Source organism: Arachis hypogaea, chromosome 2 (genome assembly GCF_003086295.3).
Source record: "Arachis hypogaea cultivar Tifrunner chromosome 2, arahy.Tifrunner.gnm2.J5K5, whole genome shotgun sequence".
NCBI lineage: Eukaryota > Viridiplantae > Streptophyta > Magnoliopsida > Fabales > Fabaceae > Arachis > Arachis hypogaea.
This window is the reverse complement of record NC_092037.1, coordinates 8965430-9037518: the sequence shown is the minus strand read 5'-3', so window position 1 is coordinate 9037518 and position 72089 is coordinate 8965430. Positions and strand designations below refer to the sequence as shown.

General features: G+C 33.3%; 3 protein-coding genes across 10 annotated transcripts; 2 read left to right on the top strand and 1 right to left on the bottom strand.

Annotated features, from left to right (window-relative positions):
* Positions 1–5601: 5601 nt before the first annotated feature.
* LOC140176545 (uncharacterized) lies at positions 5602–6621 on the top strand. The gene is made up of 2 exons (XM_072208070.1): positions 5602–6039; positions 6136–6621. Exons 1-2 carry the CDS (start codon positions 5602–5604, stop codon positions 6619–6621), a joined length of 924 nt encoding a protein of 307 aa, XP_072064171.1.
* Positions 6622–12790: 6169 nt separating this feature from the next.
* LOC112736611 (uncharacterized) lies at positions 12791–54705 on the bottom strand. Of its 7 annotated transcripts, none has more exons than XM_072214527.1 (13): positions 54441–54640; positions 53384–53442; positions 52368–52464; positions 36767–37371; positions 30562–33533; positions 29908–30156; positions 27587–28303; positions 26313–27134; positions 18845–19582; positions 17776–18615; positions 15307–17349; positions 14016–14896; positions 12791–13133 (listed from the first exon to the last, which is right to left on the bottom strand). In XM_072214527.1, exons 5-12 carry the CDS (start codon positions 33523–33525, stop codon positions 14048–14050), a joined length of 9222 nt encoding a protein of 3073 aa, XP_072070628.1. In that variant the 5' UTR covers positions 33526–33533; positions 36767–37371; positions 52368–52464; positions 53384–53442; positions 54441–54640; the 3' UTR covers positions 12791–13133; positions 14016–14047. The 7 variants fall into 7 exon arrangements, with proteins under 7 accessions (XP_072070628.1, XP_072070640.1, XP_072070634.1 ...); XM_072214539.1 differs by lacking the exon at positions 36767–37371 and adding an exon at positions 34342–34594; XM_072214533.1 differs by lacking the exon at positions 36767–37371 and adding an exon at positions 34378–34594.
* An 8382-nt stretch (positions 54706–63087) lies between these two features.
* LOC112736591 (uncharacterized) lies at positions 63088–69012 on the top strand. Of its 2 annotated transcripts, none has more exons than XM_025786118.3 (10): positions 63088–63280; positions 63452–63513; positions 63955–64327; positions 65459–65518; positions 65679–65927; positions 66025–66101; positions 66735–66811; positions 68024–68156; positions 68248–68454; positions 68559–69012. In XM_025786118.3, exons 2-9 carry the CDS (start codon positions 63502–63504, stop codon positions 68401–68403), a joined length of 1137 nt encoding a protein of 378 aa, XP_025641903.1. In that variant the 5' UTR covers positions 63088–63280; positions 63452–63501; the 3' UTR covers positions 68404–68454; positions 68559–69012. The 2 variants fall into 2 exon arrangements, with proteins under 2 accessions (XP_025641903.1, XP_025641896.1); XM_025786111.3 differs by having other exon boundaries at positions 65459–65551.
* Positions 69013–72089: the final 3077 nt, after the last annotated feature.

The window sequence follows — 72089 nt, the reverse complement described above, 5'->3', positions numbered from 1 at the left end:
CAAAGAGATGTGAAAGTTCCTTAGGGAATCAACGATAAAAGCTTTTCATAAAGACTTTGCCAAAGAAAAACATTACTTAGCAAAAAGGTTTTCTCATAACTTAAAAGGCTTCACATAGTAAAAGCTTTCTGTCCAAAAATCGAAACAAAGGTTTTTTCAAAAAAACCTTGTAAAGGCCTTAAATCATTCAACAAAAGTTTTCAAATAAACGCAGCGTCATCACATAAACAATAAAACAATTACTTTGTTAAAGGTCCTGCTCAAAAAAGAACCAGAAACAAAAATTGTTGTTAAAGGCCCTATAAAAAGGACCCAATGTTAAGGAACCTCAAGCAAAGTATACAAATAAATATAAAAAGAGTTCATAAAAAGGACCCACAAGTCGGGCCTTAAAATAGCTTCAATCACTTCGGATCAAGAAGGGGGTTCAAATCATCACCAAGAGAGGAAGTCGGAGCTGCAGCTGTGGAAGTCGGAGGGGTCGGAAGCATCTCTTCGGAAGTAGTGGTCGGAGCTTCGCCTGGATGAAAAGAAGAACTCGGCAGGAACCCTTCCATCTGCTCAGCCTCAGGAGAAGGAGATTCAATAATGCGCTGTCCACGAGTCTTCAAATCAGAGTCGGTCTCAGGACGAGGAGGAGAAACTATCTCTCCATTGACAACCACTTTATCGGGGCGAAGGGGAGAAAGGTCCAAGTCGGGAGCAATCACTCCGACTTGTTCCTTAAACACCCTAAACATCTATTCAGAACTCTCAACAATGGAGTTCTCCAAGTCTTGATAGGCCTCCCGATTCAGGTCCAGCTGTTTTTTCAGATCAAGATTATCCGAAAAGAACCTAACATAATTTTTCTCAGACTTCTCCTTCAACCCCTCAGTCATAGCACATTGGCCCATTAATTTTTTCTCCCTCCCCTGGAGTTGGGCAAGCTCTTCCTTCAACCAAGCATTCTCCTATTGCAACCTCTTCTCCTCTTCCTGATACATGACAATCCTCTCTTCAAGGTCCTCTATAGATTTTTTAGAAGCACTTAAGGGAGCCTTGTTAAAAATATCAAGAAGAGAAGTATAGACCCCGACAGTCCAAATTTCCCCCTGAATCAGAACCTGAAGATGGTTTCGGAGGGAAGCATCATCCATAGAAAATTGACTATATGGAAGGATGTGCTTCCTCGCAAATTTTAGACCATCGAAACTGGCCTCTCAGCAATAGAGGAACCGGTCTCCGAGGTCTTGCGTTTTTTCTTCTCAGGTTCTGGAGAGGGATGAACCGGGGGGACAGGAGAATGAGGAGGAAGAGGAGGAGTAGGAATAGGATTTACCAAAATCGGCCTGAAAGAAAAGGTCCCCAAACCAGACCCATGGGAGAGAAGATTGCTAGAAGTTCCGACTTTCTGGGCGTCAGCTCGGGCGCGAGCCATCCTCTTCACCTCCTGCACCTTCTGGTAAGCAGCGCTCGACCCACTTTTCACCATTTTTGAAAGAAAAAACAAACTTGGTTAGTATACAAGTTGGAATAAATACAAGTCGGAAGTTATCAAAATTAGCACCAAAGAGATAAAAAAAAACTACCTAGCTCGATCCATACAAAACTTGGAGAGCCAAGAAGAAATTTCTTGGTATCCAGGTTTGGAGCCCGCCTCCAAGCCTCTCGAAAAAATCCAACAATGGCCTCCTCTATCTCATCCAAGTTAGTTAGATCATATTTCTCTATAGGGGAGGTCTCGAACCAGTACAGGGGAAATCAGGGCTAGTTATTTTCGTTTGAAAAAAAAGGGTGATGGTCCTCTACAACCTGGATCTTGAAGAAAAGTTTTTGAAATCATGGAAAGATTCATCAAAGATGGAAAATACTTTCTGGCCCTGAATAGCTCGGAAAGACACCCACTGTTGTTTGTTTTGTTTATTTGAAGCAGTGAAAGGCTTAGTCAGGTGAAAAAGGTAGAAAAAGATTCATAAAGAAGTCAGGAAGTCAAGCTCTTGACTAATGAGTTGGTATATTTTTAGGAAACCCCAAGAATTGGGGTAGATTTGGGTAGGAGCCATCCGACAATGAGATAAAACCTTTACCTCAAAGTCAGAAAAAGGGAAAGTAACCCCCAAATGGGTGAAGAGGCGGTCATACATGAAAAAGAAGTGGGGGTCAAAATCATTAGTCCTCCCACAGCAAACCCGATCCTCAGGGTCTGGTGCTACTAACTCATACTTAGGTTCATCAGCATCAAGACTACAGATACTATGGTATTTTCGAAGTTTGGTCATAAAAACGTTATCCACTACAGAGCTTTCAGAAAGAATTGAGGCATCTACCCATCTTAAGAGAGTCTCAGGGATACGAGAAGACATTTTTCAATAATGAGAAAGTGTATATAAAAGTGATAAAACCTACAAGAAAAAAGAAACCATAAAAAAACAGGGCTCTCGAAGATAAGACACTTCTTCTAAAACAAACAAAGAAAGCAGTCAATAGCGGCAAAAGAAATTATTTTTGTAAAAAAGAAAATGCAAAAATCTCAGAGTTTCTTACTACAAATAACAAAAATGCATTAAAGATACAAGACCCCTCTCCGACATACAGTATACCAAGCAAAGATAAAGAAAATACTGTAAAAATGAAAAGAGAGTGCAAAGAACTAACCTTTGTGAAGAAGATAAAGAAAAATCCCAAGTACGACGCTGCAGAATAGCAAAGAAAAAGAGCCCAAGGGTTCGAGTAAGAAAATGAAGGAGCAGAAAGAGGAAACTTCAAAGAGAAGATAAAAGAAAATGAAGAAAGAGGAGGGAAAGGCATTTATAAGGTGCTAGGGGCATTATCATCAAGTGACCCCCTCATTAAGGGAGCGCACTGTTACCAATATAACCGCCCTCCACTTATAAATGTGAAAAGCCAAAGCGACGGGATAGTTCATAATTTGAAATCATGCCTTTCCAGAAACCAAAATCACGTCGGTTTTCCGACATGATGGTAAGAAGCCAACTCGAATATTCCTGAATCCAATACTCGAATCCAACTCACAAAAAGAGATCGGAATCGAGTAGGGGCACTGTTCATACCCTGACCCAAGTAATAAGCCAGGCCCAAGCTAAGCTAAGAGGCCCAATCCAAAAAGTTGGCCTTCACTGTTTGTCCGAGCTCCTTAAAGAGGTCAGAGTCAACACCAGAAGGTAGCCAATACTTATCTAAGTGAATAACTGCCTCCTAAAATCTCTCACCCACTTCTAGAAGAGATATCCCAATAACCCTAAGATAAAGGGACGGTTATCCACCCTCAGAAGTGGAAATACTTCAACGGTGGTTATTGGATCATCACCTATAAATACACTGATAAACTCAGGTAAAATCAAGTTCCAATTCATTCAAAACCTGCTTACCCTTTTGCTGACTTAGGCATCGGAGTGTCTTTGCAGATACCACCCGCCATTCTTTGAAACATACAGCTCGGACGGCGGCTCCCAGACTCGAACAAGTCGGAGACCACCCTCCTTTAATGTTTGGGTCTTCCCTTCGAAGCCCAATCATCCACTTCTAGGTAAGGCCCGAAACAAGAACCAACAATACAGTTCTATTTAAAGAACTAAAAATTCTGTTCAAGATCTCCAATACACCAAGCAAATTTCTCCTTTAAAATAATTAGGGAAAAGGACAAATTAGTCCCTGAACTTTTAAATCGTGGACAAATCGATCCCTTAAGATCTAAAAATACTAAAACGCCCCTTACTATTCAAAACATGTGACGGATCGATCCTTCCGTGTAAAATGATGTGCCAGACGTAACGGAGAGGGATGATCTGTCGCTTAGTTGGCATGTGTTGGGCCTAGGTGGCAAGACGGGACCGTTGAGGAAGCTTGGTGTGCCCGTTGGGAAAAAGTCTTGGACAAATAGGTCCTTATGATTGAAAACGGCAACGTTTTGAGAACGTTGGCTGTAGTCACAATTTCAAAGAAGCCCATATCAATCACACACAATTCCAAAGAAGCCCTAGCACACATATGTATGATCTTTTCCCTCCAAAAAAAATGATTGATCTTCTTTCCGTCGTCGTCTTCGTGTAAAGTTGCGCTAGTGAAGCTTCGTTGGTGGAGTTGCGGGTGTCATCGGTAGTGGTAAGTACCCTTAATGCGAAACTGAATGTGACTGTTACTTTTGAACGTTATCTGCTGTGCATGTCGTGGGTTGGGGTTTAGGTGTAATGTAGTGTTGGGAGGGGCATGGAAGATGAGTTGTGTGTGGTTTATGGCTTAGGTAGTTGTTTATTTGCTAATGCTTAGTGGTAATCGTTGAGTCAAACAATGATGCAGATGGTAGATATTTTCGTGATTCCTGTTTTTCATCATGGGGGCTACTTTCAACGGGCTCCAAATGGTGAGTTAGTTTATCTCGATGGTAAGGTTGAGAGGTTCCCCCCCCCCCCATGGACCTGGATTTTGTAAATTTCGGTGATTTGATAAGACTGTTCAAAGGATTGGGATATCAATCATACAAGGAGGCATACTGGTATGATCCAAAGAGCAAGGATATAGAGTCAGGGATGCATGTTTTGAGGGGAGATGCAGGCATCAACCAGATGCGGCAAGCAAAGATGACAAACAAAGATACTGATGAGTTCTATATATTCTTTGATCATCCTATTGATGACCCAGAACTTGTAGACTGTGCTGGAAAGGAAAACATTGAGGCAGAGGAAGATGATGTTGGTGTCGAGGTGGATGAATTGGGTGAGTCGTCGACGGAGCACGATAGTTACGAGAGCGCGGAGGATGAGCCGTATGCACCTCCACCTCCCGGTGATGAAAGTAATAGTGATAGTGGGGAAGATGTTGTCAGTGGGTCTGTGTCGGGCAGAGGGAAGAGGAAACAAGTGCCTCATTCCTCTAAGAGAACCCCTTAGCCAAGTAAGCAACCCAGGAAGCAAGCGCGACGTGTGTCTCAAAGAACAAGGTCTGCTGCAAGAAAGAAAGGGCCTGTCCATGAGCCCGAGGCAGGTGGGCCTGGTGGACAACCCAGTGGAAGTAGGCCTGCAGTGGAGCCCAATATATCTAGGCTTGCAACGGAGCCCAATAGGGCCAGAGGACCAAGGCCAGCACTAGTAGACTACGTGAGTGATGTAGACACAGATGGTGATGATATTGTATGGGAGTATGAATCTGAGGAGCTGCATACACCTGTCTCTTCTGATGATGAGGGAAACAAACATCATTGGCCTGAGTTCAATGACCAATATAGTTTCGGAGAGGGAAGATTTGAGCTTGGAACAAGGTTTGCAACAATTGAGAGGTTCAAAGAGGTGTAAAGGACACCTTTATTGCTGAAGGCCGGGAGTTGGTGTGGATAAAGAATGATAGGGAAAGAGTTAGGGTTGGATGCAAGGACAAAGAGTGTGGTTGGATTTCCCACTTGTCTTACAATCGGCAACTACAATGCTTCCAAGTCAAGACGTATAGAAACGAGCACACTTGTGCAAGAGACCTTGGAAGCAACGCCGCTGATCAACACTGGATCAGTAAAAAGGTGGAGAAGAGGATGGCAACGCACCCGTATATGACAACCATGAAGCCATTGATTTTCTAAGAGAGGACTTTGACCTTACTGCACACCCAAAGATGGTGTATAGAGCTGTGAAGGAGGCAAGGGAGAGGATGATGGGTAACGAAAGGCAACAGTATGGCAAATTGAGGGATTACTTATTAGAGATACATAGAAGTAACCCTGGGTCTTCTGCATTGCTAGACATGATCCCTCAGCCTCAAGCAGCCCCTATGTTTGACAAGTTATATGTTTGTTTTGAGGCCTGCAAGCAGGGATTCAAGAGTGACTGCAGACCATTGATCTACCTAGATGGAGCATTTCTTAAAACATACCATGGGGGACAACTACTTTCTGCCATTGCAGAGGATGCCAACAACCAGTTTTACGTGGTTGCATACGCAGTTGCAAGACCCGAGAACAAAGAATCTTGGAAGTGGTTCCTAACATGCTTACAGGAGGATATTGGTGATGTAGGCAACCACGGTTGGAATTTTATGTCGGATCAACAGAAGGTTAGTTTCCTTTTTGTCATTTTGTGTTTGTTGTCTTAGTCATTTACTGTATTATATATTGTTGTAAACATGGCTTCATGCCTTCATTGTTGTTAGCGACTGTTACCTGCACTGAAGGAGGTAATGCCTAGTGCACATGTTAGAAACTGCGTCATGCATATGTGGAAAAATTTCATAAACCGATTCAAGGATCTGTGTATAAGAGAAATTGTGTGGGAATGTGCTAGATGCACAACCATCTCAAGGTTCAAGACAACCATGGAAAGACTGAAAGTAGTGAACAAGGATGCTTGGGCCTATCTCATGAAATTTGAACCTGCTACCTGGGTTAGAGCATACTTTAGCCATGGTCCCAAGGTCGACAACCTAACAAACAACATGTGCGAGTCGTTTAACGCAAAGGTGGTGAAGTACAGAAGCAAGCCCATACTTACAATGTGCAAGGAGTTACGGTGCTACGTAATACGGCGAATGGTTCAACACAAGAAACTTCTGGGGACTCATGAGGAAAAACTGGCACCAGTGCAAGAGAAAAGGCTACAGAGGCTTATCAAACCAAGCAACAAATGGACAGCAAATTAGATTGGTGATAATGAGCGCAAACGGTTTGAAGTCACTCACAAGGGATCCAAAGTTGATGTGGATCTGATCAAACACAGCTGCTCGTGTAACAAATGGCAACTCACAGGTTAGTCAGATTCCTGAATTTCAATATAACCATGCTGTGTATTTTTTTAATTTAAGCCTGTTGTGAATTCATAATTGATGTGAATTTCAATTTTACTCATAGATGATGTTAACCATGCTGTGAATTTGGACATGCTTGGTGTGAATCTAATTAACATGTTGTGATTGTGTTGATATTAACTATGCTGTGAACCTGTTAGCCATGCTGTGAATTTATATTAGTTCATTCAACTTTTAGTCATGTTTATGCCATTTTATTGTTGTGAAACCGTTGTCCTGCTATGAAGGGATGCCGTGCATTCATGCTATAGCAGCAATCAGAAAACGGCATGATAATCCCGACAATTATGTTCATCCATGGCTATGTTGGAATCCATTAGAAAGACATACGAGCACTTCATCCAGCCGGTAACGAGTGAGGAATACTGGACAAGATCTGAGTTTACTAAGCCTGCTCCACCTGTGTTAAAAAGGCCAATTAGACGTCCCAAGGTGCATAACAGACAGAAGGACCCAGCTGAGGCTATTATTGATGGGAAAAATTGAAGAGGAGTTTCTATGTCACATGTAGCAAGTGTGGTGAGAAGGGACACAACTACAAGACGTGCAAAGGGGTCCCATCCAACCCAAACTGGAAGCCAAAGACGAAAAAACCAAGAACAAATGCCAAGGACTCTCAATCACTTGTGGTTCTACCTTTGTCACAGTCAGCCCCCGAGGAAGAGGTAATACTTACTTTCCTAGGGATGTAATTGTCCCCCCGACAATAAACTCAGGGATTTAAGTGTCTATTTTAGTTTTAGTTAAGGATCTATTTGTCTATATTTTCAAACTTCAAGGTTTTAAATGTCTTATGATATAATGTGCTTTACTGGGACTGTTTAAACTAACTGGATACATTTTACACAATGCCTCGTCTCAGATTGTGGAACAGAGTCCCCCTGCTGCTACGAACCCTCCTCATGTTGAACAAAATTCTGCTAATCAGTCAGTTGCTAATGAGGTAACAATTTTGGTGACATTTCATTGTTGTTGCTTGCTGGTTTCATTGCATTTCACACTTGTTTCGACCTTCATGCAGGGTAATTCCAATCCAAACACTGCACCGATGAATGAGCAAGAATCTGGTCCCTCAGTAGCAGCGGTTGAGACACAATCAATGCCTCCAAAAGTACCATTCAAGCCCCCAGCCCATTCTACATCACGCCCGGCACGAGGTACATTTAGGCCTAAGTAACCAGTTAGGAGGAAGTGTAACACCCTAACTTTAAGCACGTCATGATCGTACCAAAAGTAAGACGTTACAGACCTGATTTCCTTTATTATCCATTTAATATTGAGCCTTTATGGTGATATCGCGTTTCAGTTTATAAGAAATACCAGAAAATTGTGTTTTTATTAATTAAAACCACATATAAAAAATCTTCAAGTAATAGTAATCACATAGTTATTACCAAAAATAAATTTCATACAAACAAATTCAATATAAAACTCGAAAACATTACTTATCCCTCTGAGTAAAATAAACTCCTAATCAATAAAGGTGAGGGAACTCTATAAAAGCGACAGGAATCATAGGTAAACCTACTAATCGTCCGCAGCTTCACACTGAGTCTTCGAACCTGTGCCACTGAAAGGGTGGAAGATTTTGGGGTGAGAACAAACCACGCGTTCTCAGTAGGGAATGGGAATACCGTAAAAGTAATGAATTTAATGCAAATAATTAACTTACTTAGTAAAACTATTGTGTTAAACCTTTGAAAATACTTTTATTTCTACTTTAGACAAATAATTACTTTTTTCTAAATATCTAAACTCAAAACAGATTTTAATCACGAAATTAGTCATACTAACCATCTCTCAGCCACATAATCATTTTTCAACCACAACATCTCACCTCAATATATCCGTGAACTAACAGCACAAGTAAGGGATTCAGACCAACATACAAACAAGTCAAACAGCACAATCACAGAGAAGTAATACAAGCAAACACAACTAAATACAAATGTGCAAACAACATGATGCATGTCTATTCCTAATGCAGGCCATGAGCTCATATGTCGGTTTCCTACCCGCTCCCGACATTACCCGGGCACGAGTCCCAGATATGGTTTTTCAGATGTATACAGTGTGCTTATAAGTCGTACGGCTGGGCTGCATACAGTGTGACTTTGAGTCGTACGGCTAGGCTGCATACAGTGTGACTTTCCAAATCAATAAGCGTGCATCTGGAAAACAGTTCTCAGTGTGTGGGCGTCCCCACTTTACATTTGGTACTAAGACTCAAACAATGTCACATCTGCTCTTCTGTGGCAGACAATCTCCTTAAGTTAAGATATTCTTTAAATCCTTGTTCTCTACTCTCCTGTGATAGAGATTCCTTTTAGTTAATATATTCTCTAATCTTTATTCTCTGCTCTTCTGTGGCAGAGATTCCATCAATTATGTTTCAAACCCTTTTCAAAAATGTTTCCAAGTCATAAATCGTTTTCAATATTCACACCGTTCAAAATAACAGATAGAATCAAATCATTTTCTTTAAAACTAAGCCTCTTTCTATTTTAATAAAATTAGCCCGTTTCAAATATTTTGCTTTTGAAATTAAAGGAAATTCATTTCTTCATTTAAACTTTACAAATCCCTCCGACCATACTCGTTTAACATTTAATACAAACCAAAATCACTTTCTTGCGTATTTTTACCAGCCCTTCATCAGTACCTATTCACCATCATACTAATACCAAAATCAGTTACCATCCACTTCCATAACTATAAATTCCAGCGTCAAACACAGTCTCAATTCAACCCTATTCGTAAACTCAAATCACATTGCAATTTAACAAGTAACACCAAATTGACCAACACTCACAATTACAACCAATTCTCATCAATTAGATACACAAAATACGTGTAAATTATTTGCAATTACTCAATAAATTTTCTGACATTCTTAAATTAAAAACTTGTAATTTTAAAAATGAAACCCCCTACCTCCGTATGAAATCAAAATCAACGAAAGCTCTGGAGAAACTTTTGACCGAGCTGCTGAAGAGGAAAGCGTCAAAAATCATCTGTGTCTCCTGAAATTCTAGTTGACCGAACTCAAAGAAAAGAGGAGTTACGTCACCGTCAACTTCCACCGATCAAAAGTGATGTTAATACGTAGAGGAGGAGGATATGAACACTTTTATCGGATTACAGTTTTTATCGGAGTTACGAATCATAAGAAATTGAACTCAAAAGAGGTAAGGTTCCATGGTTTCTGATTCCTCTCACTCACGACTTACTCTCTCTTTTTCTTTCAAGGTTAGTTCGGTGATGCATGAAGGAAAAGAAAGTATGATTAGTGATGATGGTGATTAAAAAGAATTTGTGGTAGTAAGGTTTATTAGGTGTCATTGGTTATTAAATGAATGTAAAATGTGTCATGGTTGCATAGATATATGTATACATATAAGCCATGACCTTTATTTCTCTTTTTCTTTCTAAAGAGTTCGGCTATAATGAATAAAAGTGATAAAAGAAAATGATGCTAATGAATGATAGTTTGTAGTGTGAAAGTATTATTAGGTGTCATGAGTATATATAAGTATAATAGCATGCAAGCTACGTTCATTTCTTTCTTAGTCCCTTATATATATATATATATATATATATATATATATATATATATATATACTTGTAAATGAGCCACATTTGGCTTTTCTTTATTCATGTTTTCTTAATGGCTTCGGCCAAAAGAAAGAAGTAACTAATAATAATAATAATAATAATAATAATAATAATAATAATAATAATAATAATAATAATAACTATAAAAGATTAACTTAATTTTTGTCTATCAGAATAGTTTTTAATAAATAGTTCAAACTAATAGAATAAGTTATATTTAAATTAAACTTCAATAATCATAAAATTTTATTTAATTATTTTTGTTAAAAATAAATTTCTTAAAAACAAAATCTCAATATAATATGATAACTTATAAATAACTAATTACTTAATTTTCAAAAAATCCGAGATGTTATAGGAAGCCTGTGACAAATAAACCCTTGCAGCCTGTGCCACCTGCCTAGAGTGAGCAGTATCTCCCCTCTCTACAACAACTAACTGCATCAGGAGCATCTCTACAGACTTTGGCAGCAGCTGGCAAAGCAACTCAACGGCTGTTTAAGTTTATCTCCACTCCAGGACTAAACAAGCCAAGTAGTTAATGCTACATGTTTAGACTTTAGTCATGACTTCAACCCTTTTTTGAGAAACACTGTTATTTTACTAAGCATTTCTTTTTGGAAACAATGTGATTAGCTATAGCTGGCAGGCTTAAGTTATGCCTTACTTTGGCAATAGACATGTACTTGACTTCTTTTGTCAATATTAACAACTCTTTCATGAGATTAAATTATGCTTTACATATATAATGATGTCTCTAAATAATTATGCCACTCACTTGCTTAGGGCAATGACTTTGCTGAACATATCATAATTTACCTTACAACATTGTTTGTTTGAATAGCATACAACAAAATGGAAATTCATCCCATACTACATTACAAGATTTTTTTTTACCTACTTTTCAGCTAAGATTGACAATGACAGAAGTAAAATTACACAAACCACTGCTACAATAACCAAATACAGATTAACATTCTTCTTCCTCTCTAGATACAACACCTTCTTCTCCAAATCAATCAGCTTCTGTTCCACTACCTTCTTCCCAAGATAAACTTTCAGATCATCAACCTCGTCCTCCGTACTAAACTTTTCAAGGACTCTTGTTGTTGAAAGATGGTCATCCAGCCATAAGAAGAACTTGCAGTGATTGGGATTTTTCAGCTGCATGTTCATCGTTCCAAAACAAACAGAACTTAATCAACTCCCCTATAATCAAACTAACCAAATAAAATCACCAACATACCTTAAAGAATGGACACCCAAAGAACAATCTATTGAGGTTCGTCGTCGTCCTCGATTTGTACAATATGGCGTACACACGGCATTTACACATCGGAGCAATCTCGTCCTTCTCCTCTGAAGCTTCCACGCATTTCACGGTTGGCGGCAGTCGAACTCGTCGTGAGCTAGAGGAGGCTCAGTCACTGGCCATTTAAGCTTGCACAATATCCCCACACTCAACCACTCACAGAAATGAACAACGGTAATGGGGAACGAGTTCCATTTGAACAAATAGGGCAAACAGAAAAGCCACGTAGTTTTCAATCATAAGGACCTATTTGTCCAAGACTTTTTCCCAACGGGCACACCAAGCTTCCTCAACGGTCCCGTCTTGCCACCTAAGCCCAACACACGCAACTAAGCGACAGATCACCCCTCTCCGTTACGTCTGGCACATCATTTTGCACGGAAGGATCGATCCGTCACACGTTTTGAATAGTAAGGGACGTTTTAGTATTTTTAGATCTTAAGGGATCGATTTGTTCACGATTTAAAAGTTCAGGGACTAATTTGTCCTTTTCCCAAATAATTATTATTTTATTTTAATATTTATATTTTAATTCTATCCAATGAAAATAAAATTTATTTATAGTTATCAAAATAATTGATAATATAGACATATAAAATTTTAATTTTTGAAGTAGAAATGAATAAAGATACAACATGCTATGTGCATACACAAAAAACAATTACTTGCATAAAATACATATTAAAATATAAAATACACATTAAAAATGAAACAACACAAATACTTATACGCAAATATATAATGACTAATTTTTTATGTGTATATATAAAATTTTTAGTAAAGATAATTTGACCTATAAATAACTGCAAATCTTAAAATTTGTATAAATTTATAACGAATATTTTCATGTGATTAAACTTTTATTATTTCACAAAATATTTTTCTATTCATATTTGTAATTATGTATTTAAAATTGTTTTATAATATTTATTAACAGCTGTTATCATTTATTTGAGTCCTCATTCTAGTTTTTGTAATTTTCAAAACCATAATGCAAACCTCGGAAGCATGATAGGGGAGCCTAAGCAAAGAAACAACTACATATGTCTTATCTCTTCTCTAAACAAACAAGTCATCTTTATCGAAGTTTTAAACATATATGCCATTGTCAACTCTGTTCTTAGAACAATCTTCACAAACCATACTCCTCTAAAATTGGAGGTCACTTTTATTTTCTACAAGTACAGTTTCAATAACTTCAAAATAATACACACACCTCACATCATGTACGAAAATACAGAATAATAATACTTTCATGTCACTTAAAAGCCATTCACACTTCTTCCCTGTAAGATTACAGGGAACTTATTTCATGCACACCACATTTCAACAATAAAGAAACAACCACTTTATTATTTGAACAGTTGTTGTCATGATGTGATCCACTTTTGCTCTTGCTGCATTTGGAGTCCCTTACAACCTTCAACATAAAATTTCATAAACAGGTATGTAAGATATTTGCAAAAAGTAAAAATAGTTTTAGAATTGAAAGAAAAGAAATTAAATAAGATTCTTCATGAGTTGAATTACGACCACAGTCACATTTACAACGCAAGGTCTAATGAGTTTATTTTGTGTATTCATTTTCAATGTTTCTTATTTTCAGAATTTTGTGAAGAAAAAAAAAACAGGAAGTGAAAACGAAAAACAGAATTTTATTATTTTTACTGTTTTTACCTTTTTCTTCACGAAATTCTGAAAATAGAAAATAACCAAAAAAAAAACATAAATCAAACACACCCTTCAATATTTGCTATCTCTGCAAAAAACTCACCTAGAGATACTTTGTTATAAAGATGTCAGACATGTTCTAGAAGAAGATCGAATGAGAATCAATTGTGAATTCAGTGTGTATCTAGCTTATATATCAAGTCACGTATGTATTACTCTCTTCAAAGTATCAAAATAATTCAGGTGGAATAAACATCAACCAATTTTGGCTAATTAATATTCACAAAGGACAACAATCATTAGATGATGAACAGAGCCATCACTAATGAAAATTATAATCAACAACTGAACCAGTACAATTTTCTTGAATGTTTAGCTTCCAACTAGTGCACTGCAGCACGGGGAAAAACATATACTTTGAGCAGATAGACATGGTGTAATTAGTCAATATCAGTTACCAGCATATGTAGTTCTTACCCTTGAGAATTAACTTAGCTCATTAGACAATACTCCCTCCATTTTAAACTTACTGTCCAGTTAGACAAAGTGGTGTATTAAAAAACCAACATATCCAAATAAACAGTTATTTAAGTTTGAATTGGGTAGTATTGAATAATATGTATACACTTACGTATAAGTCATGCGGGTGAGATTTTGATTGTGCTAACTTAAGGTTGCTTCCTTTCCTTTCTCAAACTGTTGCTGGATCACAGTATTCAGATCAACTTTGGACCAATGCTCTTCATCTATATCCACAGTTCGTAGCTTGTGTGCTACCAGATTACCGTGAGAGAAAGTTTCCATGCACTTGCACTCGGTGATCGTAACATTCATCAACCACCGGAACTTCAAAGTTGAGTTCCCTGTGTAGAAGCTTCTAAGTCTTGGTAACTTGCTGAGAGACAGGTTCCAGAGTTCCGGGAATATCACTTGATCATCTGGTTTATCACTCTCTTCATGTGCCACTACAGTTTCCAGCAATTCACAGTTGGAAACAGATATCTCGTCCAATGCAACCAAACGTTTGGCAGTTGAGGATGTGAACAAGTATTGCAATCTTGCACAACCCTCCACATGCAGTTCAGTCAAGCAGGAGAAAGATTGTACAGTAGATGGTACCAAATTTGTCAAACAACAGCATTCCAAGACTTTCAAGACCTTGACATTTTCAAGAAGTGGGACCACCCAACTGTGCTCCAACCCTATGGATTTAAGCTTGTATAGATTTTTAAGCTCCAACTTTTTAAGCTGTGAAAGGATTTTGGTATGTTGTTCTGTCTCGGGCCTTTGTGAGTGGAATAACGCTTCAAAAGCACACTCTATCAGGCGTAGCTTTTTTATATTGGGTAGTGGCACCTTTGTAAAGAAATCATTTGGAAATGTATCTGAATCATCCTTAAAACTCTGCAAAGTGAGGGTTTTTATTTTTTGGAGGTCCACATGAGGTAGTTCTTGCTCAATCATAATGATGTCTTCCTTATTCAGGGACAGTTTCACCAACTGAGGGGCAACCTAGGATAAGAAATCAGTAAGAAATTAAGATAGGGACAATGTCCATTTAATTTACCTTCTCTAGAATTTAGTTATTTAGTATTTATAACTATTGGAATAACAAATTAATCCACTCTCTTTTGATTCCTCATTTTACTAATAACTTTTAGTCCCTGCTTTCAGCTAGCAATATTAAAAAGTGACATTTATAGAAGTTAAGGATATGCATGATTAGGTATAAAAATATAATAGAAATTTATGCACACGTGTGTGTTTTAACAGATTTATAAAAAGTAAAATAAACCTCTTCAATATCTATAAAGACTAAATGCATATTCTCTGTGTTTAACCAGAAACTTGGAAGTTATATATCAAACTAATAAACATGAGAACTCAGTGCGAATTGCTGGTAACAGAGCTTTCGGACATACCGATCCAGTTGAAAGGATGCCATGACTTTCTATTGTAATGGTATCTTGATCCTCTGGATAAGAACGTGGAGAATTTGGGGAATTTGCTGCTAATACCTTCAGATTTTCACAATGATAAACATTTAATTTTTCTAATAGTGGCCAATCAAGAATTTGCATTCCAGAACAGATACAACCAAGATTTGGCAAATCACATAGCACCAACAAAGTTAACTTGGGAAACATAGCTAGCTCTTTACTTGCTTCTTTGGTGGCTGCTTCATCTCTAGCAACAATTTCCACCAACTCCACACAATTTCTCACTTCTAATTTTTGTAGGTTATCTTTGGCAACTGATGCTGGAAACAGACTCTTGATGCTTTTACATTCATTGATGGTAACTGCTTCCAATGCAAGGCTGATACTACCTTTCGGATCCTTGTTCCAAACATGCCTCATAGTTGGAAGATGCTCCAAAGTCATTCTCTTCAAGGGAATTGTAATAATCATGTTTGAGTCATGTGTTGGTGCATCTATCACATCAAATATTGCCTCAACAGAATCACATTTTTGCACCTGCAACTCTTCCAACTTACTTAGACATGGAAGTAAATAAGATGGAAGTATTGCACTTGAGGAAAGTTTTTCACAGCCATCCACATCTGATGAATCTATAATCTGCATTTCAGAACAAATGCTCTTCAGATTTGGCAAATCACAGAGTGTCAATGAGGTTAACTTCGTGAGCAAAGTAACCTCTTTGTTTGCTTCTTCTTTGGCTGCTTCATTGTTTGCAACAATTTCCACTAACTTCACACAGCTTCTCACATCTAATCTTTGTATATTATCTTTTGCAACTGATGCTGGAAACAAACTCTTTATGCTTTTACATTCATTGACAGTAACTTTTTCCAACGAAAGGCTCAGGCTTCCTTTAGGATCCTTGTTCCAAACATGGCTCAGATTTGGAAGCTGCTCCAAAATCAATGTCTTCAGGGGAATAACAATCATGTTTGCATCATGTGTTGGTGCATCTATCACATCAAATATTGCCTCAACAGAATCACATTTTTGCACCTGCAACTCTTCCAACTTACTTAGGCAAGGAAGTAAATAAGATGGTAGTATTGCACTTGATGAAGATTTTTCACAGCCATCCAACTTTGATGAATCTATAATTTGCATTTCAGAACAAATGCTCTTCAGATTTGGCAAATCACAGAGTGTCAATGAGGTTAACTTCGTGAAAATAGTAACCTCTTTGTTTGCTTCTTTTATCGTTGCTTCATTGTTTGCAACAATTTCCACTAACTCGGCACAGCATCTCACATCTAACTTTTGTATATTATCTTTTGCAACTGATGCTGGAAACAAACTCTTTATGCTTTTACATTCATTGACAGTGACTTTCTCCAATGCAAGGCTCAGGCTTCCTTTAGGGTCACTGTTCCAAACATGGCACAGATTTGGAAGCCGCTCCAAGATCAATGTCCTCAAGGGAATAATAATCATGTCTGCATCATGTTTTGGTGTATCTATCATATCAAATATTGCCCCAACAGAATCACATTTTCGCACCTGCAACTCTTCCAACTTACTTAAGAACGAAAGTAAATGAGATGGCAATATTGCACATGGTTCTTCTTTTTCGGTATTTGATGACGGGAGCAAAGTCTTTATACTTTTACATTCATCAACAATAACTTTGCAGAGAGATGGAAGACTGAGATATCCTTCAGGATCCTTGTTCCAAACATGCCTCAGAGTTGGCAACTGCTTCAAAATCAGTGTCTTCAATCCAAGTGTAACAATCATGTTTGGATCACGAGTTGATGTATCCTTCAAATCAAATATTGCCTTGACATGTTCACATTTTTGTACGCACAACTCTTCCAAATTTTCTAGCAGAGGAAATAAATGAGATGACAGTACTGCATCAGATAAAAATTCACATCCTTCCACCTTCAAAGATTTCAATTTGCTGAAAGAAAAGTCACTTGGAATCTCCTGTGCACCAAGCCATATCTCTTCCAGCTGTGGAAAATCACCAAGAGCTAAATGTCCCTGGAATTAAAAGGAAGAAAAGGGAAGAAAGGGAAAGTCAGGAAAACACATTATATCAATGAGAGCATATTCATACTCAATAAATAATGTTTACTGGTATTTTTATAGTTCATATGAATCAGTTTTGCCTCTTAATCTCGCTGGACTACAAGCATCATAATGTCCTAATTCATCCTTGACAATAACTATTCAATATGAACAGCAAGAAAAAATATTACTAGGACTTAAATTTCTCAGCGGTTTAAGATTTTCAATATTATATTTAATCAAACTATATGTGTATTAATCATCATTAATTTAAGAAATAGTCTTTTTGAAATTGTAACAAAATTTGCAGTGAGATACAAAATTTTACTTCATTGTAAGATGCGATAGTCAAATTATGTTTTTGTCACAATAAAATTGGATACAGATAAGAGTCCTTACCTGATACAAGAACAACCTTCCTATGCTGGAGTTAAGATCACTGTGGAAGACCAAATCATCATCTTGGTAGTAAGAATATCGAATTCCTCTAAAGGATTCCGCATTTATCGGACCACAAGAGAAAATTTTCACCTTGGGGCACTCTAGTATCTCCACCTGAATCAAAGAGGGTAACTGCAGAGTAGCATTGCCTGGATAAAAGCAATCCAGGCTTTCCAAATCTTCAAGTCTTATCCTCTCTAGTCGCTCAAATTTGATCATCTCTTGATTCTCCTGTGTCTCATCTTGCTCATCTTCTCCCACGATTTCTTTCATTGATTCGCAACTGTAAATACACATCTCCTTGAGGTTTTTTAACATTCTTGCTGTTCGGGATGTGAATAAACATGCTAATCTATGACACCTGCTTATTTTCAGTTCTTTCAGATTGGAGCCAGATTGCACTACTAATGATGTCAAACTTGGACATTCAGAAACATATAGTAACTGTAGCTTTGGCAGGTGCTCTAAACCACTAATGGAGCTCAGTTCAGATAAATCAAACAGATGCAACTGTTTCAAGTTTCCGAGAGTCCCATTACTATTGATGATTTTGGGAGTATCTAATTGAGAGAATATCTCCTGGATAATACAATTGTATATTTCCAATTTTTCTAAATTGGGTGTCTTCTCAAGCAGTTGCAAAGGCAAAGTGGACTTCTCATTCACATCATCATCTAAGTATAACTCGAGCACATTTAAATATTGAAGTTTTACATCATCTGCAACTTGACTTAACAATGAACATAACACCGAAGTGTCTTTCCAATTAAGACACAAATGCTCCACCTCAGAAATAACCTATTCCAGGTGAAAACAAATATACTCCATCAAAGAAAGGGAAGAAGTCTGAATTAATTAATGAGACAATATACATCCCTACATCAAGCCCAGTGGTGAAACTGTAATATACATTGACTTGCTATAAGAGGAAGAATAAGTACACAACATTTCTCTTAATCAGACAATTAGAAGAAAACGAAAGAAAGAATGCGCCAGAGTGTGAGAGCAGATAATTCATGTATGTTACCTGTATGCTCGAGAAAGTGGGATGTATGGTAATTGAAGTACTATCTTCTGCTTTTAGCTGACCCTGAAATAGCTGCAACTTATTACAGCCAATCACGTCTAATACGTGTAACTCGGGGCAACCCAGAGTGAACGTTGTAGAGCAAAAGCAAGTGAGCTGCGGCAATATATTTAGTTTCAGCTTTGTTAATCGAGGAAACAAACTCTTTCCTGTAGTGCCTTCTTCTGCTTCCTTTTTCTCTTTCTCTCCATCTTCCCTTCCAACAATTTCTAGCAACTCATCGCAGAAACTTACATCAAGCTGCTCGAGCATCCTAAGATCCCTGGCCAGAGCTGTAGGGAATAGTGTTTCCAATTTGTCACATGACTCAACAATCACTTCCTGCAGATTTTGAAAGCAGGAAATTCCTTGATTATCCATTTCCCACACATGTGTCATATTCGGTAGCCAGTCTAAATACAACTTCTTTAATTGGAATGTTCCCCTAAACACGGTGTCATTCATCTCAAAGATGGATTTTATTTTGTCGCAATCACGCACAGTAAGTTCTTTTAGTCTCTTCAGGCAACAAAGAACATTAGATGGAATTGCATATAATTCAAATTCAATCCCACTCAAGGTCAAAGATTCCAAATTGTAAAACCAATCTTTTTGCAGATCATTTTTACCACCTTGCCAGACTTCTTGTAGGTATGGATGTTCATGAACACTTATCTTGTCCATGCCTTCAAAATATTTCTGTACATATTGCAAATAAATTTATAGTCAATTATATTGTAATAATTCATATAACCCAAATGGTTGAATATTAGTAGAACTTCAAAATTCTCTTCCTATTTGAATCTAGATTATAGGGACAAGTGCAGCAATGTATCAAACTAGAGCAAATGATAAAGCATAAAATGATTTAACAACATGCTTGCTTTCAGGAAATATTTAAGGCGAGTACAATATTGTTAAAAAGTAGAGCATCCTTTCCTCTTTTTCTGCTTTGACAGTTGGGGAAAAGTAAAGGTTGGCAAACTTCTATGGATAAATGAAACAGAAGACTAATACTGCAACATACACAAATAATACGCTATAGATTATAGAATTACGGATACAAAGACTCGACAATGTTTAGAAATTATAAGATATGGCAAGATTTTAGTATAAAATACAAAATTAGTAAAAATAATTAACACAAAAAAGAATATTGATGTCAATATTAGTATAAGATTTAAAAATCAGTGTAAAGTGTAAACACAATAAAATGTACTTATTTAGTTTATTATTTTATTATAAAACTTTTACTTATATAGGTAGAAAAATTAATTTTTTAAAAAATTAGTATGGAAACTAATAATAACAAAAGATTACTAAGTCTAAGAGACCAACACTTTCAGTGAAAAAAAATGGGAAATTGACTAATATTGGTTCAAATACAAGACTCAAATAAAACTATTAATTATAAAGTGATATATTCCTAATATGATAAGTCCACCATATATTCTTCAAACACAGTCCAAACTCAATGATACATTCAAATATAAGTTTCAGTTTTCCTTCCATAAATATAATTGCATATCTTGACATTTAGTTTGATTACATTTTCGTACTTCTCATTATTTACTACTAATTCAAACAAAATCTTAAAGTTTGCGATGAGATTACAAGTGTGAGGAAAATTTTCATCCACCAGATTAATTTTGCTCGTGATTTAGGAAAAAAAAAAGGAATAAGAGAACCAGCAGATAATAAAAAGAAAATTTAGAGAATATCTTGGTCCCAATAGATTAATATTCTGAAACGAGGGACTAAATTATGATGTTTGTGTGATTTGAAAAACACAATGAGAGAAGGTGCGAGAGGGGGAGAGAGAGTGGCGGCACAAGGGGATCAACGTGGGATGCACAAGGATGCGGGTGAAGAAAGAAGCAAGGGTGGGGGGAGACCAGCCACGCAAGGGACCTTCGGAAGCAAGGTATCCTTCAGGGGTTTCGACACCTAAACCCTTGGTTATTGATGAATATCTGGAGGGGGATCGTCTTGCTGTGGTTGAGGGAGGCAATGGGGGAAGGCCTAAAGTGACCTTTTCTAGTGAAGGAAGAAAGGTTCTAGCTGAACCCTACAAAGACTCCATTGTAGTGAAGGTTCTTGGCAAGCATGTCAGTCACACTGCTTTATCTCATAGACTATGCTTCATTTGGAGGCTTAAGGGAGGATATGAAATTTTGGATGTTGGTGAAATGCGATCTTTTGGAAGATCGAGAGAAGGTTCTCCTTGGAGGCCCGTGGATGATCGACGGCTTTTATTTGGCAGTTAAACCCTGGTCATTTGAGTTCCATCCGGCAGAGGAACCCTTTGGTTCCACTCTTGTGTGGGTTCGTTTCAATGGGCTGAAGATCTTTTACTACCAGGAAAAGGCCATGCAACGTATTGCGACGGCGGTAGGCAAACCGATTAAAGTGGACATTGCGACAAAAGAAATTTGCCCGGGCATGTATCCTCATCGATTTAGGAGTGCCGGTGATTGATGAGATTGAAGTGGATGATGTTATTTACAAAGTGGATTATGAACATCTTGAACTGATTTGTGAGAAGTGCAAGTGTTATGGTCATGTTGGAGTTGATTGCAAGAAGGTTAATGACGTTAAAGCGGTGGAGGAAATTTTCCTTTGCCGGAAAACGATAACTAGCACGCTGACTCTGCAGAGACAGAGCAGCAGCAAGATGCTTCCTTTTTTGGCAAGTCTTCAATTGCTGAGGAAAATCAGGGATATCCAAAGTCAGCGCCTAGTAAGGTGCATGCGGAATTAGGAGATGTTCATGCATCTAATCAGGAGGAGGCAATTGGGGCATGGATTAAGGTGATTAAGAAAAAAGGGAAGGTTCTAAGAGATGTGGACAAGAATCTTAAATCCCAAGGGCCCGAACAATAGGCCCATCACAAAAAGACCTGTGGTGGTAGCTAATCTCTCAAAAAGGCTAATGAAATATGGGCATCCCTCCTCAGACAAGTCTAATAATCAATCCAAAGACAATAACACCAAACATCTTTCTCCTTCACACAAGGGAACAGTAGCAGGAACAAGTGGAAGCAAATTAGATACTCCCTTTTTTCATTATAACAGAAAGCGTCTAAGGCCACGCTCCGTTCAGAACTTACCACAAGATGCGGGAGCTGAGGAGCAGGATGAAAGGAACCAGAAGTTTTTTGGGCCCAATGTTGGAAAGGGAAAGGAGATCGCCGAGGAAAGGGTGCCTGAGCTATAAAGCAGGTAGTGTAATTTTCCTAAATTTATTGTTTATTGCTATGGATAGTGAAAACATAAGCATCTTAGCGTGGAATGTGAGAGGGGCATCTAGTAACTTAGCCCGCGTGCACTTTAAGGAGATTGTGAAGAATCACCATCCTACCTTCTTTATTGATATTGAAACTCATATAGTCTTTGATAAGATGAAATCCTTTTGGGAGAAGCTCGGGTATAGTAGTGTTGGCATCTTTGAGGTTAGGGGCCAGAGTGGGGGTATCTAGGTTCTGGTATAGGAGTCTCGGAAGGAAAGTAGAATTCTTGATATCACTGAGCATTGTGTCTCCTTCGAAGTGGTAAAATGGGTCTAATGCAGGGGTGTGCAACGTTATTTATGCCCATCCTCAGGTGTAATATAGAACCCTTTGGGAATATCTTGAAAAGTTCTCTGCTATTATTTCCTGCCCTTGGATTGCTCTTGGAGACTTCAACGAAGTTCTCATCTCAACAGATGTGAAAGGAAGGGCCTTCAACGCTAACAGATCTCTTGCTTTTGCAACTGCCATGGATAGCTGCGGACTTAGGATATGGGTACGAAGGGAAGGAAATTTACTTGGCACAAGAGAGTTAAGGGAGGATTGGATGTAGCAAAAAAATTGGATAGGACCTTCCTTAATGAAGATTGGCGTCTGCTTTATCCTGAGGCTTTTTGCGAAATTCTGGGAAGGTATCACTCTGATCATTCACCTATCTTGGTCATGTGTAATCCTGCTGGTATGAATAAGAGGAAGAAAAACCGTCCTTTCAGATTCCAAGCGGCATGGACCACCCATCCCCTCTTCCATGAAGTAGTTCACAAGGCCTGGGACTCTGGGTCTCCGGATGTATCCAAAAGTCTAACTGCTGTAAAAAGACATGCTCAAAAATTTAACTTAGAAGTTTTTGGCAACATTTTCATTACAAAAAGAGAGCTTGAGCAGAATATTAACAGAGTCCAAATTTCTTTGGAGTCTTGTGATGACCCTGGTTTGAGGGAAGAAGAAAAACGACTTCAACAAGAGTTAAATTCTGTCCTCTTAAGAGAGGAGATTTACTGGTACCAAAAATCTAGGGAAAAATGGATCAAGTTCGAAGACAGAAATACAAGCTTCTTTCACCTCCAAACCATTGTCAAAAAGAAAAAGAAATAAAATTCACAGCCTTATGTTGGAAGATGGAACTTGGTCGAATGATGAGGGTTCCCTTAAAGAGGAAGCCAATAATTTTTTCCAGAGACTTTTTTGTTCTCGAGAGGAAGTGGTTATTGGTGTTCTTGATGGGGTTCCTCTGTCGCAGCTTAGTCAAAAGGCCTGCAAGTTTCTCTCTGAACCAGTTTCGATTGAGGAGGTGAGGATTGAGGAGGTGAGGAGGACTGTTATGGAGATGAACTCCTTCAAAGCACTTGGACCAGATGGCTTCCAAGCTATTTTCTTTAAGGAGTATTGGGACCTAGTTGGAAAGGATATTTGGAAGATTGTGTGTAAAGCTTTTGCAGGTGAAGTTTTAGAAGCTTCCTTTTTTGAGACTCTTATTGTTTTAATCCCGAAAGTGGACAGACCGACGGTCATGAAAGAATTTAGGCCTACAAGCCTATGTAACGTCATATACAAAATTTTAACTAAGGTCCTTGTTAATCGTTTCCGCCCTTTCCTTACGGAAGTCATTGGTCCTCTTCAAGGGGGATTTATCCCGGGGAGAAGAACGAGCGAGAATATCATTATTGCACAAGAGATCCTTAATTTTATGCGCAACACCAAGTCCAAAAAAGGTACTATGGCTTTCAAAATTGATTTAGAGAAGGCATATGATAGGATAGATTGGAGATTTCTTCAACATACTCTTACTAGTTTTGGCTTCTCTCAGAACATAACTAGCCTAATCATGAGGTGTGTTTGCTCTTCTTCACTTTCAATCCTATGGAATGGTGAGAGGTTACAGAATTTTAATCCTCAGAGAGGGCTGAGACAAGGTGGCCCTCTATCTCCGTATCTCTTCGTTATGTGTATGGAACGATTGGCTTGCCTTATCTCTCATTATGTTTCTAATGGATCTTGGGTACTTGTTGCCATCTCCAAAGGGAGACCTAGGATTTTGCATCTTATGTTTGCTGACGACCTTCTCCTTTTCTGCAAAACAACAAGATCGCAGGTTGAAATGGTTATGCAGGTTCTTGATCTCTTTACAAAGGCATCTGGATTGAAAGTTAATCTGGCCAAGTCTAAGGCTCAATGCTCTAAGAATATCACTGAGCGGAGGAAGGAGGTCTTGTCAAGGGTTTCTCAGATTCACTTAACTCAGAACCTAGGCAGATATTTAGTGGTGAACATTGGCCACGATAGAGCGGCGAAAAAGACGGTGCAGGAGGTTATTGACAAGGTCCAAGGGAGGCTAGCTAGCTGGAAAGGTAGGCTGCTTAACAAGACAGGAAGGTTATGTTTGGTTAAGTCGGTGTTGACTTCCATTCCAGTGTATAATATGCAAGTAGTCTTTTTTCCCTCTTGTGGAAAAATTGATTCAATGTTGAGACAATTCTTTTGGAAGAGTTAGATTGATGGGAAGGGACTATGCCTTGTGAATTGGACTAAGGTTATCGCTCCGAGAAAACACGGAGGCCTAGGGGTGAGGGACTCTAGGTGTGTGAACATTGCCCTTCTGGAAAAGCTTGTTTGGCAACTTCTTCACTGCAAAGAGAAATTATGGGTACAACTCCTAACTAAAAAGTATCTGTCTGCTGGAAAAGGTTTTGTGGAGGTTGTTGGGGCTTCTTATGTTTGGAAAAGTGTGATAAAAGCGTTCAATAGCTTGAAAGAGGGCTTTGCGTGGTGCTATGGTACTTTGGATCAATCCTTGTGGTTTGATCAATGGTCTCCTTTGGGTAAGCTTGCGGACTTAATTCCATACGTTCATATAACCGACCTCCACCTTTCTCTAGATGACGTTATTTGCAATGGTTGATGTGATCTCAGCAAGCTCTATTCTCCTCTTCCTCATCATATTCGTTCGTCCCTAATTGAGTTGCTTGTTCCTGGTAACAACCATTATGGCCCAGGGTGGGTTTGGGCTGCTGCCTCAACAAAGGAGTATTCTTCCAGAAGTGGATATCTTTGGTTGGCGAAAAGAAAATTCCAATGGGATGAAAGCGAAGACTGGAATTGGATATGGAAGCCTTTCATCCCGGAGAAGATCAAGTTCTTATTCTGGCTTTCGCTTCACAATGTTGTCCCTACTGACGCGCTCCAGTTCAAGCGCAAGTTAACACCTAGTGATATTTGTAAGAGGCGTGGTGCCCATTCTGAATCAATTCTGCACTGTTTTAGAGATTGCGACAGGGCCAAAGCTGTTTGGAATATCATCGACCCTTTGTTCATCGAGACTAGAGGATCATCCGATTTAGCTCCTTGGCTCAAACAGGGCATATCTAGTAAGGACTGCCTCTTCGCATCGGGAATATGGTGGATATGGTGGATATGGAGGCATCGATGTCATGAGATTTTCAACCCGGATGAAATTTGGTCCGATAAGAAAGTGGCAATCCTAGCTAGAAATATCCTAGCTAGAAATATGAGCTTTAATCTTAGAAACCTTCATTACAACCGGATTATCTATTCAGATATTGAAAGAAAATTTAAGTAGGAGCCTCCACCCAACGGCACTTTCAAGGTCAATTACGATGCTAGTGTTCTTCAGGGAGTCCAGCGAGCTGGTTTTGGTTGTATTCTAAGGGATGATAGAGGGAGATGGGTGTTGGCCCGTTCAGGTGCTTTTCTTTTCTGATCTGTTTATCGTTGTGAGCTGCTGGCTTCTTGGCAAGGGCTGATATTAGCCTGGGAAGCTGGTTGCACGAGTGTTATTTGTGAGACGGACTCGCTCGATATCTTGTGTTGAATAACATCACCACCCAATCACATGAGGTGAAGGATATTGTGTTAAAACTCCAAGATCTTTTCTCCAAAGACTGGGAGGTCCAGTTCCATCTGATTCGAAGGGAAGCTAATGGTGTCGCTGATTGGTTGGCTAAATCTGGAGCAAGAAGTGATTTAGCTCATGTTTCTTGGATCAAGTCTGGTATAGATTTGGAGCAAATCCTAGTGCAGGAGACTACTAGTTCTAGCTAGTTTGGCTTGGCTTGTGTTTTGTTTCTTTTTTTTTTTTTTTTTTCAGTCACAAAAAAAAATCTTGGTCCCAATACGCATACCTTGTTCTTGAACATGTCTTGTATTGTAGCTTGTAGATGGCCATTCCAGCACCATCTCTTTTTCTCTTTATCATGCACAACATATATCTTCTGCAGAATTGGTGTGCTCTTGACTTCTCGACAGAAACTTTCCATTTTGGGACAAGCACTCACCACCAATTTCTCCAATGATGGGAACTCAAACACACAACTCTCGGAGTTGCAAAAGCTTTCTAGGCTCTTCAGAGAGACAAGTTCTAGAGTTTTCAATTGTTTGAAAAGAATGTTGACCTCACATAATGCATTTTCTTCTTCTTTCCCTTGCTCCGATACAATTTCCGTGAGAGATTTACAATCAATTACCTTCATGACATTGAGTTGACTCAAGCTTCTAGCAGTTGGTAGTGACATTAAATATTTCAGCCCTTGACAATCAACTACTTCTAGATTTGTCAAGTACGCGAGAGATACAGATGACAGCGCTATGGTGCTCAACCCATGACAATTCTTTAAGATCAAGAACTCTATCCTTTGAAGAATTGCATCTTGTTCAAAGCCAATCTTCTCAAGCCTAGATAAGTTCGTTAACTTCAAGCTTTTCAATTTTGGAACAACACCTAAACTTTCAAAATTGGCTGGCTTTTCAAGAGGCATCAAAACTTTGAAGGAACAATCATTCAACCATAAGCTTTTCAGATTAGGATTGCTATGCAGGAAAGAATATATAACTTCAGTTTTCTTTAATCTTGATAAGCGAAGCTCTTCTAAGTTGTCTCTTCGATAACGAGTTGACGACTTTGCATGCTGCCACTCAATTTGCATGGACTTCAAATTATTGATTACCTATACAAAATAAATGATGAAACCAGAGAAAATAAAAATTGTAAATATACATAAAAGTTGAATGTAGGAAGAGAAAAACTATATGTAACATTTAATTGACTATTTTCTTTAATATGTTAGCTGTACAAAAAAAATCAGCTACCAAATTAGCCATTCATATAGAATACATGATACAAAATACACATTGAAAATAAATTAAACTATAAATATATTTATACACAAATAGATGGTGACTGGTTTATGGTATGCACATAGCATTTTGTTTCTCTAATTTGTTTTTTCTTCTGTTTCCTTTACTTTCCTGAACTAGAAACAATTCTCAAGAATTGAAAAGCTATTATTTTTATATAGTTAAAGCCTCTATCCCAATTACAAAACTATAAACCACAAACTAAAATTTCATCTCACAAACAGTAAAACTAAAACTAAATTGAAAGTAGGTTTGCTATTACCTCTTCAGGGAAAAGGATTCTCTCTTTTCCAGATAATGCATCTACTTTTTCTTCTGTGAATAATTCTAGGTTGTCACAAAGTTCAATAGATAGCTCATTCAACAGTGGACAACTTAATCCATTAACTCCTGGATAGAAACTCTTGAACTTTGGCAATTTTGAAAAATTGAGAGTGGTTAGTTTGGGAAGTTTAAATTCTCTGCCTCTTTTTATATCTTCTTCCTCTCCCTTAGCCACAATTTCCCTCAGCCGAATGCAATCCAATACCACAAGGTATTCAAGATTTTCCAGATTCTCGGCCACAAAAACTGGAAACATATTTTCCAAGTTTTCACAATCTTGAACATACATCTTTTGCAGATGGTTGAAGTAAAAAATCCCTTCTTGATTTTCCCTCCATCTCAATACATGTTCCAGTTTTGGGAGTGTTTCCAAATGAACTTCTTGCAAACGGCTTACATACTTAGCATATTTGTTTTTAAAAGGTAGGTCAAATATAGCTTCCATTGAATTGCAACTAGTAACCCTCAAACTACTTAGGCTCCGAAATATTCCCACCAAGTAACTTGGAAACACATTCACTAATTTGTCACACTTCTCAATGATTAGAGTGTCCAACTTGCCAAAGGAATCTTTGCGGACTCCAGAACTCCATATTTCACTCAACCTCTTCATGCTACTCAATTTGATATTCTTCAACTTTGGAAAGATTCTATCCTGTTTTGGTTCAAAATAGTCACAAGATAATCAAATTAACAAGGTAAAATATATCAAACCAATGGAGAAAATAAGTAGATTATATAGGTTTCTTTTATTTTAATTAAGAAATAGCAGTATATATTGATTGCCAACCAAGCAGCCAGAATAATTATCAGAAAGGATATCTTTTTTTCAAAAGTAAAGATGGAGAGAAAAATTTTATGCGTAAAATACATGTATATGGAGCTCATCTATGAAAACACAATACTTACCGTCAATAAAACATAGCCACTGCATGAATAACTATTTTCAAGGGTCATATCAATATTATTGGCAGTCAAAAATATAATTTCTAAAGACAACAACACATATTTATCTCACTGGATACAATTGGTTACATGAATAAAATGATATCATTATTTTTGTCATGCATATCTTTATTAAATTCATTTATGCTTAAATCTCTCTTGAGCAAACTTCTTAGATCTCTTTCTGCCTCTAACTACTAGTTTATCTCCCATCTAATATATCTTCCTTGTTGGATGTTTTGTTGATTTTCTCTCCGTTTACCTAAACCACTTAAGACGAGATTCTACCATTTTTCAATAATATGCGCCATTCCGAGTTTTTTCTTAGGTCCTTGTTCCTTATTCTGCCTATTCGCATATGGTTACTCATCCCACTAAGCATCCTCATTTCATTCACACCAAGCTTATGCTGATATTCACCTTTTCTCACCTAATATTATATTCCATACAACATAACTAGTCTAATAACAGTATGATAAAATTTATCCTTAGGTTTGAAGTACCCTTTTTGTCTCGTATGATACCCGAAACACTTATCAAATCCACTTTGACTAACCTGGTTGAATTCTATGGTTTACATAATCCTCTATTTCTCCATTATCTTGAGCAATACAACTAAGATACGTCTTGACCTATGCTGTGATATTTTTTTCCAATTTTCACTTCTTTGTTTGATTTCTATGTTCTCATGCTGAACTTACACTATATGTTTTGTCTTAATACGACTTATGCATAAACCATATACTTCCAAATTGTCCCCGGAAACTTAACTTCTCATTTCAACAGCAAAAAAGTATACATCATGATACAGGTTACTGAATATGCTCAGTAAACACCTCCAAGCCTAGTGTAAAAAGGTAAGAGCTTAGAGATGACCTACACCAATAAAAATTCCTCTATTATACTGCCACCTTGGTTCTTGCACTAGTTGTAACCCCATTGTATATATCCTTAATTGCACGATATATGTTATCCTTACTCCATTTTTCTTCAAGACTTTCCATATATAGGACTTTACTTGGTAGCCTATCGTATTTCTTTTCCAAGTCAATAAAGACCATATATAAATCTTTCTAATTGCTCTAATACCTGTCCACCATTTCCCTTAACAAGTAGTATATAGCTTCTATAATAGATATATCCGACATAAAATTTTTTTTTTTTTTAACTAGAGCCTCTTGTCTCAACCTTCACTCTATCATCCTCTCCCACAACTTCATGGTATGATTCATGAGTTTCATTCTTCTATAATTTCCACAATTTCGTATATAGAAAATATAAGAATTGAAATCAAAATGTTACCAACCTCCATACCTTCTTACTACTATCCCGACATTGCTCTTGGTTAAAGATGCGTCTCATCTGCTCACATTCACTAATGAAAAGGCTCTGAAGATTCACTAAACCCTTGGCTACAGATAATGACAATAAATATTTTAAATTGCCACAATTATTCACGTCCAAATGTATCAAATTTCCAAAATGAGAGCTTTGGCCATCATTCCATATACAGTCAATTTGGATAGCCGACAACTCCAACCTTTCCAATTTGGTAACTCCAACCTGCCAAGCAACAATACAATCAGTAACTCTAGAAATGTTAAGTGATTTTGCATTTCTCAATTCATAAATTTACATTAGAAAATAAATATTTCTTAAGTTTAATCAAATAGAGTATGATTATAAAAATGTTTATGTGTATACCAAAAACCAATAATCATGCATTTGTGTATACATGTGTTATTTCACATATTTTCAATATGTATTTCATATTCGAATATATATTCTATAAGAATTACTGGTTTAGCGTATGACTTTTGCTGATTTTGTTTTTTTTTTTTTGGCAGATATATTATCTTCCACAAAAATTTAAGACTTACATATAATTAACATTTTTTATTAGTAAAATATGAATAGATAATATAGAAGAAAAACAAATTCATATGTTAGTTTGAACTTTGAACGCACCCTTCCGTGGAATAGTATTCTAGAATCTTCAAGCAAAATGGGATCAAATCCAACAAATTCAACCAGAGATCGTAGAGACAAATGACGTAGTTCAGGAAACCCAAGAGTTCCAATTTGACTTGTATTCTCTACGTGGACAATCTCCTTCAAAGAGCTACATTCAGAAACTTCAATTGTTTCAAGTGCGGTTAGAAATCCAACCAGAGAGATTTGAAAGACATTCTTCAATGCACTGCAAAGCATGATCTTGATGATTTTCAGTTTACCAAAGGAAGGTTTTGAAAGTTCACAAGATGATGAGCATATCTCCTTCATGTTCTTGAGCTTATAGAGATCCAGTAACTCTAATTTAGGGAAAGCCATCTCAGGACGCTTCCTGTCTTTTGGGTTGATGAGGGAGCAAATGTCAGAATTGCTTACAATGAACAACTCTTTAAGACAGGGAAATCCTTTTAAATTCAACTCATAAAAAAGATCTTGAACGCCATTGAATTTTTCCAACAGAAGATTTTCAACTCTTTCAAACAACATCTTGATCTCGTTCTGAGAATGAATGTCAAAGCCATATTTTTGCTGTATTGCCAAGAAGCGCACCAGTTCATACTTTTCTGGCATCTTGAATTCTTGCTTTGAATATCTCTCAGAAGAGCCAACAATGATCTTGTAGTTTTGCAGCCTGTCAAAGAACAAATTCTTGGGAAGATGGGCAGCACTTGGGATTTGAAGGTCTAAATTTGATAGTTGATTCAGATGCCCCAACTCAGATAAACTAGCAATTTCACTCTGGTTTTCCTGTTCTTCATTAATCTTCCATTGAATTGAAGTGTTTCTCATATACAACTCCTCCAGTCTGGTCATACTTGATATTACCTTGGGCGGAATACCACCAAGTTTGGTGCAATTGCTTATGTCAAAGATTTGTAGCTTAGACAAGTTCTTCAACTCAACAGGCAAGCTTTCAATCTCAGATCCTGAAAAGCTAAGAATTCTTAGATTCTTCAACTCTCCAATGATGCACAAACTTTTCTCATCTATTTTGCAGTGCTCCAAACAGAGCATTCTGAGTTTTGTTAGGTATCCAATTGATGAGGGCAACGGTAAGAGATGGATGCCAGTCAAAATCAACACTCTGAGTTCTTTCATTTCTTGGAAAAAGTTATCTGGTATTTTCAAATGTGGATCATTATTGTCAATATGAAACACTCTAACCCTGGGGCATCTTATTCTTCTAGGAAACTCCTCAATGAAATCACAATGTTGTAAGAAAATATCAGTGTACTTTTCAAGTTTGTCCTCATCAGGCCATTCATCTAGTTTTCCTTTTGTCAATCTGAACACATGGTTGTCCGCGGATGCTATTGACAAAGCAGCATTGCGAACAAGATTTTGCATAGAGAAATGATCACTTGAATAGCTGTCAGACAATAAACCTGATTGTTTTAACTTCACAAGCAACGATTGTACTCTATCTCTGGCCTCCCTTACTGTATAGATGTCTTGGAGAAAACCCAAACCAATGCAGCGTTTCACCAAGTCTGCAATTAAAGCATCGTGACCCATACTAGCACAAAGCAAGAAGGTAAGCTTGAGCTCCTCATTTTCTAGAAGATTATAACTCAACCTTGTAGAATACTCAGGTGTTCCTGTTAGACTTTGCCTATGAAGCTTCAGACGAGTATCCTCCCAAACTGAGGGGCTCTGATTTTTCAATGCCTTTGCTGTCGTAACTATTGACATGGGCAAACCATGACATTTTTTGGTGATCTCAGCTGCTATTTTTCCAAGTTCAAAATTTTTGTCGACAATTCCAGCCCTTTTCTTGAACAAGGTCTCGGCTTCCTTGTCACTCAGGACATTAACAGAGAAGATTAAGCTTGGCTTCACACCCATTTGGCTCAACACTTGTCTCATCTCAGAAATAAGCAAAACCTTGCATCCTTTGTGACGCTCTTCTGTTTTCAGCTTACCAGAACCCACAGAGGTTTTCTCTATTTCCTCTGCAGAACCATCTTTGGGACTTTGTTTGGTCTTATTCTTGCTGGGAGGAAAATTGTCAGCAGCAGAAGATTTCCTTCCTTCCGGAACAATGAGATTCTTCTGGCAGTCAATGTCATCACTGTAAGTCTCTGATGCAATCCCCAAGCCCAACATATCCAAATCTACTTTCACACTCATATCATCAAGGATTATAAGCGCATTCTCCTTCTCTTTCTTCAATCTCTTCTGTATGCGAAGTGCTCTCACGTGCTCACTTTCCTCTTCCAATTTCATTCCCAGCATTTCAGCAATCTGCCCTTGAATCTTTCGAATATCAGGACTTTTTGTCACATTCACCATGATCACCACATTGAATAGCTTGTCTTTCCAAGCTTTGTTAGCAACTTCTATTACCAAAGTGGTCTTCCCAACACCAGCTGGCCCGTGAATCCCGATCGCTGTAGCGCGCGAGTCTTCAAGTGCTCTTGTAATATTCCTCGTGATTTCTTTTCTTGAATCAAAGGCCTCATAGTCAACATTAGCGAATGCAAACCCCATGGAAGATGCGCCCTGACAATGAGATATGCTATCATGCTTTTCCTGTTGTAATTCTCTAATCTTCTCTTCAATATCTTGGGCTGTTTTGCTGCGCCTATGCCTTGTCTCCAGATTTGACAAAGAAAGGGGATACTCCCCATTTTTTCTGTGCTCCTCTTTGAACTTTTCATACTCAGAAATCACTTCATCTATCCGATCTAACCACACTTTAACATCATTGTATATTTCTCTCCCATATCGATCTTCCTCCTCCTCAGCCTTATCATGCACCCTGTCTCTTTCTTCCTGGAGTTCCTTAACAACTCTGCTTAGGTCGTCAAATTTCTTCTCATAATTCCACACATAGTCTAGGTGATTTGTTACATACTCAGCAACCAAGTTGACCGTATATTCTTGCAAGAACTCGGGTATAGGAATAGGAATAGCCATGCTTCTTTCTGCATGAATAAAACAATTAATAATATCATATATGTATTGTAGAATGGAATGCAATTCACATATAAAAGGTTTTTTTTCATGATTTCTTTCCTGATTATCGAGAAATCCCCTCTTAAAGCTAATAATTAATATTATCAAATGTTTAAAGCAATCAAATTAAATAAAGTCAAGTTAGGAATCAACATACATAGTTTGAATTAGAATAAGTTATGAATCTAGCCCAATAAATCCAATTAATGGTTTAAACTTAGTTAAAGGGGGCAAGAGTCTGGTTTACTAAAGTTTTTTCAAAGAGGAACTTTTTATCCAAAGCACAAGCACCTCACTTTGTGTTTGGTAAATTTAAAAAAAAAATGTCATGTATTTGCATTTGTAGTGTTGAAAGCACCTAAGGAGGTACTTTACAAAGTTAACTTGTGCTGATCAAAATTAAAAAGTCTAATATAATCCTATATATTAATAAATGTTCAGATTTACCTTTAATTAAATTATTGATACTATATTTCATTCACAGTCAAGATTCTCTCTCTATTTATATCTATTATGATATTTTAAATTTTAAAAATTATTACGAAATACTACAACAACAGCAACAACAACAATAAAAAGTCTTATCCCACTAGGTGGACTCGGCTACAGGGATCAAATGACGCCATTGCGCCCTGTACCATGTCTAAGATCCAACCCAAAACCCACCCCAAGCTCCAACACCTTAAACCAACAAAGAACAAACACAAGCAAAGCATACAATATCAAACACGAGATTACAATTATCTCAAACAGTACATATAGCAATTAGATAATTACATAGGCAAACTCAAACAATCATGCACACCCACTGACCAAGTGTTGGTTACCACTAGAACCCGACACTTCTTTACAAATGGGCGTTAAGTCTCGCCGTCCCATTTGAAAATAGCATCCTCATGGACGTTACATATCGTCGTGCCCATGAGGCGTTTGACTATCTGATCCACAAGTGCGTGTTACATATCGCCATCCTCATTGTGATCATGTCCCTTGTCAAAATCTAGAGGTGGAAGGGACATCCATTGACCTCCTAAAAATATATAATATCAAACATCAAGGACATTAAGCAACCAAGATGAACACAAGTCCCTGCCAGGTAATAAATCACTATCATCATACAAGCAGGACAACAACCCACGTCCATGCTTACTCGATAATCAAATCATGAAAGCGAGACAAAAACTTACGTCCTTAATCAATAAATGAAATCATGCAAGCAGGACAAAAACCCACGTCCTTGCCAAATTCATTAATTGCATTCACCATTATAAACCACAAATTAATACTCTCTTATAATTCCACTTCAACTCTTCTCTTAAACATAAAATCATATAGTATCTCATATCGTCGTATTAGACCATCATCCTCAATATCTTTCACTCATTATGATAACGCCATTCTAGAGCCTCATCATATCATCCATAATCGTAGTGTCACTCTCGGATCTCATCACATCATTTATCATCATAAATGTTATCTAAATCATCTCTTAATCATTATCACATTTTCTCTAATTCAATTCACAAAACACATCTATCGGGGTTCGGCTTGTGTCGTTATCTACGGCTTGCGATTCTAAAGGCCTCTGATATGAGATGCTAGCCTAAAGGTTAAGGTTTAGGACTTCATAGACTTGTAAAAAACAACCAATCTTTGCGGACGGAGGATGCCGGCCAGCCAGCATACCCTCGCATATGTTAACACTTGTCGCGCAAGCGGAACATTACCCAGGTTTCCCTTCATTTCCCAACCTCTCGTTTATGCAGCTCCTTTCCGCGTACACAGGACATCATGCACATAGGACATCGCGTACACGAGATCTTATCGCCCATGTGACGATTCACGTCTGCCACCATAAATCCATAATCATAATTCTTTACCCAACTTTCAAACATCACTACTATCACTAACATCAACCAAAATCAATTATATCATCTTTCACCTATGTCAATCCCACCATATCCTTCTTTTATTCTCTTTAAAAACTAACAAATCAAACTTTCAAAATCCAAACTCGAATTACAACATAACCAGCGAGTCATATTACCTTTACTCCATAGTTCTTCAAAATCATGATCTTGCCCTAATCTTCTCTAAAGTGCACTCGTCTCCAATATCACATACTTAATCCCTTTTAAAATATCATATTTATATCTTCAGCCTCAATCTCAACTTCATGTACTCACACTTCCTATATCAAACCCTCATGCTAATGCAAGTTGATTATGTTTTCGTTATGAAAAATCAATTAATACATAAATTAATAACCTCTCATACTTAACCTCATTATTACCAATCACTTCAAAGCAAGCTTAATTTACTTTTGACCTTATTAGTTGCTACTAGCAAACCTAAATACTTAGCTAGATTCTCAAATTAAATCCTCAATTCCATTAATTAAGCTTAAACCAAATTTAGACTTTCAGATCAAGTCCTATTCACTTCATAGCTCCAATTTAGATTTTACTTTATTATTATTATTACCTCGTTAAATTAACTTCTAACCTTATAACCCACTTACCCTATGACCCAAGAACTTACAAACATCCAACTTATCATTTCCATCATCAATCATCCGCCACTAGAGATCTTACTCACTAAATCCATCAAAAATAACCTTCAACCAGAATCATTAAGCTTAAAGTAGCTACATAACCTCAACTTATTATGAGGATACTTATTTCGGTCAACAATCTTCTCACTTTTTATTAAAAATTCTCAAAAAGATTTTGACAAAAATCTCCCTAAGACTTAGACTTATCCACCTTTTAAAGCTTCATCAAAAACCAATAATTTTTCAATCATTCCTCAACCTCTCGTATCCTAAATGATTTTCCACATGAACATTCTTGGTTTATAATTATGAACTATGTGTAAGTTGTTAAGTTTCCAAACATTAGATTATCAAACAAGGGTCCAAATCCTAATTCACCTACCAAGAGACTTCAGGCGTTGTTAATAATTAATGTTTAGTTACTATTATTCAGTCATTCACAATTCTGTTAATCCATTTTAATTCCTCCAACCATTCCAGTTCCATTTCTAAAATTTAACCAAAAGTCATTAAAATTAATCCAATCAACCCTCATTAAGAGTAAGCGTAATCAAACCATAGACAGCCATCAGCTCCAATGTACTTTACTAAACTTTTAAATGTATTCAGTTTTAAAAAGCATCAATTCTAAAGAAAGTCAGCCCCAACCTCAATTTGTCAAAACACGAAAAAATGGAGACGAAGTTGCGCTCACAGCTGGCAGAACGGACAGGACAGCAGAGCAGCAGTGGCTCAAGGCGGTGGCAGAACCATAAACGGCTTCAGCGGAAGACGACGTTGCTGACAGCAGCTCCGTGGGTGGAACAAGGCGTCGCAGAACAGGGGAGAGCAGTATAAACGGCAGGGTGGAAAACGGCAGAGCGGCAGCTCCAGCATCTTCAACGGCGGCCTCGATGGCGGCGCGACAATGGCTAGCCGTCGCCGCTCTCTCCCTCTCCTTCATCTTCTTCCTTCCCCTCTCTCTCTCAGGAGACGACGGCAGTGGATCCTTTCACCGCCGTCGCCCTCACCCTCTCCCCATTCTATTCTGGTCGTTCTTCTTCTCTGCTCGCCCTCCCTCCCTCTCTTCTCATCCTTCACTCTTCGTTCTTCAGCTAGGCGGCGGCTCTTCTCCCCGCCGACGCCGTCTTCTCCTTCTTCCTTGGGCTCTCTCCCTCAGCGAGTTCTTCTCCCCTGTTCTTTCTCATTCTTCTTCTCGGTGCTCTGTTCTCTCGTTCTTTTTATTTATCTTTTTCCTTCGTTTGCTCCCTTGCCTGGACGTGTGTGTGAGTGGGGGTAGTGCGTGTTTTGAAAGGTAAAGTACGATCTTTGTCTTTTAGATGTGATTTTTTTTAGGAGTGTTAGGAACTTTTATGATATTTAGTCATCAAATAATTATTAATAATAATTTTAATGGTGTGAGATTGGTATGAAATGTTATTTAATAATTTATTTTTTTTTTGCTAATTATATATTGGTTAGAATTTAATAAAATATACTTTTTTTATTGATATTTAATTATATTTAATTTTTATCTTTAATATTTTTTATTTATACCAAAATTATTTTTAGATGTTAATTTTATTTAAAATAAATCAAAAATATTAAAGACAAATTTATATAAATTACAAATATTAAAAATAAAATTAAATAAAATTAAACAATAAAAGTATTTTTTAAAAAATTACAAACTTAAAAAATAAAAAATATACTTTAACTATGTTTTTAATTTTAGGGCCAAGGTTACAATTACGTGATGAGTAAAATTAGTTTATGAATATGACATTTTATTAGTTAATTCGTCGATGAATTCAAAAACAATATTTAAAATAATTAAATATTTTATTTAATGAAAAGTATAATGTGTAAAAATTTATCTATTTACCTAATATGTCACATGTGATGTTGAGTTAAGAAATTAATTAAATTAATTAGTGATGATAAATATTATTTTTGACAAATAAATAATTAGTGTGGATTATTATAATAGTATATTACTAATTATTTATTATGTGTTGCAGGTCATAATTCAATTCAAGCAGCCTAAATTGGAACAAAATAAAACAAGGCTGGGGCTAGTAAATCAAGCTAAGCCCAAGAGAAACAAAGCTAAAGAAATCAAAACGGGCAAGCAAACCATATTCATATTCAAGCTCGATTGATTTCAGCAAGCAAAACTCTCTCACCTACTCTCACAAAATCAATATTCACTTTTTGCTCTTGGTCAGAAAACACAGAAGAAAGAGAGATAGTTTCTCCCACACGCCATTCACCGAAGAAGAAAGAAAGAGAGAGATTAAACTTGAAAGGCAGATGTCAAATCAGTGAGTTCAAACCAAATCAAGCTTAAGAAAAGATTAAAGGTAACCTATTTCCTCATACATGCAACACTCTTTCTTCTCTTCATCTTCAACTCTCTGTATCTCCATTTTGGGTTATATGGAAAAGAGGATTTCTGTTCCTCTCTGCTGTAAATCTACGGTCTCAAACATGTCTTGGGGACCAAATTGGTTTTCAAGGGCTCAGATCAAATTAACTATTGGAAGATTATTGTGGTTGCTGCTTTATGACTTTCGGTCAAGATGAAGAAGTCAGAAGCAAAGTTTCTACTCTGAGGTTTAATGAGAAAAAGCTAGTCTGTGGGTTGGTGAAGTTCAAGACTCAAGGTGTTGACCTTGGAAGAATAACCCAGCAACATGGAAGGAGATAAAAGAAGACTTTCTGCTCATTCAGAAGTAAGGAGAGAAAACAATAGTTTGAGAGTTGTGCTCTGAAAAGGAAGTTTCTCTACTTGGGTAATGCTTTCTTTCAAAGAAGCATTCGGTCAATACTGAAGAACTGTATCTGAGGTTTGCGAATCTGGTTTTGCACATAGCAAAGAGGTTACTGATGAAGTCAATCTCCTTCATGTTTTACAGATTGTAATGTACTTTTCAATGTTTATCTTTCTGTAATTTCTTGTGAGAAAAGGTATTGTGAGAAAGCTCAAGTAAAAGCCATGAGTGGAAAAATGCTGAGTGATACACTTGAGAGAAAAGTCTAGAGTTATTTTCAGATTTCTTTAGGTATGTCTATGTCTTGTATCTTGTACCTGTGAGGTATCCCTTTCTTAGTTGGGTTAGCACTAAGAGTGAATAGTTAGGTATTAGCATAGCCAAGGTCAAGTTAGGTTAGAACTTGAGTGTGAAAGGATTTGGTCAATCCTGTGAAATTGGTGTATGTAATACTGTTAACTATAGTGAAAATTCTTCTATTGTTGTGGAGGAGATTGGATGTAGGTTGCATAGCACAAGACAACCGAACCAGGATACATGCTGGTGTTAGCTTTTATCTTCTCTGCTATGTTCTGTTTTCTGATATTCATGAAACAAAAATAAATTGTCTCATAAATTTTTGCTGCTGAGTACAAACAGAATCAGAATTGAAAGTTTGTTTTAAAAGGATCATAACAGCAACTTAAAAGGAAGGCATAAATTCAACCCCCCTTCTCTAAACTTACCACAACCTTCATGTGACATCTTGAATATTGATATCCAAAATAAAAAAAAGGTTATATTCTGATTTGTTAATCACACGTTTTTATTTTTAATATTGGATTCACGATTGTATTTTTTTGAATTGTGACTGTCGTAATATTTTTTTAAAATATTAGATGATTTAATTTAGGGAGTAGAAATTGGATGATTCGATTTTTAAGAGATACAAAAATCGGACCATCCGATTTTTGGCTCTCTGATTTTTGTACTCAGACCTTCCTATTTGTGTTTAAAAAATTAAAAAATCTGATTTGTATATTCCAACTTTTTTTTATTTTTTAAACACAAATCAAAAGTTCAATTTATATATTTTTCATAATTTTAAAAAATATCAAAAATTATAATATTAAAATATATCACTCATTTTATTTTCATATCTAAAATTTTTAGTCTAGTTAACCATCGAGATAAATTACAATCAGAATATTACATATCACAAGTGTACTAAGAACATATAATAATTACAAAAATTGGGATATATGCACTCAGAATATAATTGTATGGGTTTTCTAGCTTCAGTATCTGAGATACGTATGATGGGGCTATATATAAGATGTAACCAAGATCAACACTTGAATTTTTTTTTTCAAATTTAGCAAGTTCCGGATAAACTTTTCTCAAAGTTCTTTGAAACAATAAAAGCATATGACAAATCGATAATACATGCACTCAAAGGACATACATCAATGCACTAAATACAATGTGACGCATAATTAAGACATTGAATTTTGAGATTAGTTTGTCTTTTTCTTGTTTTAAGTAATTAATTAGTTGATATATTACGATATTTTTATTTACTTAATTTTAATAAACATGTTAGGATATTTTGATTTAATTAGTTAGAAGATATGTTAGAATAATGATATATTAGATTCACTTAATTTAATTAATTGATATGTTAGAATAATTCGATTTAAATAGTTACAGTAGGTGTTAAAATATTAACATCTTAAATTATTTTGATTTAATTAATTGGTTTACATATTAGGATTGTTGAATTTAGAGCTCCATTATTGGAAAGCTTCCAAAACTTTTTTTTTAGTTTTTAACTTATAAAAAGTTACATTAATGTTATTTAGTACAATTTTTTAAATATGTATTTAATTTTTCGAAAAGTTATTTAAAAGTTTTTCAAGAAGTAAAAAAATTTGACTTCTCTCCTTCTCAAAACCTATTTTATCACTCTTATTTATTAAAATAATTTTAAAATAAATACTTTTATGATAAAAATCTAAACACAAAATAATTTATTTATAAACTACTTCTAATATAAGTCTTTATGTTTTAAACTCCTTTTACAGAAAAAATTAATTAAATTATTTATTTAAACTGGCCATTAATTAGTTAGAAGATCAGTAGTGAGGATATATTAGGATATTATTAATTAATGTTGTTATTTGATTATATCCCTAAATTAGAGTATTTTTTATTAAAATTATTTTAGATGTGTTAGAATAATGACATATTAGATTAACTTGATTTAATTAATTAGTTGATATGTTAGGATAATTCGATTTAAGTAGTTATAAGACCTAGTTAAAATATATTAGGATATTATCAATTAATGTTATTAATGAATATATCGATAAGTTAGAGTATTTTTTATTTAAATACTTAATTATAATATTTAATTACACTAAATATCAGAAGTCCTGAATTATATAAGATCTACTTAATATATTAAAATTGGGTTTTTTTTTCAACTAATGAAAGTGAGGTGTCACCTTCTCATGAACCTATTTTTCCTCCAAAATGAATGCATTTAATGAATAATGCATAATTATACTAATTTTGAAAAATATCTTTATTATAATTATATAACATTAATATTTAATGTATTATTAAACTACTATCAATTATTAATCAGAAATATTTTTAATTATTTTAATAAATAATACATAATTATACTAATTTAGAAAAATATTTTTATTATAATTATATAAAATCAATATTTAATGCATTATTAAACTAATTATCAATCAAAAATATTTTTAAACATTTTAATTATATTCATTTTAATTATATTGATATCCTTCTAATTCTTATTCATTATCCAATGATTTTATTAGTAGCAAGTTGTTAACCCATTTATATTGATAATAATAATAATTTTATTAGGATAAATATCAAATTCTATTCCTAATATAAAAATATAAAATTTAATTCCTTCCATTTTTATTTTACCACTATAAAAGACCATGTATGCTAGAAGAAAATATCATTCGTTTACCAATTACTCTTTCATTTAATAGCTTTTACAACAATTCTTTTTCTTTCTATGAGGCATCGTTGTAAGAAGGCAACTATCGTGGACACAAATTACCACACTCTCTAACTTTAGTGCTCATCATTCGGAGCTATATAAGATATGTTATCTATGAAGTATTTATAGACTATGGTGTTATCATGTATGCATAAATAAAAAATGTTTCGTATTTAAATTTAAGTTATTTACCTGTTTGTGGTATATTGTAGTGTGAAATTACTTTCAATATGTGTTGTGTAATGATATTATGTTCTAATTTAAGCTTTTACTTTAGAACTGTATTATGATTTTATCTCATCATTTTTTCTTAGATATCAAGTTGACGTATTTTTATTTATTATTATTATTAAAACGGATGTGATATGAAATGTACCCAAAAAAAAACTCTCACATTCAATTTATTTTATTGTAGTCTTCTATCTATTCTATTTATTTTTATTTTCTTTTTATTCATTTTATTTTCTTTTTAAATGTTATATAATTTATTATAATTTATACCAATCTATCTACTAAAGCTACTAAAACTGAGTTTTTCCCTAACTTATGATAGTGAGGTGTCATTTTCTCGTGAATCCATTTTTCCTCCAAAATGATTGCACTATTTCTCTCTTTTAAATTTATTTTTAAAAATTATCTTTAATTGATATAATTATATTATAATTAGTATTTAATAAATGATACATAATTATACTAATTTAAGATAGTCTCTTTATTATAATTATACTAATCTCTTTTAAATTTATTTCAGAAAATTATCTTAATTATAATTATATAACAATATTATACTTAACATTTAATGAATAATTCATAATTATACTAATTTAGAAAAATATCTCTATTTTAATTATATAAAATCAATAACTAATGCGTTAATAACCTAATTATCAATCAGAAATATTTTTAACTATTTTAATTATACTGATTTTAATTATATTGATATAATTCTATTTTTATTTATTATCCTAAAATTTTATTAGTGACAAGTTATTATCTTAATGGTGACCTATATAATAATAATAATAATAATAATAATAATAACAATAATAATAATAATAATAATAATAATAATAATAATAGATAGAAAATTATATTTTAGAGAAATATAAGTTGGTTATTAATAATTGGTTATTAATAATGATAATTATATGATTAATTTTTAATAATTATTAAATATATTTAATATAAATAACCAAGTTTAATAATTAGTTAACAAATGAAAAGAAATATTATTGTAGAAGCAACAATAAATATATATATAAATAACTAATTTAATATTAATGATAATTCAATATATATATATATATATTAATAATCAATTTAATATTAATAACGATAATTATCATTATTATTCAATAATAATAATAATAATAATAATAATAATAATAATAATAATAATAATAATAATAATAATAATAATCATTTTTTTATTAAAACATTCATCTAATTGAATTAATATAAATATTTAATGAAGATAAATGATGGATTTTTTGGCTTGAAGGATTCTTGAAGATTTTAAAGCTGTGAGTATATATTTTTCCTATATTAATATATGCATGCAGGTTATCTCATTTTTTTCATAAATAAAAAATAATATTTACCCGTTAAATTTATTAGTTGCTTAATCGATTCATCTTATTTATTGTGATTGAGATTGATATATAATCATAAAGATTTTTTTTCCTCTATTAATTTTAGTAAAGAAATCCATGACGTAAAATAAAATAAAATAAAGTCAGTATCTACTTTTTTCTCAATATTTTTTATATTTACGGTAAATATTTAATGTAAAAAAATAAATTAATTATGATCACTTTTATTTATTTACATTCATAATAAAATTTAATATAATTATAGTAAGTCTCTATAATTATAACAATTTATATCTATTATTTATATAGCAATTATATTATATATAATTATATATCTCCTCATTTATGTATACTTAGCAAGTATTTCTATTTATATAATAATCTACTTAATATATTAAAATTGGGTTTTTTCTCAACTAATGAGAGTGAGGTGTGAATTCCTCATGAATTCATTTTCCCTCCAAAATAAATGCATTTGATGAATAATGCATAATTATACTAATCTAGAAAAATATCTTCATTATAATTATATAAAATTCATATTTAATACATTATTAAACTACTTATCAATTATCAATCGAAAATATTTGTAATCATTTTAATAATAATAATAATAATAATAATAATAATAATAACAATAATAATAATAATAATATACTTCTACTTAATATACTAAAATTGTATTTTTTCCTAACTAATTGAAGTGAGGTGTCAATTTTTCATAAATTCATTTTTTTCTAAAATGAAAGCACTATTCTCTTTTCTAAATTTATTTTAGAAAAATATCTTTATTATATTTATATTACAATTAACATTTAATGAATAATGCATGATTATACTAATTTAGAAAAAATATATTTATTATAATTATTATATAAAATTAATATTTAATGCATTATCAACTATAACATATATAAGAATGTATATTTTTATTATATAAAAATTGAATTTTTGCACTTCATGATGGGCGTGGCATACTTCTTAGCGTGTTTTTTAATTTATTTTTTATAAATCATTGAATACAATTTATTACAGTAAATTAATTATATCAACTAATTGATTTGATTAGGTATTTAAATATCACACAATTTATTATAATTTATATCAATCAAATAATTGTAATTTATTATATCAATTATTTTAATTCATTAATTTATAAGGTAATAATAACATAGATGATTTGTTACTTATACTAACTAAATACAATAAATACATATTAATTTAGTTAAAAAAATCATTGTCTCCTATGTTTTCCTATTTTTTTAATTCATTAAATCCAATCAATTATAATAAATTAATTATATCAACTAATTAATTTAATCAATTATTTTTTAATTTATTTTTTGAATTCAATAAATCAAATAAAATTAATTATACTAATTATTTGTATTAACTAATTGATTTGATTAATTTTTTAAAATATTTTTTATTTAATTTATTTTATTTATTTAAATATAACTAATTAGTTATTTAATTTTATTAGGATAAATATCAAATTCTATTTCTAATATAAAAATACAAAATTTTATTCCTTCCATTTTTATTTTACCACTATAAAAGACCATATATGCTAGAAGAAAATATCATTCATTTACCAATTACTCTTTCATTGGGTAGCTTTTACAACAATTCTTTTTCTTTCTATGAGGCGTCGTCACAAGAAGGCAACTATCATGGACACAAATCAACACACACTCTTCAACTCCCGTGCTCATCATTCAGAGCAATATATGATATGTTATACATTAAGCATTTATAGACCATGGTTTTATCATGTATGCATAAATAAAAAAAATCTGTAATTAAGCTTAAGTCATTTACCTATTTGTGTGGTATATTGTAGTGTGATATTACTTTCAATTTGTGTTGTGCAATGATATTATGGTTTAATTTAAGCTTTTATTTTAGAATTGTGTTATGATTTTATCTCATCATTTTCTCTTAGATATTAAGTTGATGTATTTTTATTTATTATTATTGAAGCGGATGTGATATACATGATAAAATAGATCATTTGTTATTTATACGTTTATTTTTCTAAAATCTAAATCTGAATAATTATATTTCAGTTTTTCTTATGAAAAAAATATTATTAATAATGAATAATAATTAACCACTAATACTTTTAATCAAAGTGTTTGGATGATTTTTATATTTATTAATATTAATTATTGATTTTTTTATAAATAAATTATATTATAATTTTATATTAGTTCATAATTGATTAATGATTAATGTTCATGAAGCTATGTTACTCTAAATTTTATATTTTATAAATATTTTATTTAAATATAATTTTTTTAACATAAAAATGTATTATTTTTAATAATATCATAATTTTATATTTTTTAATTATTCTAAATGAATATTTTATCAAATACTAATTAAAGTCATTCTTCCATTTGCTTTTACTAATCTATTATCTAACTATTATATAAAATTAAAATCGTTTTAATGAATTTAATATTAAAGTTAATTTGGCTTTTTATTATTTAGAGTGTTTTTCAAAGGTAGTGAAATTCCGTTGATATTGAAATAAAATTACAAAAGGGTACAGAGGGTAGAATAAGTAAAATAATGCGATACCCACATTACAACATCCAAATGAAACAATTTAGGATCTAAAATGTTTATCTTTCTCTTTCTCGTTGTCTATTATATTATATAATCTATCTATTCTATTATATAAAAATCAAATTTTTACCTTTAATGATAGAATCAACGTAGCATGCTTCTATTTTATTTTGTTTAACTCATTAAAGACAATTTATTATGATGAATTAATTATATCAACTAATTGATTTGAATAGATATTTAAGTATCACACAATTTAAAATTATGTATATTAATTATTTGATTTAATTTTTATGATATATAAATTTAAGAAATAAATTAAAATAAGATAATTTATTACTTATTTAAATTAAATACACCAAATATAAATTAATTTAGTTAAAAATTTACTATTTTTTAATCTTCTATACATAAAAATGACAAAACAAAATTATAAAAATAATCTTTTTATCACTTTTGTTATTTTAATTTTATTTTCTTTGCTTTTTTTATGTATAATTTTATTTTATATTAACTTTGTTTATTTAATAATAAAATATACTCATATTAATTCTATCATATAATAATATATTTTTCTCCTATATTAATCGAAGAATTTCAATAGTTATCAACTACATCTAATAGAATGATTAAAAAGTGAGAACTACGAGAAGTTAAATCTAGGTTCAAAATGCTGAAATAAAGAAAAGAAAACAGTGAATATATGATTAGAGAAAAATGTATAATAATGACAAAATATACTAAAATTGGATTTTTTCTCCAACTAATAAAAGTGAGGTATTAATTCCTCATGAATTCATTTTTTCTCTAAAATGAAATCACTATTTTCTTTTTTAAATTTATTTTAGAAAAATATATTTGTTATAATTATATTACAATTAACATTTAACGAATAAGGCATGATTATACTAATTTAGAGAAATATTTTTATTATAATTATATAAAATCAATATTTAATACATTATCAACTTATAAAAGTGAGGTGTCAATTCCTCATGAATTTATTTTCCCTCCAAAATGAAAGCATTATTCTCTCTTCTAAATTTATTTTAGAAGAATATCTTTATTATAATTATATTACAATATTACAATTAGCATTTAATGAATAATGCATAATTATAATAATTTAGAAAAATAAAATAAAGTCCAGTAATTTATCTTCTGACTGCACACGTGTGTAGAATAACTTTTAAGAATGAGTCATGTATAGTAAATACGGTTGATAATTGTAAAACTATATACTAACATTGATATAATATTATTTCAGGTATATGTTTTGCAGGCATCAAAGAAAAGTGTTGAGTTGTTTTTTAGTAGATTTAAATTATTTATTGTTTATTAAAAAATTTTGTGCATTAGAATTCTCTAATAATTTATTATTTATTTTGAGCTAATTTTGATATGTTCTTACTTGACAGTAAAACAACATATAAAAATTTGTTGGTGGGTCTAAGTATTATTAAGTTATTTATGGTCACATTGAGTATATATGTTTGATTTATTGAAGAAAATAGATTACTAAAACCAATTAATAACTATTTTAGAGTTAATATATTTAACAATAGATTAAGAAAAAACAAATAATACATAACATAATATATTTTTATTAATCAAATTATTATAATTTAAATTAATTTTAACAAAATAATTTAAAATTATAATTTTAATCTTATCACGTACATGACACGGGTTAATACACTTGTTAATTATTATAATTTAGTTATTATAAGCATTATAATACGCCATTACAAAAACTCCAATCAATTGTATTTTTACGTACGTTTAGGTTGTTTTTGTTAAGTCATGTGATGTTGTTTATTTCATTGTCTAACATTCTACTATCTTATATTAAGGAGGTTGGATTTAGACACACAATCGAATTAAGAAATTTTATGTCTGACAATACCTTGCTCTCTATATTTATTGAACGATGGAGGCCCAAGTCAAAAAATATTAATACTAAAGACAAAAAATGCACATCAACTTGATTCAAAAAGAGATGCAATACAAACACAATGACAATAACAATTCATAGGCATGTTAAAAACAAAATAGGAGATACAAATAATAACCAAATTTCATTAGTCCGAGAGTTGGAACATCCTCGCCTGATATGACCTTCTTGTCAATATAGACCACATCTCTTCTCCGAATGCTCCACATCATCCATTTTATTCCATAGTCATGTCGAAATTGATCTTCCCTTTGCCTTCCGCCACATGGACAGATTAGACTTAAGCCTTGCACCGTACCATGGGTCCAATATCTTTTTCGTTTGATATCAGTGAAAATTCTATCTCATAAACCTTGAAAACTGAAGACATCTGGTACATGAAATTCAAGAAAGTGTCCCACTCAATGCTCTTTACAGAACATGCCGCAAGTGCATAACGACATGGATAATGCAAAGGTTGGAATAGCCCACATACAGTTGCACGTACGCAAATTGTGCCAAACGTGATAAAAAGTCTGGATCCATCCTTTTAGAGGCTCCACCTCCTCCACACTGAACACCAATGCTCGATAATCACAGTAGGTGACTCTCATCTTCAGTAGGGTCTCTCTATTCTTCTTTATAGCTGCAAACAGATGTTATGAAAATATCTAACCACCTTGCAGTTGAGCATGTGCTTCGTTCGCGACCTTTGCACACAAATAGTTGTTGCAACCTCTCATAAGTTACCCTCACAATAGCCGTCATGGGAAGATTCCTCATTCCCTTTAAAACAATATCGATACATTCTGGAGATTTGTCGTCATGTGACTATTCCTACGACCTTCATCACCATGCTGGAGCCATAATTCCTTTCTAAACTTCGATATCCATTCCAACATATCCTTTGATAACCCCCTCAGGCGTCCATGTACCGCTCACATCCCTTTTTGCTTGGACTATACGCTATATTGATAAGATACAGCTTGCTCTGTGCTTATTTAAACTAGGTCATGAAGTTAGATGCATGTGATGTATATGCAATAAGTATAGCGAGTTGTTGGAGGATGTCAACCACTATTGGGTGCAGTGCATATAGCTTGAGATCTATCAGATATGAAAAGAATATCATGTTGTGGAGTAATGTGCTACCTCAAATTTAAGAGAAAAAAAGACCATGACTCGGTAGACTCAAACTTCACTCGTGCAAAAGCTATAGGCAGAATATTGTTATTATCATCTTGGGTCACAACAATTAGTAGCACACCCCTATATTTGCCATACAAATGTATCCTATCAAATACAAACGGCTTGCAGCACTTAAATGCTTCGATATACGGAGGGAAGGCCTAAAACACCTTATCAAGCTGGCTACAATATCTTTCAATCATGTTCCCATTGTAATAAGGAATAGCAACGCAATCGTGTATGGCACGAGGGAGGCATTGTTGCAAACTTTGTAATAGGATAAAAATCTTGTTATACAACTCTCGGATACTAGAGTTGTTCATCGCCGACTCGTCGCTGTTCTGCTTCTGCTTTCCTGTCGCCATTTCATTCGCCTTAGCCATGTTCCCTTATTTTAGTTGCTATGTTCGTCTGTTTTTGGATCTGCTCCTCTATTTTGGATATGTTCCTGTGTTCTTCAATTTTTTTATTTCGAATAGAATGTTTTTAAGATATTTTGGAATGTTAGTTTGTCCCTATTTTGGTTGCTCTGTTCCTCTATTTTAGATATGTTCTTGAGTTGTTCTTCAATTTTGTTTTATTTCTAATAGAATTTTTTAGTACATTTTCGATTTTTTTATCAGTACGATCCGATCCGTAAAATTTAATAAGAATCTTATCAAAATTTTGGTCATATCCAATTTGATTGGATTCATGTACAATCCTAAAATTTTCATTAATATTTAACGCGAAAAGCTCTAAAATCGACTAAAAATCACATGTCGAAATTCCGAAAGAAATTCTACTATATTTAGAATAATTATACAGTATAATATTTAGCCGTCGTAGTTTGAAAAACAATAAAGACTCATCATTTGTTTTTTTTAACTTTTTTTTTCATGGATTAGTTTTTTTGTTTATTTTATATTCTTTAATTATTGAAAAATAAATTTATAATTTTAGATATAATAATTATGTAATTATAGGTATTACATATATAAAATTATAAAATTATGGATGTTAAGTAAAATAAAGTAATTTTGTGTTATTGTATCCCCAACGTTACTTATTACACAATATGCTTTCCATATTTTTAGAGGCTTAAGATTTACAAATAGTGATGTTCTGCCAATGAGTAATGTTCTCCCAATGAGTATCCATTTCTATTATAAAAAATAATAGAGATGTTATCCCCAAAAATATTTTCGACATATAAACCTGTATTTTATAATTTTTGGACATTATCCATTCAGAGATAAAAATGCACATCAATTTTATATAAAATTTTATATCTTTCTCATGGTTTTCTTTCTTGTCTTTCCCTCTTGCTAAAAAAATGGAAGAAATCCATAGCCTAATTATAGGCGAACTTCAGGGTTATTATTAAGGTGACGTTGCACAATAATATTTATTATGCATCATTAGAAATTTTTTTCTTCTTTACGTATTTTTCAACACAGATAACTCGGTTATTACTATACACAAACGCATTTCTCACCTATCCTTTCTAAAATTTTAACTATTTACACAATAATTAAGTTATCAGTGCAATTAGATATTTTTTAAAAATTAATTTTTATTCAGTTTTTAGAAGAGAAAAAAATAAAAAATAAATAACTTTAATTTTTTAAACCATCAATATCGTAAGAGTAGATATTTAAGTAAATAACTTTCTTAAAAGGTTGACCAAATTTTAAAGAGCAATGCTAGGGAATCAAAAGGGTATTAGCCAAAAATTAACTAAATATTTTTGGGTGAATCCAAAATTTATATGAGATAATATATATGGATGTTTCTTCTGCTAAGTATTAGAATGTTTCTTTTTTATACTAAATGAATGTTCTTTTATATACTTTTCGAATTTTTTTGTATTGCAAATGTGAATGTCTCTATTTTTTTAAGAATTTCATATATTTTTTTAAATTTTATAGATATTTAATTATTTTTGCTAAAATATAATTAGATGTTTCTTTTGTTAAGTATTATGATGTTTTTTTCATATTAAATGAATGTTTTTTTATAATTTTATAATTATGTAGTTTGCAATCTATTTAATCATCAAAACGGCACTTAATATTCTAAAACAGAGAGCAACATCTGCAACAAACCCCTAATTACAAACATGTGTATTGAATACAAAATAGGAACTCTATCGTCCACCATCCTGCACTCTAACATGTCCCCTGCACACTTCGAGTACAAGTCAATCAAACCACATCCTACATGAGAATTCCTATGAAACCTACTATTCTTAATCATCTTAGCATGAAACCGCATCCTCTGCCAAATCCTTGAGGAAAGTAAAGGCAGTCAAAACACTAGCCACAATGAACATGTCAACCTCCAATCCCTTCCGATCCCTCGCGGTGTTGCCCACACACCACAATCATTGATTTCCAAGAAACTTCATCCCTCCCACCAAGCCCCATATCATGAAACAGCCTTTTCGCCTCACACAAGAATCCCTCCTTGCTATAATTCGTGAGCATGGTATTGTTAACAGAAGCATAAGAATCAAACCCACCCATCGCCACGAAGCACAACAGTATTGGTGAAAGAGAGATTTGTGTGTGTGTTGGAGGTGGGTAGGTTAATGTGAGAGAGAAGAGAAAGACTTTTATAGGTTTTAATTAGGTTTATTTAATTAATTTTAAATTTTTAAATTTTAAATTTAAAAAATTTAAAATTAATTATTAATATAAATTAGTGTGATTTTGTTTAGTTTTTGGCTGATAACCTCTTGGTTCCATATACTTTTTCAATTTTAAAACACATATAGCATTTTTTTCTAAGTTACCGTGCACAAGGTCTCAAATTTCTTTTTCTTTGTTCAGTTTTTCAAACTGCACGGTTAGTGCTTGCAGTGGCTAATAAACCCCACCCTAGAAAAGGATTTGAGAATTGAATGCCGAGTCATTGTGAATTCTTTTATACTTAGTTACCTTCGGGCTTTCGCTAGTTTTGTGGTTGTGTTCTATTGCCTTTAGATTATGCACATCAAGTGATGCTGCTAATTGAGATAAATAATTCAAGTTTTCTGTGACCTATTTCAAACATATGTTCGTTGGCTTGCAAATTTAGAATATGTCATCCGCTGAGTTTGTTAATTTGGATTTGGAATTTGGATCGGTGTTTAACTTTATCAATTTTCTTAATTACAAAAATAAAAAGTAAAAAATAGAATAGAAAAAGAAAAAAAAATTACCATCTGTAATAAAGCAGAACCACAATCACAAACCGCTACATTCACAAAACCGAGTTGAATTGAATTACGGCAGGTTGACTTAAACTTCGTAAGCCATCTGTGAAATATAAAACAAAAGTCAAGATAATTTGATACTATATATACAAGATAAAGGATAAGATATATATATATATATGAACAATGTCGTGCACCCTCTCTTGATTGTTTTATGACTTGTTTGTATCATAACTTCATAAGCACTCATGACTCATGTTTAGATGCCATGCGATGCAATACATATACACTCTCATACGTAGTTAGGTACTCTAGCGAATTAACTTACCTTTGAGTTTATTTGGAAAAAAAAAAAAGATAAAAAAAGTGGGCTCCAATTTGTGGAGAAGTAGCTTCAAGTCATTAGGTGGCTAAAGGTACAAAAAATAAAGTCGTCTGCCATTATTGAAAGAAAGAAATGAATTTTGTGGGTGACAAAGGTTTGAACGAGGGTCCCATGTTATCTTTTTACTATTTATTATTAGTAAACATTATTTGAGAAATAATTTTAGTTAATTACAAAAGAAAATGTAAAATTCTAATATTTAGATTAAGTCTTACTTTTATTTTTAATATTTAAAATATTTTATTTTTATCTCAAAAATTTTATTTATTTTATTTTAATTATTTTTTTCAAAAAACATATTTTTAATAATTTTTTTACAAATATAATTAAAAAATAAGATATTTTATTCTTAAAACTTAAAAATTTTACACTAAGTATATAATTTTTATAAATTTTTTGTTAATAACAATTTTTTTTAAATAAAAAAATATTTTTTAATCCAATTTTTAACATACAATTTCTAAATATTTATTTACATGTTCTCACCAGAATAACTGGGATTGTCATTTTCTTTAGTTACAGATTAGCATGTACTTACTGAATAAATTCTTATCTATACCAAATATAGCAAACTTGTTATTTGTTAATATTTCCCCTCTCATTTATCCTTCCAACCAAATACTAAAAGAATTACTACCTTCTTTCCAATTTTCTTCATCTCTCTCCTTCCTTTCAATTTCGTTGTTTGCCTGGGACCTGATGAGGATCAGCAAGGCAAATTAAATGAGCAGAACTCAACCATTAGATATGAAATTATGCTCATGAGTCATGAACAAAATCAGAGAGGTAATAATACAATTTCAGAATTGTTCAAGAATTCTTCTCAGTTCTACAAAGGTGAAAGATCGTACGTAATAGAAGTTTTAAAGTAGCTACAATTTTTCTTTAAGGAATATTAAGAACTAATATTTTTTTATATTTATTTTATATTATTTGAATCAGTACTAATTAATTCTTCTTTTTTTTTTCACTAAAAAAATTTGTCATTAGCCTTTTCATTTTTTTTTTAAATTTTCTATCATTAGATTTGCTTGTGTATATACAGTGTAAGAGAGTATCTTTTTGAGTGACAATAAAAGAACAACACGAATCTAGGTTTCTCTCCTCTTTAATTTTACTCTATTCATCAATCCTTCTTATCATCTTATGTCACTCTTTTAGTAGTAGTGTTTCCTTTCTACAAGCATGTCTCCCTCTTTTCTCTTTAGTCTTTATACATTTTTTAGAGGTTAGAATTTCAAACACAGCAAGAAAAAGGAGAAGAATTTGAAAAGTATAGTATAGTTTATTTTCAATATTTTGTTCTTTAAATCCTTCTGTTTTCGCTTTCTAAATATCAACTCACTAATTACAGCATAAATCTATTTAATATCTACTCCGACACTCTCTTACAAAAATACTATATGCTATTTATATAATAAAATCAGCTATTAAAATCAGTCATTAATATATATTTATATTTCAACATGTATTTCATGTTTACGACTAATTTTAATAGCCGATTTTGTTGATTGTTCTCTTATTATATATGCATGGCCTTCTCAAAAGCAAGGGTGACAGAGTGACAGACAATAAATTAAGTAAACATTTTTTGGAAAGAAACGGTATAATAATCCATGCATGCTCCGATCCTCCTTTTTGGAGATTAATTAGTATAGAAAAGACAAGATCACAAGATATATAGAGAAACATACCTCCATCAGCAGCTAGAAGCTCCTACTAATGATAAAGTGGCTAGAGGGAATCATCCCAAATTCCAATTAAGTTCCAACAATGACTTCAGCGCAGTGAGAATAACAACCTAAGGTTTATAGCAAAACTAGTGCAGAAAAAGTGAGGAATTATTGTATCTGCTCAATTATTGATTAGTAATTATGTTGATGGTCTGTGCCCTGTGGGAGTGGGGACTCATTGGTTGTTGTTATATGTACACAATGACTTGGTGGTGATGATGATGATAGTGAGGTAATTTGTCATCATGTAATTATACTAGCATTACTAGTCAAATCCTATTTTATTCATTAATTTGAAATTACAAATTCGTGATATTATATGATTTTCTCTTAATAAAATCAAATCATATAAATAAATAACAAAAATAAAATTGAAAAAGAGAAAGAAAAAAGAACAGTAAACTAATATAGAAAATGTAAAATACTTTTCAAAGATTTAACCAATAAAAATTTCTCAATAAATTTCAAATTATGACAAAAATTAAATATCCCGACATAAAAATTTTGTATTTACTTTATGTTGGGATACTTTTTCATGATTTAAAATTTTTTAAGATGGATATTTTTGTCATTTAATTTTTCAGTGATATTTTTACTAGTAAATAAATTTTTTAAGAATGTCTTTATAGTTTACTCAAAAAAAAAGAAAGAAAGAAAATAAAATAGAGATTAAACTATCAAAAATATCTATAAATTATCAAAATATTGACAGAAGTATCTTCTGTATTTGTCGACAATAAAAATATCTTCAAAATATTTTATAATGGAATAAAAATAACCAAATTATACAATTTTTTTATAAGCGACAGATAACTTTTGACCACTTGTGCATTTGATTCGAAATTTTGTGAAAATATTTTGATAAAAAAGGACTAAAATTTAATCTTTAGATTTTTTTCAAAAAAATATTTTTGGCCATTTATAAAAAAATAAAAAATATACACTTAATGTAAAATCACCAAAATTTAAATATAAAAGTATATTATTTTTCTAATCATGTTTATAAAAAATTACATTAAAAGGTGGTTTTTAAAGTCTTTATTAAAGAATATATATTCAACAGTTAAGTATTTTTGTTGTATTTTTGAAATATTTTAAAGGTATTTTTGTTTTTAAAAAAAATTAAAAAATACTTTTGTCAGTAATTTTATAATTTAAGACATTTTTTATTTTAAAAATTTAATTTTAATATACTAATAAAATAAAATATTTTATATAATTATTTAATTATATCTGTATTTTTTAAATAATCATTTACGTAAACGATGACCAATTTTTGAATTAGCAATGGACACTATACTTTATATTATTTTTTAAAAAGCATACTCTATCTAGTCTGTGAATCGGGCTTGGGTTAATTTTTTTTCTTTTCATTTGGTTTGGTTGAACCAAAATATTAGGGTTATTATCTTATGGCTAAGGGAGGAAGTGGAATGGGTTATCCAGTGAGAACTTATGACTCAGACTGCAACAAATTCAGTAAGGCAAAAATATATCTATTGACTAAACTTGTACTAATTTAATTTAGTTTTTCAGATTCAATTATTTTAAAAAAAATTTAGGACCAACAATTTTATTAAAATTTGGTCTGTATTTAACTAATAAAAAAATTAATTTTATATTATTAGATATAATTTTATATTATTAAAAATACTAATAAATTAATTAATAATTAAAAATTATAAAATTTACTGATTTTCTAACCCTTTTCTTATCCTAATATTATTATAGTACAATTGAGATCGAGGAACTAAATTGATAAAAATAAATCAGAGAAATTACTATAGGATTTAATCAAATCTATTAGCAAAATATAATGATAAAACTCATCGTGCTAACATGGATTGGATTAGCCCAAATAAAAACTCCCGCCGCACCTTATACAGTGTTATTTGTTGGTTTTTGTTTATTTAAATAATTTTTTTATGTATCAATTTAAATTGAAATACAAAAATTTATTATTTTGTGTATTAAATTTTGTTTTTGATTGCAAAAATTATATTTTTATGTTTTTTGGTGATTGTGCCAAAAAAATAAAAAATATTTATTTTGTCATTTTTGTTGTTATTGTCAATAAAAATATATCAATTTTTTCTTATATTTTTTCAATCAACCATTATCAGCGAAAATGAATTTCTTTTTTTATTTCTTCTGATAATAATCAAGAAAATATATAAAAGAATTTAATTTATTTTTGCTAGTAATTACAACAAAAATGACAAAAACTTCTGTTATTTTTGCTAGCAATACTAACATAAACCATATAATTTACAATTTTATTTTTGTCAATAAAAATATAACTAAATATACAAAACGATAAAATTATGTATTATAATTTATTTAAATAAATAATTAATTTATTTTATTTAAATAAAAGGCGGCTATTTGTTTCGTTATATTTATCTTTTATTTAACTTTTCTACTTTATTAGTTTATCTCTGTCAAAACAAAAATACTTGGCTCGGCCTAACCATTTCCACACTAGCTTATGAAGCACATACTTCTTTGATTTGTGATTTGTTATGTCTGTGTTGCACATATTTTAAAGGTTTAATTATTCTATAGGTCTCTATAATTTTACCAAATTTTTAATTAGGTTCCTATATTTTTTTTCTTTTCAATGGGTCCCTATACGTTAATTTTTTTTTTAATTAAGTCCCTGCTGTGAGTATAACGTTTAAGATAACAGAATATTTTTGGTTAAAAACGAATATTCTTATTATTTAATTGGAGTGGTTAGCTGAACAAACATGTATTTATTCAAAATACCCAAAACACCTCTTTCACTTTATCCCAAAGAAGAAGAGAGATGTCACTAGCGATTGAGAAGAAGACTTCGCCGGTGAAAGAGACAGAGATAGCGGCAGAGTCTCAGATCACTGGCGAGGAGTAAGGAGGAGTTCGCCGGTGATAGTGACAGTGACGATCCAGAGGATGATAGTGAGAAGAAAGAAGAGGTGACGAAGAAGAAAGCAGATTTTCTGCTCTGTTTCTGGCAAACAGCATAGATGAAGAATAAGAAATCAGAGACAACGCCGGCTGTGCATGCAAGCTTCTGGTCACAAAATAAATTTTATTTTGTTCTTTTTTTTTTAAACTCAGTAAATTCTTTTATTTATTATTTATTTTTGTTCAGAAAGAGAAAGAGACGATGGTGATGGTGGTTAAAGCGGCTAAGAAGAAGAAGAATGGCAGCGGTGAGTGGTGTTAAGAGCAAGAAGTCAGAGGAGCGGCGCAGAGAAGTGAGAGAAGGGCCGTGGTGCTGCTGCATGCAGAAAAAGCTTTTGGTAAAGAGAGATCGGAGCAGAAAGACAGACGACGCCGCTGATGGAGGTTTTGTCTCAGCGAAAAAAAAAGGTTTTTTTTTGTCAACACATTTTTTATTTATCAAGAATTGATTTATTTACTACAAAAAAAACTGTTCTAATTTTTTTTTTCAAATTTGCTTCTGTTTTTTTTTATGAAGGTTGAGGATCTGTTTGTGTTTGAGTGATGGTTGATGGCGGTTAGGTATAAAGTAGTGGTGAACAGTTTCAGGTATTTTGTTTCTGGATTAGTGATAGCCGGATATCAATTGGTGTATGATGTATATGGTTGTGTTTGGTTGAAGTTGTGGATTTTAAATTGGGTGCGTGGATTTGAAACTTTTTATGGTTTGGGTGGTTTTGCTCTTTGATTGGTTTTGGTTCGCGTATGGACTGTGAACGTCTGAACGATGTTGATGATGATGCAAATTTTTTTTGTACAAATTAAACACTAAATATATCTAAGTACAAAACTGAAATAAAAAATTTAAATTAATAGTTAATTGAGTTTTTTATCAAAAGAGGTTCCTTGACTTTGAGTTATAAGTTTGTGGAAGATGAAAACTGGAAATGAAAAACAGAGAAGAAGAGAAACCTCAGATAAGTCAGAAACATAGAGTGTTTATAGGTGGAAGATAGGGGTAATTACGTCATTTCACAATTTACTAACGTTTTTTGTGACGTTAAATGTTAACAGGGACTTAATTGAAAAAAAAATTAACGTACAAGGACCCAATTGAAAAGAAAAAAAGTATAGGGACCTAATTGAAAATTCGGTGAAACTATAGGGACCTGCAGAGTAATTAAACCTATGCTTATTAATATTTCTTTTGTATTTTAACAGTATCTTAATAAAAAATAATTTTTTATAAATATGTTTAGTTACACCTAAATACTATTATGTATTAGCATAGTTATAATTATGAGTAAATAGCTAAATTGGTCCCCGAAAGATAACCCAATCTCCAAATTAGTCCTCGAAAAAATAAATTAATCAAGAATGTCCCCAAAAAATTTAAAATTGGTAGCGTTAGTCCTTCCGTCAAATGTTTGAGTAACAGCGTGAACATCTGTTTACCTGACCATTAGTGTGACACATCAGCCAAACTTTAAACGGCGTCGTTTTCTTTACTCCTCCTTACAACGCTTCAATTTTCATCCCTATTTTGTTACATCTCTCTATTTACATTCTTCTTCTGAAAAGAAAAATCTCTGTAATCCCTTCGTCTTAGTTCTTACCTCCACGAAGACGAAGCATTGAATGGCGACTACCAGGCTAGACCGACGATGACATTGTGCTGGAGTTGCAGGTGACCGATTTTTGACAACCTTGGTCAACCGAAAAGGGCACTCTATCGCCTTGCGTGAGAGGTAGGTTACCTCTCTTTTTGTTATTTTCTGAGATTGATTGTGGTTTTATCTTCTGATGAATGTGCTTGTATGATCGTTGGAAATTCATTATTACTGTTGTAATGTTAGGGTTTAGGAGAATATATTCATGCTTAGGGCTTTGTTGGTGATCCATGAATGACTTTGTTTTTCGAGTTTTGAGAACAATGTTTGTGCCCTGTATAGCTGCATGTGTGTGTTTTATTTTTATTTTGGTAGTTGTTGTTGAATCTGCTTTGCCTGTTTATGAAAAAAATTTCAATAGTTGTGTGTGTTGCTGTTTTGGTTGCAGATGGAAGGTCCCCCTATGACCTTTGTATTTCACCATGGTGGAAAGTTCAAAACAGATAAATCAGGATATCTGTGTTATGAACTAGATAACACTGAAGTATTAATGGGTGTAGAAGCAGACACTCTAAACGTGTTTTTTGTGAAGGAATACTATAAGGAGCTGGCATATGCTGAGATGAACTCCTGGCATCAGTTCCACACAGATTTTATGTCTGGCATTTGTGGAGGAACTTCTCTAAACAGTGGGGTAGCATCGAGCTTAAAGACTTGGTCTAGGAGTGTGCAAGATCAAGGACTCCATTTGAGTTTGAAAGGAATAGAACTAGAATCAAGAGGATTAATCAACAAGCTTGGGAATATTTAGCCAAGTGGCCGAAAGAAGCCTGGACAAAAGCCTATTTCAGTGAAAGGCCAAAGGTAGACAACATATGCAACAACGCTTGTGAATCCTTCAATGCAAAGACCAAGCATGAAAGAGGAAAGCCTATTCTGAGCCTGGCAGATGAGGTGCGAAGAATGGTTATGAAGAGCATGACTGACAATAGACTGAAGCTAATGAATTATCAAGGAATACTTACTCCGATTCAGCAAAGTAGGCTAGAGTCTCTTACTAAATTATCCAGAAACTGGGCTCCCCACTAGTCGGGTGATGCCAAAGAGGTCGTGTACAAAGTTCAAGGATGGCCAACTAATATGGTGGTAGATTTGGGTAACTATACTTGCTCCTGCAGGTTTTGGCAGTTGACAGGTTCAACTCCTAACTCATTTCTAGTTTTAGATACATACCATATTTCGTACTTCAATGAATGAAATTTGTTTTTGTGAAATTTATAGGAATGCCTACAAGGCACGCAATATCCGCCATTCAATAAAAATTGATAAGAGGCCTGAGGAGTATTGCCACGAATGGTTGACTATGGAGGCGTACAGAAGAACGTACTAATTCAATGTGAATCCCGTCAAGGGACAAGAGCTATGGGAGAAAACTGGTTCTCCTGCACCTGTTCCACCTTTAATAAAACCTAAACCTGGAAGACCAACAACAAAGAGAAGGAAGGACAAGGCTGAAGGACCCACTGGCACGAAGACAAAGATGAAAAGGAAGTATAATCCAATTCGGTGCATGTACTGTGGAGAGGTAGGCCACAACAAGAGAACTTGCAGCAAGAAAAAGCAAGACGATGCTCAAGAGAAGGCAAGGCTAATGCAATTGCAGCTTGCAGTTGTGCCACCACCACAAGCTACACCTGATCCGGAAGCAAAAAACGTAAATGACACTCAGTCTATTCAGACACTCCCTGCAGTAGCACCAGCTGCTCCAGATGAACAGACTGAAATTCATGTTAGTCAGGATGCTCAGCTTCCACTGACACAACAATCACAGACCTCAACCAATGTTACTCAGGTTATCTTGTATTTAGTAATAGTTTTAAATTGAACATTAGTAACTTGCATCTGCTGAATATCACTGTTTGTAGTTCATTGCCAATCTGTTTTTGTTTGAGACAATGATGATAACTGTTTGATGCAGACTAGAGGTAGAGGAAGACCTCCAAAATTCCATGTCACCAGGGCTAGGGCAAAGAGAAATGCCTCTCCAAAGCCTGTTGCTCCAGGACCAGTTGCAGTATCTGCTGAAACGATCAAGGGTAGCAGTTCCGCAACAGCCAAGAAGCTTGCTAGCTTCATGACATTTGTTCCAACTCCGGGTTTCAAACCTCCCAGAAAAAAAAGACATGGAATAAATTGAAGACTTAAAGACATGAAATATAGGGCAATTAGTATCTGTTATTTTGTCAGGGCCAAAATTTGCTATTTGTAAACACTGTGGTAGTTGTGGTATATTGGATAGCCCTGTTTTTTGTATAGCCCTTTGTGGTATATTGGTATTTGACTATCAGCTTCTATTTTTGTGTTATTATCATGTTAAAACAATGTTGTTATTTGAATCTGAGACAATGAAAACTGGTACACCATTGGTGATGTTATGCTATTCCTAGTTCAGTTAATTTTAATTCTATTTCTTTTGATTTGCTTAAATTATGTTATGATCAATAAAAATGGTGCATGTAGAGAACTTTTTTAATAGTAAAAAAACATGAACATGGCAGATCTACAGGTTTACTCATAAGTTTGTTCATATTAAAATAAAGGTTTACAACATCCACATTTTCACAATAACTGCTTCACTTGCCACTAAAGAACATACACATAATCATAAAAATCACAATTACAACTATTAATCCAAAATACAGTTGCATCCTAAGTGCTCTAACTTCGGCTTCTAAGCTCATCATTCTCCATGATAGGTTATGGTTCAAGACAACAACATCATTCTCCATTTCTGCATCAGTTTTAACATCTCCTAAGTGCTCTAATCCTTCATACTCATCATCCTCAGCCCACCTAAAGTAATTGCAGTGGCTGCCCTTCTATAAAACATTAGGTTACAAAAATGTCAAAATCCCACGCAAATTATTAGAAGCTTCAAGAAGACTATATTCATAATTCATCCTGTATCTTGGACAAGCATGGAGCAATCTATCTGGATTTTCTTTTGTCCCAAACTTCTTGATCACTGTCTTCAGCCCACAAAAGTACACTTGGTCGGTGTTCTTCCTCCGCCACCGCAGCGACGAGCTCGAAGCATGGCTTCCGTGTGATTGCGACAGTTGTCGACTGCGACCCCACCTATGCTACCCATCGTGCAGTTGCTCAACAATTTCGGCCTCTGCAGATTCAATCTAACGCTGCAGCAACAATGGCATTTCAGAAGAAGAAGGGATTAGGGTTTACAGACATAGGACTAGTTTGACATAAATAGTGAAACATATCTTGTCACTAGCCACTCTGCACCAAGTTGGCATGCTAATATGCCACACTGACGGCCACATAAGCAACCGTTAACGACGTCAATGATGGAATTAACAGAAGGTAGACAGAAGGACTAACGTTACCAATTTTAAATTTTTCGGAGACATTCTTGATTAATGTATTATTTCGGGGACTAATTTGGAGATCGGGCTATCTTATCTTTCGGGACCAATTTGGCTATTTACTCTTATAATTATTCTTAACATTTATTCTTGAAATGAATTTAGAAATAATACATATTATTAAAATAAAAATATTAAAAATAATTAAAAAATTAATTTATTTTTTAATATCAATAAAATACAAAAATATAATTTACTTAAAAAAATTTTATATTTTATATTCCTGTGTTTTATAAAAATTTTAAATTTATATGTTCACGTATTCTGTATCGTGTCATATCTTTTATCCGGGCATTATAGACACTAACAGATATTATCACATATTAAATTATCTTATGGCATTGTTAAAAAATTTAGAAAATATTTATTTTACCAATTTTATAATTCAATGATATTTTTGCTGGATTACTCCTTAAATAAAGTGGAAATTCATGTGAAGTCAATTTTACGTAAAGTTGATATAAGAGAGTTGTTAGATAAAAATTTAGTTAAATCAATCAAATTATCTAACGACTCTCACGTATTAACTTCACGTGAAGTTAACTGCACCTGAGTTTTAACCATAAATTAAACTCTTCTACAATGAAAAGGTTAGTAAAATAATAAAATAATATTTTAATTACTTTTGAATAAGCATGCATTACCGTACTAGATTCTTTTTCCCTTAGTCCCTTAGCCATGGCCTAGGATTCACTCAGCGCGTCCTCAAGACCCACTCTGAGTCTCTGACCCTCACACAGTCACACTTGTACACCCGCACGGTGGCCTCTTCTCTCTTCGTACCGCCATCCCTACCCTCTCTTCGTTCCGTTGTGTAGAGGTAACCAACATGTTCCGCAGCCATTTTTTTCCAATTCTCTTTTTGTTTGTTTTGTTAGCTTCCATTTTCGTTTTTATTGTTCCTATTTTTTCTGCGTTTGCTTTATTTTCATTCCAAATTATTGAATTTAATCTGCCATATGCATTATTCACTCTCCGCCGGCCTCCATAGATCTCCTACTCCTCTTTGTTCTCTGCTCCTGCACCGAGTCCCCATTGGATATGCCTCTGCAGGTATTTCTATTGTTTTTTGGTGTTTTTTGTTTATTATTTGGTTGAATTATGTTATGATTATGTAAATTTCCAGAATTCATGATTATGGATTTTTAACTGTGTGAACTATGCTGCTGTTATTTTCTACTTTTTGAAATTAAAGCTTTAATTTATATTTATATATAAATGCTTCTAATTTGTTTGATCAAGTTGTACTTAGTGAGATAATAACCTTTGATTGTATTGTTAACCATCCTTTATGCTCTGATCATCATTAAGTAGGTACAGAAGTACATGGATTTTTTATGTCTAGGAGAGTCATTAGTAAGAATACAAACTGATCTAACGGAAAAATTATCCCAGATGAACCATATTCAATAGATATTAAATTTTCCTGAAATCAAGTATCAAAATTTTCCCCTAAATTCATGTTTTCATCCTCTCCTTGACTTGCTTCCTTAGTTTTCCACTCTCCGTCCATTTTCCCTCACTTTCCCTCCACCACCTCGCGAACGCTCCCACACTTGCTGGCCACGAGGGGCCTTCCGAGAATGGGGAGAGTACGAGGAGGCCGTGAAGCGGAAGGACCTTGCCGGAGCCCTCAAGTTCCTCAAAACTCTCGAGGCTCAAAACCCAATTGAGCCATCAAGCGATGCTTCAATCACTGAGTCTACTCAGTCCCGGTTCCGCGAGTTGGAGTTGTTTGGGCCGCAAAAGGATTGGGAGGTGCTTGACACATGCTTGAATGCTGATGACATGAAGCTTGTTGCCAATGCGTACAGGTTCCTCAAGGATCGGGGTTTCTTGCCCAATTTCGGAAAATGCAGGAACATTGGTAAGTTTTTATTTTTCTTTAAGTTTCATTTTTATTTACAGTTTTTCATATATGATAATATCAAAATTGAGAAGGGGGAAAAAGTTGTTTTGTTCTTTTGATCTTTGAGTTGTTCAAAATTAATAGGCTCTTAGGCTACACTTTAAGCTGATTTTATATATATTTACATGAGTAATGCTACACATCCAAATTCTTTTATAAACCAAGTCCAACCAAGTTGAACAATAAGACTTGGAATAATGCTAGTCATAATTGATTTTTATTATCTTAGACCAACTTGGTTAGCCTTAGTTAACAAAAAAACTTGGATGTGTAGTATTATTCTATTTATATTATGTACAGAAAATATGCAGTACATAAGCAACTCTGTTAGCTTTGCATTTGGATCATAGCATCAATGACATCCTTTCCTTTTTCTTATAGATTATATATCCTAAACAAATGAATAGTTTGTTAGGATTTTATACTGAAAGTGTAAGTGCAGATGATTTCTAGATAGATATCTAATTGTGTATTGTTTTATCATTAAAAGTAACTATGTTCAAACTCACTTTTTGAATATTTGCCTAAATGCATGAATCTAATTACATAAAGTGCATCAAAATTAATCTCATTTATTTATTCACCTTTCGAATATGTGTGTCAAGAGTTTGGTAGTAGAAGGCTTTTGGGAGTTTGAAGTGCAAAACCTTAAATTTGTTTGATGTGTGTACAGTAACTAATGCTGTTATTTGGTACCACCATAGATTTTTCCTTTTATTTGTCAAATTTTAGATTACCGTAAAGTATGAATTGCCATTTATAAGTTGTACTTTTTCGGATTTCCTCAGCATTGTTCTGTTGAGTGTGCTAACTCTTTCACATATATGATGTATTCAAAGTTTCGCTTCTAATGAGACTGGAATTCTTATTCTATAAATGAATCAAAGCAAGCTTTTCCTGCTACACAGGCATTTTTTTTTTAATTTTACCAAGTTTGATGTTTATTTTACATGGTTTGTTCTCTTGTTAGTTGTTTCATAATCACTATTGTTATGATGATGGTGTAAACTTTGGTAAAGCTTATGCTTAGAATTGTTAGAATTTCTCAGACTTTTCCTTAACTTCCTTTTCGGTTTTCATCTTCTACAGTTTTGGAGGGTCCAAGGAACATAACACCAGATGTCTTGAGCTCTTCAACTGGCTTGGAAGGTGTGCATATGAACAGGATAAGTTCTCACAGCTGTAAATTGCTCAATGTCCTGTTTCAGTCATGTTATAGAGAAATGAAGATTACTTATTCACAGTTATATACAGCTGGAAAAAAAATGGCTATACGATATAGTTCTCCCTTGCTTTGTTTTTTGTACAGTGACTAAACTTGCTCCAAAGAAGTGGGGTCTTTCGCCTAGTTCAAGCACTGCCTTGGTTGCTTTTCTTGGTGGAGTGTCCTTTCTCATTTCACAAGGTATTGACCTCAGGCCCAACCTTGCAGTTATATTAGGTCTAGCCTTTGCAGATTCTGCATTCCTTGGTGGTACTTGTTTAGCTCAAATCTCAAGTTACTGGCCACCATATCGACGGCGTATTCTCATTCATGAAGCAGGACATCTCCTAACAGGTAGATTCTGTTGTTTTTCATGGGCTTTAGATGTTAAATACTGCACATATTCTTTGTGCATGACGTCTTACAAGGTTCATCTCTAATGAAATTTAAGCATATCTGATGGGTTGCCCAATTCGAGGAGTAATTTTAGATCCAATAGTTGCAATGCAAATGGGCATTCAAGGACAGGTATCTTTTTCCTCCTTTATTCATCATGCAACATTTTGTTGCTTCTAACAGTTTACTTTTGTGGCATCATAGTATATTATTTATGTCTGATGTGTTCTTGCTTTTGAGTAAAATACTTGGTGCTATCTTTGTTTTCCTGTCTCTCATCCCTCCTCTATATATTCGTCCTTTCTTCTTCTATGTTATTTTCTCCTTCCCCTCATTACTGTCCGTTTGCCCTTGATCAATTTGATGATATAAATTTTAACTGCCTTAAATGCGCTTTGACGTAGAATGAAATTCCTTGTTAACCACTTCTCGTGATGCAACACACACTTTTGAACAAAGTTTGTAAAAAAATGAAAGATAACCACTTCATGTTAGAGTGTATACTTGTTTTGTAAGTAAAATGACGTTCAGTGGTCATATAGCAATGTCATCAGTAAGACAATAATGGATTATTTATAGTAGCTTGCACTTGTATACTTAGAACAACAACAAAGGCTTTTCCAACTGATTTGATACAAATATAGATTCTATTGATCCTTGTTTTTTCTTTTTTTTTTCCCCCTCATATCAATATGCTTTCCATATAATAGTTTTTCCGTTAAGTATTAACATAGGTTTAGTTGCAGTAAATTCGTATTTTTTTAGGCAGGGACTCAGTTTTGGGATGAGAAGGTTGCCAGCGATCTCGCTGAAGGCCGACTTGAGGGCACAGCTTTTGACAGGTGAATATACCTTTATACCAGACCCTAATGGCACTTATTTATGTATTCAATTTGACAAGTATTTTATTTTGTTTCTAATATAGTGGGGAATAGCATGAACAAGGCTCTTTTTATTTATTTTTTCTATGAAAATTTAAAAGAAAAATCTCACAAGTGTTGGTCTATATTAAAAATTTACGTAATATTTTTTTATTATGAGAAATGGAAAGTTGGTAAGGTTGGAGTGTATACATGATACTATACTAAGAATTAATTTATGATACCATGAATGCTTTCTGTATCCATTTTCTTTATTAAAATTTAATATGTAGTGTCCCTTGTATCTCTATTATGTTTGTGAGGCTGTCCTAAGCAGTACAGATGAGTTATTCGTATGATTTAATGGTATATAAGTTAGGAAGGATTTACTTTGTCTGTTTTTCATTGAGTTACATAACATTAAACGAATTTGGTATTGTTATATTTGCTCATGAATCTATAAAACATCTTTCTTTTATCTTTCGTTTTAAAGGTTGATATCTCTTTTTGATATGAGAGGGAGGTGTCTGATTCTGTTAATCCTCCAAACTAGGTTTAATTATTGTATAAATTTCTATAACTTCACCAAATTTTCAATTATGTTCTTAAAATTTAAAAGTTTGTAAGTATTTTTCTATATTGGATACAAATTTTCAATTATATCCCTACTAACAGTTGTCGCTGAAAGGAAAAAGAAAAAAGAAAAACGAAGATTTTCTTAGAATATTCCATCCTTCATGAAACGCAGAGCCTATATATATGTGTTGGAATAGGAAATACAGATTAGAAGTGTGTAAAATAATGCATGTAAATATACGCAAATACATGATGACTGGTTTTTGGTGTTCAAAGAGCATTTTTGTTCCACAAACTGTAATAAGAAAGTTAAGTTGATTTTGTTAGTAACTCTGGATTTAGTTATCAACCTGTTATATATCTTATAGACATACACACATAGTTGCTAAAATGTTCACTCTTATGATTCCAGTCCTGGTCAATATCTGTGTGTCCAAGAACAAATTTTCCTTCTCAAGAACTGGCTCTACTTTGACAAGATACTAAGCAGAAAAATTTGATTGTCTGGAAACTTTTGAGCTGATCCTTTCCCGTCATGCACATTTTCTGTTTTCTCGACTTTCTCTTTTTCACTAAGGATTCATGTGTTACTAATGTAGTATGTAATTCGTGGTTTAGGTACTGCATGGTACTTTTTGCTGGCATTGCAGCTGAAGCTCTTGTTTATGGTGAGGCAGAGGGGGGAGAAAATGATGAAAACCTATTCAGAAACATCTGTCTTCTTTTGGAGCCCCCATTATCTATAGCTGAGGTATCTCCACAGTGCACAATTGACGTGTTCTGATGGTATATGTTCATACATGATACTGAAATTTTAGCCTTAATGTTCTTGCCTTGAGCAGATGTCTAATCAAGCAAGATGGTCGGTTTTGCAATCTTATAATTTGCTCAAGTGGCACAGAGCTGCGCACCGAGCTGCCGTTAAAGCATTGGAAAGTGGTGCCAGTCTGAGTGTAGTAATTAGGAGGATTGAGGAAACTTTGTATTCCAACAAATGATCCTTGGAAATTCAGAATTATAGACAAACACATTTATGTTCAACTTACAAGGTTAGCATCTCTTCTCATCTTTGTCACCAATATTGAGTGTGCATTCACAATGGCTTTATTTCTTAGTCTTACAAGTACTTTGCTTTGTTTATTTTCTCGTGCAGGGTTTTCACAACCGATCTGAAGTGCAGCTGGTTTTACTGGTCTGCGTATAGTTTTCAGATGCCCTCTATTGGACCTTGTATAGGATGAAAGAGTGCTATGCTGCAAACAATTGAAGAATTTCAGCTTCAGCAAGTGACCTCTTTGTTCACTTCGGTGTTCACACTGAGACATGAGCCATTCCAAAAGTTGCACCTCGCTTGGCTAAATAATACTTGGAACAATATTTGATACATACGGAGAAGTAACCAATAGTCTGTTAGTTGAATAATTTGGAGCATGCTTAAGGTTTATTTTATTTCACCAGAAATATTGGCCGTGGTTGAAATCAATCTCGAGTTTGTTTGTAAATAACTATTTAGGGCAACTATTTATATCAATTGGTATTTCATAAGATTGTTGACATAGGTATGTGAATCGTTTTACCCCTAGTTAGAACATTCCATTTCCCCTGAATTAATTTTCTCTTCAAACACTCATTATCATTATGGCAATTTTTTTTTTTTTTTTTTTTGCATTAGCACATGGTGGTCGTTATAGTTGTTAAATGTTGGGTCTGGGGCTTTGATGTCTTAGGTTGAAGTTCAGAAATTAGAATTGAGATGGATGGCATGTATTGAAGTCATTGAAACAAAGTAACTTTTTGTTCGAGGCAAACAACCTGTAATTCCCATATTGTCATATTGATATGGAGTTTGTATATTATATTTAAGCTAGACAATTGGTCATGTTCAAATCTAAACTGAGTTAGACTAATTTTTTTATTTTTATGTTGGCCTATATTCTCTCTCATTACGTTATTTGAGCTATGAATTCAATTTTAATTGTTTTATAACTAACTAATCCTGAAGATTTGATATTTTAATCTTATTATTTATTAAGATCATGAAATTATTTTAGTTAATTTATGTAGTGTAATCACAATAGTTCAACTTTCAATACATTATTTCAACTATGAATTCAATTTTAATTATGTTTTATAACTACCTAACACAGAAGATGAGTTTTTATTTTTTTCATATGGTGAAGATAGTATAAATTATTTGAAATTGATTGGATATTGAAGGAATCTAATTCAATCTAATCCTAAATTTAGACCAAATTTAATAATTAAATAAAGGATCTGGTATAAATATAATAAATCATATAATTTTGGTTAGAATGATGTCTTTAAATTTGTTTTAAACCGTATTGGAAACATCTAATAAATGATCATGATAATGATAGTGTATTAGACTACTATCAACTGTAATTTGAGTTTGGGTTTTGATTTAGTTTTGGACATGAAATCTAGCAAATTCAAACCATATTATTTATATCTGGTATGTATAGTTAGATTGCATAGTTTAAATTTGAAAAAGAGAAAAAAAATTTTTAGTGAAGAGAGCGGGGTCAAGGACCGACCCAATGAACAAGAGAAATCAGACAACTAACAAGACAAAGAAACAGCGAAAAACACAAAAGAACAAGACCAGCCAGACCCTCTTAATCTAAGAGCACCTCCAACGGCTGGTTCATTCAACTTTTTCTTACACTTTGGGGATTTACCGTTGGAGCAAATCATTATTAAGTCTCAACACATTATTCAAGAAGAGAAAGTTTATGTTTAAAGAGACTCGTTGTAACCATTAAAAATAAATAATTATATGAAATTTGAAATAATTAAATAATTATATTAAATAATTAAATAATAATTAAATTAGTAATAATTATAATAAATAATTATATTTCTATTTAATTAATAATTTATATTAATTATTTAAATAATAATTAATTAAATCATTAAATATAATTAATTTGTTAATAATTATAATAATTAGTTAGATTAAATAATTAAAATGCTAATACTTACATAATTAAATAATTAAATCATAATTAATTTATTAAATAATTTTTATTTTTAAAATTTAAAATACTAACTACATTATTAAAATTAGCCGTTGAAAAATTAGCCGTTACAAAATTAGCCGCTGGAAACTAGCCATTACTATGTTACCGTTATTATTAATAAATTAATATTTTATTATTCTATATATACCACTTACATACACTTCTATTCTCACACTTTCTTCTATTCTTCTTCATCTTCTTCCAAGTTTACGAAATCAAAGTTCTGCTGATATTATTTTTTGTTCGAAAAAATGGATCCAAACCAACTCAACTCTTTTTTCAATTATTTACAAAACTTTTCTCAAACTCCAAATATCCAACAATCTCAAACCTCAAACTCTCAAGTTCCAAATCAAAACTTCACACTACCAAATATGTTTCAAAATCCAAATCCACAAAATCTTCCTAATTTCAATTTTCAAGCTCCTTACAATAATCAATTTCCTATATTCCAACCACAAAATCAAAATTCACAAACACCACATTTTCCATTTTCTTCCATATTTAACCTCTCTGTCAGAAATGTTACTCCAACATTTCTGTCGTTTCCAACTCAATTCAGTGCATACTCATCCTCATCAAACCCAGATACACCGTTGGCAAACGAACTCGGTGTGGACTCTCCCATTCGTCCACAAGGATCAAAGAAGAGCAAGCAAAAAGGTAAGAAAAAGGCACAAATGTCTGAAGATCTTAGCAAAAAAAAAATCATCGATTGTTAAAAAATTATCTCTCATAGAAGATATTAAAAATGTTAGAGAAAAGGAACTAATGGATAGGGAAAAAGAAAGAGAAGAGGAGATGGCACATAGAGCAAAAGTTATGGCAATGAAGGAGAAGGAGTTACAAATTCAAGCGGCAATGAAAAAACAAGAATTAAAAATTCAAGCGGCAATGAAAGAACAAGAATTACAAACTCAGAGGTATATTAAAGCAATGGAGATAAATGCAAAAGAAAGGGAAATGGAAAGGATGGCTAAGGAAAGGGAAAGGAAAATGGATATGCAAATACTTAATGCTGACACGTCTACAATGAGTGAAAAACGACGAGCTCTTCATGAGATTGCATGTGAAAAAATAATCGCGAAGTGGTTTACTTAATAATTCCTTGTGTTCGTAGAGTTACGTAGTATGTTCTTATTTTTATTGTGTATTACTGGTATGTGATGTAATCTATTTTATTCATTTTTATGTAACTTTTTAAATTAGTCAATATTATTGTGCCGTTATTGTCATGAAAGTGACCGTTAAGTAGCCGTTGCAAAACTAGCCGTTAAGTAGCCGTTGCAAAACTATCCGTTAAGTAGCCGTTGTAAACTAGCCGTTGAGAAATAGGTACTTGTTGCAGACACACTTATAAATATCAACTATTAATAACTCTGCAACTCCATTTCAACTCTTGTTTCTCACCTCGAAAGAGTACTAAAAATTACATTTCAAGATATGGCTAGAAATTTTGATGATATGGCAAAAGAAGACGGCAAGATAACACACTCATAGATAATTGGATCGACGAGTGTTTATTCAAAGATTCAGAAGCTCTATTCCAACTTCTCGTAGATGGATCAACAGAGATCGAGAAGCAGGACATGATCGCCTTTTTCAAAATTACTTTGCAGATGAACCGGTGTATAATGCTGATA

Bases quoted from the DNA above. Each gene is read 5' to 3' on its own strand.
- LOC140176545 (XM_072208070.1), top strand. From the start codon at position 5,602: ATGGTGTATAGAGCTGTGAAGGAGGCAAGGGAGAGGATGATGGGTAAC. The intron at 6,040-6,135 runs GTTAGTTTCCTT...CATTGTTGTTAG, and splicing joins TTATGTCGGATCAACAGAAG to CGACTGTTACCTGCACTGAA.
- LOC112736611 (XM_025786137.2), bottom strand. From the start codon at position 33,525: ATGGCTATTCCTATTCCTATACCCGAGTTCTTGCAAGAATATACGGTC. The intron at 19,583-26,312 runs GTATGCGTATTG...CAATATGTACAG, and splicing joins AAGACATGTTCAAGAACAAG to AAATATTTTGAAGGCATGGA. The intron at 17,350-17,775 runs GTAAGGACTCTT...TTTTAATTCCAG, and splicing joins GAAGGTTGTTCTTGTATCAG to GGACATTTAGCTCTTGGTGA.
- LOC112736591 (XM_025786111.3), top strand. The intron at 65,928-66,024 runs GTAGATTCTGTT...ATGAAATTTAAG, and splicing joins AGCAGGACATCTCCTAACAG to CATATCTGATGGGTTGCCCA. The intron at 68,157-68,247 runs GTATCTCCACAG...TGCCTTGAGCAG, and splicing joins CCCCATTATCTATAGCTGAG to ATGTCTAATCAAGCAAGATG.